At 42.3% G+C, this 72,089-nt stretch overlaps 2 protein-coding genes across 4 annotated transcripts in view; one reads left to right on the forward strand and one right to left on the reverse strand.

The window, feature by feature from the left end:
* Window positions 1-3,945: 3,945 nt before the first annotated feature.
* MCHR2 (melanin concentrating hormone receptor 2) lies at window positions 3,946-53,937 on the reverse strand. The gene is made up of 5 exons (XM_069973607.1): window positions 53,756-53,937; window positions 34,497-34,706; window positions 22,289-22,483; window positions 16,200-16,319; window positions 3,946-4,270 (listed from the first exon to the last, which is right to left on the reverse strand). The coding sequence occupies exons 1-5, from the start codon at window positions 53,935-53,937 to the stop codon at window positions 3,946-3,948; spliced, it is 1,032 nt and encodes a 343-aa protein (XP_069829708.1).
* Window positions 53,938-70,313: 16,376 nt separating this feature from the next.
* LOC138795536 (uncharacterized) overlaps window positions 70,314-72,089 on the forward strand; it is a 5,553-nt gene continuing 3,777 nt past the window's right edge. For 2 of the 3 annotated variants that reach the window (XM_069974765.1, XM_069974766.1), the window contains exon 1: window positions 70,314-70,929. The gene's annotated coding sequence lies outside the window, so the exon portion shown is untranslated. The other variant, XM_069974764.1, reaches the window with a different exon arrangement.

The raw sequence follows: 72,089 nt of genomic DNA on the forward strand, positions 1-72,089 counted from the left end.
GATATTTAATTTAACAGCGGACATAAGTTTTAGCATATTACATTTTGGAAACGTTATAATTTCTACCTTTGAACACCATTTTACAATTTACATACAAAATGTTGAGTATTTATGTTAATGCACTGCATTTCTTACCTTGTTCTTATCATTAGTTACAACCTGTATAATAATGCAGAGCTGTATTCACAGTTCTGCTGGCCAGGTATATACTGTAGATACGAAGGGTGCAGGGGTAACAGTCCAATATTCTTCTACCATATAAAAAGACATCAGTGTAACCTGTGACCCAGGAGCTTCAAGAAACACTACTTCTGCATGTTGCATATCCCAAATCTCTCTGCATTCCTAATCTATCTGCAAATGAAGTTCTGGGGGCATAGTGCAAGCCATATAGTATGATCGGCACAAGATTAAAGAGGTTCTCTGGACAAAATTGATACTTAACTATTGTATTGCCCCACAAAAGTTATAAAACATCTAAATGTACTGTCTCTATCGCTTTCGGCCACATAGTGCTATATTATCTGCACATCAATGACAAGTCCGGTGATTTCTAAAATGCGGCAGCTGGCAGGGGGAGGGGAAAACTGATTACAAGTAGGAACATACTTCTCCCCATGGCGCAGTGAGTGGCAGGACCTACATTGGGACCCCCACCGGAAGACATTTTCCCCTAGTTGTGATGAAGACATGACTCGGGGGGGGGGGGGGGTGACGCTTGATGGACTGGTTGCTCAGCCAATAAATGACTGGAGTGGTGTCCTGGCCAGTGCATCTGCCGGGTCGTGACATGTCAGCGCTGGAGTTCCCGGAGCCCAGTGGGGGTCCCGAGGCTGGTGGTCAGAGAAAGAGTAAATTCCTCTTGTAATTAATTTTCCCCCAACTCCTGTTGGCTGCCGCATTTTAAGTCTTGTTCTCCATGGGAAAATTTTTTAGTCACATCTCGCTTGCAAGGATTGGGTACCAACTTAGGCCCATGACATGTCTAGAGTTGTGACATCTGCTTGGTGGGCCTGGTCTAAGCATTGGGGTGTGTAAGGGACTAGGAGGTCGCCTTTTCCCTGCCTCACTTCACATGTCTTGCGAGACTTGGTAACTGAGCAGATTTAGAGCCAGGGGCAGTGGCGTAGCCGCGACCCGCCGCGACCGGGCCCGCCATGAAGGGGGGCCCGCGGGGCCCTCCCGATCAATCACTCTTGTGACCGCAAGCATTGTTTTGCTTGCGGTCACAAGGGTCCGGCTCCGTCTTCCCCCGGCTGCTGCGTGGCTGCCGGGGGTGTCGCGTCTCATCCCCGGCAGAGGCACATCCCAGATCTCCCTGCGAGCCTTGGGCCCTGACTTCCGGTTCCGGGGTGCAGGGAGCTCTGGGATGCGCGCGCTGCCGGGGATAAGACGCGACACCCCCGGCAGCCGCGCAGCAGCCGGGGACAGACCGAACGAGTGAGGATCAACGTGGGAGCGCGTTGTCAGGTGAGTTAAGTTTTTTTTTTGTTTTTTATCAGCCTGCAGGGTGGGGGGAAAGAGGGGGGCATCTATGAGGGTGGGGGGAAAGAGGGGGGCATCTATGAGGGTGGGGGGAAAAAGCACCATCTATGAGGGTGGGGGGAAGAGGGGGGCATCTATGAGGGTGGGGGGAAGAGGGGACCATCTATGAGGGAGGGGGGCATCTATGAGGGTGGGGGGAAAGAGGGGGGGCATCTATGAGGGTGGGGGGAAAGAGGGGGGCATCTATGAGGGTGGGGGAAAGAGGGGGGCATCTATGAGGGTGGGAGGAAAGAGAGGGGCATCTATGAGGGTGGGAGGAAAGAGAGGGGCATCTATAAGGGTGGGGGAAAGAGGGGGGCATCTATGAGGGTGGGGGAAGAGGACCATCTATGAGGGAGGGGGGGAAAGGGGACCATCTATAAGGGAGGGTGGGGGGAGAGGGGGCCATCTATAAGGGAGGGTGGGGGAGAGGGGGCCATCTATAAGGGAGGGTGGGGGAGAGGGGGTCATCTATAAGGGAAGGTGGGGGGAGAGGGGGCCATCCATAAGGGAGGGTGAGGAGAGAGGGGGCCATCTATAAGGGAGGGGGTAAAGGGGGCCATCTATAAGGAGGGGGGAGAGGAGGCCATCTATAAGGGAGGGGGTAGAGGGGGCCATCTATATGGAGGAGGGAGAGGAGGCCATCTATAAGGGAGGGTGGGGGGAGAGGGGGCCATCTAATAGGAGGGCAACATGGGGGGAGAGGGGCCATCTATTTGGGGGGCAACATAGGGGGAGAGGGAATACACAGAGGGGGGCATATATTATTAGGGGGTCACATAGAGTCAGGGCTACCCACTAAATGAAGGTGTCAAGGGGCCAATACAGAAGTGCAGTTTGTAGAGAGATGAGGATGGTGCCAGTGTGAGGAGCCTAATATGTCTGTCTGGCAGATTCTGTGGATTCGTGGCTCAGAGAAGTTCCCATAACGGCCCAGGACGGGTGGAGAAGATGAAAAGGAAAGAACTCCGATCAGAAAAGACGTCTCCTGTGAGTCATCTGATATAACTGCACTGTAATGTATATGGTGTATTAACCTGTGTAGAGCTGGGGCCACCTCTATATGACTGAATGAGGTGATTTAGTATACTGGATTTGGTCAGTTACAATATGGTGGTGATGGTAGTGGTTGTGGTGTGGCGGTAATGTTTCCTTCCTATATACTGGTATTACTGGTAATATTGGTCTCAGTATACAGGATTTGGTCGGTAACAGTATGGCGGTAATATGTACGGTGATAATACTTTCTCTTCCAATATGCTGGTGTTATTGGTAATATCTGTCTTGGTGTGTACGGTATATATATATATATATATATATATATATATATATATATACACACACCAATAGCATCACTTGGTTATGAAAGGAGGGGGGGGGGGGGGGCAAGTTGACCTCTCTCACCAGGGCCTGGGAGACATTAGCTACGCCCCTGGCCAGGGGCCATCAATATCTGCTTATTTACCAAGTCTTGCAAGACAAGTTAATTGGGGAAGAGAAAAGGCAGCCCCCTAGTCTCTTACACACCCCAACGCTAGCAGACCTCACGCTGGACATGTCACAGACCCAACCCTATAGAGCTAGATTTGACAAAAACATTTTCCTATAGAGTACAAGACTTTTGGTCACGGTAAGTGCAGATAATATAGCACTATACATCCGGAAGTGGTAAAGACAGTGGACGACATTTATCGAAAGGCTAAACTGTGTTTTTTAGGTGCAGATGGTCCCGATCGGCGTAAAAATATTTGCAAATGGTCTACATGCGAATATTTCATTCGCATTGGCACCGTCTGTGCCTCTTGCATCAGAGGGGCGGGGAGGGGGCGTTACGAGGTGTGCGACAGCATGCCCTCTGCATGCGCCACATTTATAATTTTTCGGGAGGAAAAACGTCAGTGTAAACCTACGCCAGCTCTGAGCTGGTGTAGGCTTCACTTTGTGCGCACGGACGGGCTCCTTGTGCACAGGATTTATGTAGAGGCAGTGTGCCTATACATAAATCTTTAGAGCCCCGACACTTTGTAAGCCCGGTGTAAAAAACGCTGGACTTAATAAATGTTCTCCAGTATAGTTAGATGTTATATAACTTTTGTGGGGCAATACAATAGTTAATTATCAATTTTGGCCGGAGTACTCTTTTAATAAACATTTATGAACATACACACCCATTTCAAATCATATATTTCTGTAATCTATAAATGTTCAATTTTGGGCATACCTTCAATAAATCTGTGTTGTCTTTTTGTGTTTTTATTTTTTTTATTTTTAATTTTTACTTTTTTGCTTTAAGTGCTAAAATTGTGTTTTACATAGGAATGTACGAAACTAAAGCCTCTAAGTGGCTGAATCCTGTCGTATTAATTGTAATAATAATAATAAATACATTCAGTACTATTATGTATACTTCAATAATCACACCTAAAAGCTTGATTTCAAAGTATTATCAAAATTGTTCAGCTCACGTTCTGAAATTTTCATTTTGGTCTTTGTGCATTCAGAAAGTCTTTTGCGGAAGTTCCCACTAAGTAGTACATAAAGGAAAGGATTGATACCACTGCTGGCGTAGCTCAGGCAGATAGAGCAATAGTAGCTGACATAAAAAATAATTGTGGGTTGAGAGATCTGAAGGTTTACAATCTGAATCACGTGGTAGGGGGCTGCACTGACAATGAAGACTCCCACCAACACGAGCACCATCTTGGTCAGTCGTAGGACTCTTTGTCTGGGTAAGCTGTTGTTATAGCTGAAAAGGGATAAAAAAAAAGTTGAGTTATCGCAAAATATCATAAAGAATAATTAAATTGTATTCTTTCTTTTAAACCAAAGAACATATCTATAGGGGGTACAGAGGTGACAGTCTTACCAGGCCTGGATACAAACTGCCCTCTACCATAAAAAAAACTATATTTTTAAAGGAACATTGGGAATGGAGAATGTATGCAGGATGTTGCAGAATTTGCAATGGGGCCTAGTAGCTTCTAGTTATCCCCTTACTTTTTATTATACCATTTTTTCTTTATCATGTTTATAATGTATATGATTTGTTTTTCTTCTATCTTAACCCCCTCTCGCTGCTCCACAAGAAATTCACGTCGCTGCAGCCTATGCCTGAGGCTGCAGCAATGGTAATTTACGATCGAGGATAACAAAGGCACAAAAGCTGCTCCTGTGTCATCCTCTGAGGGTCCTGGCTATCAGTGATAGCCGGGGACCCACTGCAACCCTCAGCACCGTAGCCACGCTCTGGTGATGAGAGTTAACCCTATAGATATAGTCAGCACGACCGCAGCATCTATAGGGCTCCAGACAGAGTTCTCCCTCTACAGAGGGAGAATTCTCTGTCCGGTGTCCATTGGAGCTCTCCGAAGTGATCACAGAGCCCCGATGGTAGCCATGGAAACCAGAAGCCTCAGGCTTCTGGTTTCCTGGCTACAGAGGCCGGCAGGAGAAGGGAGGGAAGGCATGGCGCACACTATGCGTGCGTGAGCTCTGCCCTCTACCCTCTCTTCCCTGCCTCTGTCACAAGATTGTAGCAGCGGTAGGGGACAGAGGAGAGGGGGCAGACATAGGGACATCGGCTCATGGGATCATTATAATCCCATAAGCTGATGTCCAAAAACGACCTGAGCGCATTGATGCATCAATGACCCCAGGTCTTGAAAGGGTTAATATCCATATGACATGTACTATATCTTTCAGAGGCATGGTGCACACTGGTTAATTTAATTTAAATTTGTGCACGTGCAGGGCTTTAGTCATTTAGTCATTCCACTGTACCTATCATGTTCTCTTAAAGTAGAACTCCATTGAAATTCCTTTTTTAAATTTACTGGTTTCAAAAAAATATACAAATTTGTTAATTACTTCTATTTCAAAATCTCACAATTTCCAGTTCTTATCAGGTGCTGTATTTCCAGCAGGTGGTGTATTCCTTCCAGCCTGACAACGCTCTATGCTGCCACCTCTGTCTGTGACAGGAACTGTTCAGAGCAGGAGAGGGTTTCAATGAGGATTTGCTAATGCTTTGGACAGTTCCTGACATGGACAGAGGTAACAGCAGAGAGCACTGTGTCAGACTGGTAACAATACATCACTACCTGCAGGACATATGTGGTGTCCTACCACGGGTGTTACTAATATATACACCCTTCGTAAAAGCCTGTACTTATTGTACTTTCGTGGTGAAGAAAGTAGTGATAGAGTTTCGCCACTAGATGTCACTATGTTAGATGTGTATATTCAGATGCTGCACAGCTGAAGAGTATGAAGGGTTATTGTTTATTTGTATGTCACATGGGTCTGCGAACCAACAGAAACCTGTTCTCCTATCACCTCTCACTTTACTTCTTCTATTGCACTCTCCACCCACTGACAGCGCACGTTAGTTACGCTGAGGAAGGAAGTCCCATAGGTATAGGAAGTGTGTGTGTCTTTCAGTTTTTTTCTGTCCATGAATTTCCCTGTACTTCCAGATCACAGCCTTGCATATTTTCATAAAGATGCAATTCCTTCCTCCCTCCCTCCCTCCCTTCCTTCCTTCCTTCCTCTTAGTTGAATAAAATAGGTATAACTATCAAACCTCATCACGTAAACCTTTTTTTTTATAGTGAGTTCTACGTTTTATTTTAATAATATACTGTATAGGGAATGTTCACAATTGTTTTCCCTTGTAATTTAAAACTGAATAAATAAGCACAAGCAGAAGCTAGCTGCAGAAATTTTTAGCAATACTGGGAACCCAATAGATGAAGAAGGTCACCTATAGGTTACAGGCACATTACAGGTTTGAACACTGAATAACAAAAATCACACATTTCAGTCTTTGGGTATAATGAGCATGAAAGCTTATGGTGAGCCACATCTGGTACACGAGCTGGACAGCTGCTATCTACTGGGCTGCTCGGAGCCTAATACTCGCATAATAGAAAGCAAAATACCAGGTTGAAAAATCCATTTAGTTTGTAGGAACATATTATGCATAGCCATGGAGATTTTATTACTTTTATCTCCAATTTCTGTTTACAGTTTTTAGTATTAAAAAATCAAATAAATATTCCTGTTGTTTGCTGTCATATGAGAGTAATGCTTTTTTTTTTTTTTTTTTTAAATAACTATAACCCAGTGACCTCTGATGATGACTCTTTCAGTAAAGCCAGTAATAAAATTAATTGGATCTTGATTAGAGATGAGCAAAGCAGCCGGAAATTAGTTTCGCAAATCGAATTTGAGTTTTTGCTAAACGCTTTTTCGGTCAAACTCGTTAAGATTCGCGAATCGAATCTTAACGAGTTTCATTTAAACAGCGAAAACTACAGTAGCTCCAGTACTGGGACTATTACAGAAGCGCAAATTTGTTAAAACATGTTGTTGTAAATGTGTCAAAAATCGGAAAATGACAATTTAAAAAAATTGTCAATCAGCCAGTCACTCATGCAATTTCCGCCATTCTTCTCCTCTCTGTCCCTATATCACTCTGTTATGGTCTATTTACACGGAGCGATAATTTGCCCAGTTTATCGTTTATCGAATTTGAAGCAATGATTTCATTTTTATAACGATCAGCGTTTAGACAAAGAGATAAATTGTTTGAAAAAAACGTTCGATGGTTTTAAGATCGCTCAAGCCCATTTCACACATTAGGATGAATCTGTGAAAGACTGTTTAGAGGAAGCCATCTGCGAATTTTTAACGAACGGCCAACGACGATTTGAGAACATGTTGAAAGACCATGATGAACGATTTCTCACTTGTCGCTTGATCGTTCGCTGTGTGTACATGAGTCGATTATTGCTCAAATGTGAGCGCATTACTGATACTGATACTTAATACTAAATTAGTGAACACTCACATATAGCAATACCTAGGAGTATCTGAGCCTATGATAAAATAACTGTCTATGGCCATGTTCACATTTGTGTCTAAGGTATCCAGTAGAGATGAGCGAATACGATTCGATCGAGAAGGTATTCGATCGAATATTGTGGTATTTGAAAGATTTGAATTCAATCAAGTAGTGTGGCGAGTACGCGGGAAACATTCGAAAGCCCTCCCATCGCATCGTTTTTTTTTTTAATCCAATCACCATTCAGGGAGGCTTTGAGGGACCCTGGGAGTACGCACGCAGCGCAAAACGGCGTCTACCGTCATTGGATGGCTGAACCACATGACCTCAAATCTTAAATACTTGGCTCCCGCCTCTCGACCGCAGATGCGCTTTCAACCTAGTCAGGGAGAGATCTTGCAGCAGGGAGAGATAGGTTTTAGTAGCGTTTTGGTTAGGCAGTCTTACTACAGAACCCAAAAGTCCTTTTCAGGGCTAATATCCAGCGAAAAAGTCATCTCTGAATCAAAAGCACTTCTCAGTGCTAAGACATAGATGAAAACAACAGCAGCAGCATCAGGTGTATTCAGGGCCGATTCTGGCTTTCCCGCCGCCTGAGGCAAACCTCAGGTGGCCGCCCCCTCACTGGCCGCCCCCCCCCCCCCGCGCACGTCCGTAACAACCCGAATACCGCCGCCAACACCGCCATCCGCCACCCCCTCTGCTGACCACACTCACCCCCGCCGTCCCGATCGCCGCCCCGAACGCCTGAACGCGACCTCTGCCGACCCCTGGCACTCACCACAGCCTGGAGGAAGATGAGAGCTGCTGGGTGACATCACTGGAGCCCAGCGGGACATAGGGGACATCCGTGAGTGTGGGCGGCTGGACGGCTGCTGCGGGACATGTGAGCGGCTGCGGGGCTGCTGTCATTTTAGTTAAGTGAAACTTAACTAAAATGACAGCAGGGGGAACATTTTGCCGCCCCCTGCAGGACCGCAGAATCTGCCGCCTGAGGCGGAATGCTCATTCCGCCTCATGGCAGAAGCGGGCCTGGGTGTATTCATTCCAGTACCCTGTGTGAACAAGTGACTTATAGTGACCATCAATAATTGTGTTTCCATATTCCATAGTTTTATATATTTTTTCTAATACATCCGCCTGTTCCCATGATATGTGGGTTTAAATTTTTCTTGACAATTTAGGGAATAGTCAGATGGGCATGGGGTGTTTGGGAGCAGAAGACAGTTAGTGAGACATTGTGCAGCTATTGGACATCATGTGCGGTGTGTGAGCTTTTCCCCCTCCTACCCATCTCTTCTGAGATGGTCGATGTAAACAAGTCCTTGGCCAGCTATATCTGCAACTTTGTAGCTTCTTTGTAATTCTGGGAGGGTTATTCTGAGGTTGCTGATAAACTCACTGTGACTAATCTTCCTGGCATTGGAAAGTTGCTACAAAGTTGTAGATAGGCACTTGTTTACATCATCTGTCTTGGAAAAGAGGGGGGAGGAAGGTTGGTCAGAGAGAAAAACTCACAGTTTTACCTGTCTACAGCAGAAAGCAGCAGCAAAGAACTGGGAGAAGAAGACTGAATAGATCCATCTCTTCCAACGTTTTACAGCTGGGTTAGGCTGTGTTCACACATTGCAGTTTCATTGTGTTAATGAATTATTTGCAGTAATTTATGATTTCATTGTGGTCCCACCCACACAGCACGCTGTATTCTCTACCTGTAACACCACACAGCACGCTGTATTCTCTACCTGTAACACCACACAGCACACTGTATTCTCTACCTGTAACACCACACAGCATGCTGTATTCTCTACCTGTAACACCACACAGCACGCTGTATTCTCTACCTGTAACACCACACAGCACACTGTATTCTCTATCTGTAACACCACACAGCACACTGTATTCTCTACCTGTAACACCACACAGCATGCTGTATTCTCTACCTGTAACACCACACAGCACGCTGTATTCTCTACCTGTAACACCACACAGCACACTGTATTCTCTATCTGTAACACCACACGGCACACTGTATTCTCTACCTGTAACACCACACAGCATGCTGTATTCTCTACCTGTAACACCACACAGCACGCTATATTCTCTACCTGTAACACCACACAGCACACTGTATTCTCTACCTTTAACAACACACAGCACGCTGTATTCTCTACCTGTAACACCACACAGCACACTGTATTCTCTATCTGTAACACCACACAGCACGCTGTATTCTCTACCTGTAACACCACACAGCATGCTGTATTCTCTATCTGTAACACCACACAGCACGCTGTATTCTCTACCTGTAACACCACACAGCACGCTGTATTCTCTACATTTAACACCACACAGCACCCTGTATTCTCTACCTGTAACACCGCAAGCACCCTGTATTCTCTACCTGTAACACCACACAGCACGCTGTATTCTCTATCTGTAACACCACACAGCATGCTGTATTCTCTACCTGTAACACCACACAGCACGCTGTATTCTCTACATTTAACACCACACAGCACCCTGTATTATCTACCTGTAACACCGCAAGCACCCTGTATTCTCTACCTGTAACACCACACAGCACGCTGTATTCTCTACCTGTAACATCACACAGCATGCTGTATTCTCTACATTTAACACCACACAGCACACTGTATTCTCTACATTTAACACCACACAGCACGCTGTATTCTCTACCTGTAACACCACACAGCACGCTGTATTCTCTACCTGTAATGGAAATATTGGAATAAAGTAAAGAACTTTTTTTCCACGCACATATTATGATCAAGCATCTTTTATCTTTGAAGTTGCGCCCCACAATAAAGCTCTGATCCTCTCTGTTGTTTAGCATCATTTACTTGTGTTACTGCATCACTTTTGTGAACACAGCCCTAATTTCACTGCACACTTCTTCACAATTAGAGAAATTAGTGCTGCACCTGCTTCTGGCTGGTCAAAAATGGTGAATCACTCTGGGGATTGAGGGATGCAGCCAAGCCTCCTGGGACATCACGCCCTGTCTGCATCATCAGCCTGTGCTTAGCAAATACACACAATGTGAGACAGAGGCATGGAAGATTTGTCTCCTAAGGGGGGAGAGCAGTGGGAGCAGGAGACTATGTGGATTTGCACAGATGCCATTTTTCTTAACTTCCTGGATTTCTATCAGCTACCAGTGTGGCAGATACAATAATACATTGTATAGACCAGTGATTTTCAACTTTTGAGCCGCGGCACACTTTTTATACTTAAAAAATCCCGGGGCACACCACCAACCAAAATGGCACAAAATGACACTAAAACAATACATATTATACATATAGTTAATAATATAGATTCTAAATGTATTTATACTCACTCAGTGTGAAACCTGGGCCTGTTTTCTTCTCCCCCCTGTGCTTCTCTCCTGTGCTTCTCTCCACCATACTTCTCCCCCCTACTTCTCTCCTGTGCTTCTCTCCACCATACTTCTCCCCCCTGCTTCTCTCCTGTGCTTTTCTCCACCATACTTCTCCCCCCTGCTTCTCTCCTGTGCTTCTCTCCCCCATGCTTCTCTCCTGTGCTTCTCTCCACCATACTTCTCCCCCCTGCTTCTCTCCTGTGCTTCTCTCCCCCATGCTTCTCTCCTGTGCTTCTCTCCCCATGCTTCTCTCCTGTGCTTCTCTCCACCATACTTCTCCCCCCTGCTTCTCTCCTGTGCTTCTCTCCCCATGCTTCTCTCCTGTGCTTCTCTCCCCCATGCTTCCCTCCTGTGCTGCTCTCCACCATACTTCTCTCCCCCCTGCTTCTCTCCACCAAACTTCTCTCCCCCCTGCTTCTCTCCTGTGCTTCTCTCCACCATACCTCTCCCCCCTGCTTCTCTCCTGTGCTTCTCTCCACCATACTTCTCCCCCTGCTTCTCTCCTGTGCTTCTCTGCACCATACTTCTCTCCCCCATGCTTCTCTCCTGTGCTTCTCTCCATCATACTTCTCCCCCCTACTTCTCTCCTGTGCTTCTCTCCACCATACTTGTCCCCCCTGCTTCTCTCCTGTGCTTCTCTCCACCATACTTCTCCCCCCTGCTTCTCTCCCCCATGCTTCTCTCCACCATACTTCTCCCCCCTGCTTCTCTCCTGTGCTTCTCTCCCCCATGCTTCTCTCCTGTGCTTCTCTCCCCCATGCTTCTCTCCTGTGCTTCTCTCCCCCATGCTTCTCCCCCCTGCTTCTCTCCTGTGCTTCTCTCCTTCATGCTTCTCTCCTGTGCTTCTCTCCCCCATGCTTCCCTCCTGTGCTTCTCTCCACCATACTTCTCTCCCCGCTGCTTCTCTCGACCAAACTTCTTTCCCCCTGCTTCTCTCCGCTGTTTCTCTCACCCATCCCCAGGTTTCTCTCTCCCCCTTCCTCCTCACCTCCTCAGAGATGGTTGCCGCTGCTGTCCGCCTCACCTACTGGCCCGGACGTGCTCCTCCAATCAGCGGAGTTTTCATGGTGCGCTGCGGCGGGCCGTAGCACACACGTTGATTGAATGCGTGCATCACCTCCACCATACCTCTCCCCCCTGCTTCTCTCCTGTGCTTCTCTCCACCATACTTCTCCCCCTGCTTCTCTCCTGTGCTTCTCTCCACCATACTTCTCTCCCCCATGCTTCTCTCCTGTGCTTCTCTCCATCATACTTCTCCCCCCTACTTCTCTCCTGTGCTTCTCTCCACCATACTTCTCCCCCCTGCTTCTCTCCTGTGCTTCTCTCCACCATACTTCTCCCCCCTGCTTCTCTCCTGTGCTTCTCTCCACCATACTTCTCCCCCCTGCTTCTCTCCCCCATGCTTCTCTCCACCATACTTCTCCCCCCTGCTTCTCTCCTGTGCTTCTCTCCCCCATGCTTCTCTCCTGTGCTTCTCTCCCCCATGCTTCTCTCCTGTGCTTCTCTCCCCCATGCTTCTCCCTCCTGCTTCTCTCCTGTGCTTCTCTCCTTCATGCTTCTCTCCTGTGCTTCTCTCCCCCATGCTTCCCTCCTGTGCTTCTCTCCACCATACTTCTCTCCCCGAAGCTTCTCTCCACCAAACTTCTTTCCCCCCTGCTTCTCTCCGCTGTTTCTCTCACCCATCCCCAGGTTTCTCTCTCCCCCTTCTTCCTCACCTCCTCAGAGATGGTTGCCGCTGCTGTCCACCTCACCTACTGGCCCGGACGTGCTCCTCCAATCAGCGGAGTTTTCATGGTGCGCTGCGGCGGGCCGTAGCGCACACGTTGATTGAATGCGTGCATCACGGCCCGCCGCAGCGCACCACGCAACCGCCCACATTATAATCCGTCACTGATCGCTGCGCATTCCCGGGGAACAAAACACAGGTGCACCATAGTTTGGGGAACTTTCCCCGCGGCACACCCGACCATGTGTCGCGGCACACTGGTTGTAAATCACTGGTATAGACACATATATTTAACTTTTAATGTACTTTTAATAGAAAAGTTTTTCTGATCCGGAGTTCCCCTTTAAATTTAAACAGTGTCTGAACCTAGCCTTAAAGTGAATTTTTAACAGCAGCAAATACTTCACTCTGAGAACACACTGACATTTAATTCATTAAAAAAAACTATGATACATCAGCCACAAGGTCACATCAACAATATATTTTTTTTTAATCCAAGGACCAGTTAGGACCAATGAAGTTTTATGGCTCTAAAGTGGAATTTCAAATGGCTTTGACATGATCCTCTGCTGTTTTCTAAAAGATTATTGCTAAACACATTAGTTGCAAACCAATTTAATATGGCATGTGGCAATATTCTTATATCAAGCTTTTCCATTTCCCTCTTACCTGACCCCTTTTGCAGGGATGAATAAGGAATTCCAATACTGGGACCACATAAATGAACAATTTTTATTTTTTATCGCTGTTTAAATTGGCCATAAAAATTCATTTTCTGTTCCCTCAGCACTGAGCTGTTACATATAACTTTATGAATTAAGTTTCTCAAATTCATAAAGTGAAATTTAATTTGATAATTGATAAATTGATAATCTAGAAATTCTAATTATCTGCATAATTTCCTGTGACATTCCCCAATAGAGAAGACACATAATCCTAGAATTTCTTTGTTTAAAAAAAAAATGTTGAAGGGGCTGGCAGTGTCATTTTAGTCTTAGGGTGGGTTTACACCGAGAGATTTATCTGACAGATTTTGGAAGCCAAAGCCAGGAACAGACTATAAACAGAGAACAGGTCATAAAGGAAAGACCTGAGATTTCTCTTGTTTTCAAATCCATTCATGGCTTTGGCTTAAAAAATCTGTCAGATAAATCTGCTTGCGTTAACGCACCATTAGGTCTTATTCACATGTTCTTTAGTGCGCCTGTAATTGCAGACCTGAAAGTACAGACTGGACATATCGGTAATCCACAGACCCTTTCAATAGACACTAGTGATCTGTGACGCAATTGTGGATCCATACTAGAACCTGACAGTTTTCTTTTCACAGTTATGTTATTGTGATCAGAGCCATTTAAATGAATGAGTCCATAGTGCTGTCTGTAATTGCGGGTCTGCAATTACAGGCGCAACTTGGGACTGAGACACATAATGTTGCCACTCATTCACTGACCATAAGTACTGAAGAAAATACATTCTCTTGTTTGAGAGAAATGAAGCAAAAAGAAGTGGTCACCCACTAATGCTACACGGATTGTTGGAACTACTACAGTATCTTACAAATTTCCCTCTGCAGAAGCCACAGGAACATAGCCTCAAAGAGATATGGAGGAGATTTATCACACCTTGTGCAGAGGAACAGTAGTCCAGTTGTCCATGGGAATCAATTAGATTCCAGCTTTTATTTTCAAGGCAAGGTTCACACTCTGTAAAAATGATTGTGTAAATAACGTCCGTTATTTTTCAAAAACAGCCATCATTTTTACATAGTGTACCTAGCCTCAGTTTTTTTTCCCCCACTGTTCCTCTGCACAAGGTTTGCGAAATCTTTCCCTATAGTCTCTGTCTCCTGTTAGGGCGCAAGATCCAGATGTTGTCTCATCTACTACTCACCTATTCCCCCATGCAGACCGGCTTCAAGCGCTCATTGGAAGTAGCCTGGACTACGCTGCTGGGAGAAGGCAGCGTACTCCAGGTGCGGATCACGGTGCAAGTCGCAGCATGGATCATGTGATTGGTTGCATTCACTTCAATGGTCCCTAAAATTGTGCGGATACGTGACCACGGACAATTTTACAGGACGTGTGAATACAGCCTTAGGCTCTATCAGCAGGGTAGGAGACCATAACCTTCTGGCAGCTTCCTTTTAAAAAATATGTAAGAAATTTAATGTCTTCATTATTAGTTCCAAGATTATAACTTGGATATTTCCTGTTCAATTCATCACGTCCTGAACTGTAATCATGCTGGTACATTTGCAAATATTTTAAATTAAACAAACAAAAAATGTACCAATAATGTTAGTTATGTAAATTGTAACTAGGCGACAACCTGCCAGTATGGTAAACATTTGTTTTTGGTACCTTTTGATCCATTACTGTCCATTACTGTTGAACTGCTGCACATTCTGAATCTTATTTATGAAACTAAAATGTCGTTTTCCCCCTGTGTTTTATTACGGTGTGAATGTATTACTTCTCAGAACATTTATTATTCATACGAGCATCTATCTGCTAAAATGTACAAAATTAGAAATTATAAGCAGCTATGCTTAAATGTGTTTTTATAAGCAGCTATGCACAGTGCTTAAATGTGTTTTTATTTTTACATTACTTAAAGGGACTGTCTGGGATAAAATGATATTTACCTATGCTGTCCGGGCTGCAGGTACATGTTTGTAATATATACTTACCTGTCCCGCTCCACCACAGCTGCTGGATCCCAGACCGCCCACTCTTCGCAGCTGCAGCTTCTTGGCAAGTGTCTCCCTTATCTTTGCTAATGTTACCTAACTTTACCTGACTTCCTGGTTGACCTCCTGTTTTTTTTTGTTTTTTTTTTGGGGGGGGGGGATCTCAGCCAGATTAACCATTGGGTTCTTGGTTGGCTCTATTACCAAATCCATTCTTTCCAGATTATTTTGTTAGGTGCGGCGACCAAATCTGATTGTTCCAAACCTTTTCAATTTAGTAGCTGTGGAGGCCACATTGCTCTTGGGAACTATCAGACATTTTGTGTACCCTTCCCCAGATCTATGCCTCCATACAATCCTGTGTATGGGATATCGGTTTTTGCTCTGATATAAATAGTCAAACATAATCAAGAGAAATGGAAGGCCAAGATTGATACATTTCAAGCAAAGGGTTTAAATACTAAATTCTGCTTTCACATTCTCATATATATGGAGCATTGAGCGCAGAAAACTTTTTTTTTTTTTTTTATTTTAGCACAAGGCCTCGTCATAACAAAATGTGAAAAAATAAGTTTATCTCAAGTAGTTGTACTTACCTACCATCGTTCCATGCAGCTCCTGGTACAGCTCCTCCCAGTTATCTGCTGCTCCTCCCTTGTCTATGCTTCTGAGACAACACAACCTTCTTGCTCTGTCAATCACAGACTTTAACTTTTTTTTTTTTAGATTGAGGAATACCCTTTTAAATAGCTCAAACATTTACAGTGTATCACGTTTACACATTCGGTCTACTGCACTAGCCCTACTAAATAAACTTTTTTCTGCTTGTGGAGATGAAGCAATAGCAGGCATAAGTGTTGATGTATTGCTTAGTTAGCAATTTAAGTTCCCGAAGGTTTATTCCATATTATAATTTTTTAATGAATTGAATATGGCTTTTGCTAAGTAGGTAAAAAAAAAAAAAAAAGAAAGAAAATATTAAATTAAATAGCAGGTTTTATCTTACCGTCCTGCTGTCTTGTTTTGATGATACATCTCCCATGTGTAACACAAAATTAATATGTAACAGGCTACTATTAGTGGTAAAGGAAAGAAGAACGTTGTGATTGTCAAGTAGAGCGTGTACCTGAAAAACAAAATTGAGAAATAAAAATAGTAGAATGACATTTCTTTTTGTTATGCATTAAAGTAAATCTTTCTAGACAGCCATCATTTTAAAGCCAAAAGACGGCTGTGAATAATGTTCATTTTGTGAACCTAGCCATACACATTAGCCAAATGTTAGCTGCTATACAAACCGTCAGTATAAGGAATGTTCTACAAAATCATTATGTCCTACCAAACAGTCCACAGGATAGGGGACAAGTAAGAGATCACGGGGGTCGGACCTCCAAACCCCCCGGTGATCTCTGTATCAGCCCCTAGGCTTCTGTGTTATGAATAAAGCCATGGGTGCACCGGAGAAAGCCAAGTACAGCCCTCTTCTGGCTTACTTGGCTTTTTCCGACACCTTTCTAGGAAGTAATAGAGCCGCAGGTCTTGTGCCCGTACACATGGCTCTCTTCATAACACAGGAGCCGGGGGCAAATACAGAGTTTGGCAGGGAGTTGGAGGTCAGACCCCCTGTAACCTCTTACTTGTCCCCTTCCCTGTGGATAGGGGACAAGTTATTTTTTTGTGGAATACCCCTTTAACCCCTTAACGACGCATGACGGGTATACCCATCATGCGGCCGTTAAGGACGATCAGAGAGGGCTCCCGACGTGAGCCCTCTCTGCAGCCCACGGTCCCCGGTTGCTATGTGCAGCCAGGGACTGCATGCATTAGCCGCCGCGGCTGGCTAATTAACTATTCAAATGCAGCTGTCAAAGCTGACAGCTGCATTTGGATAGCAGCCGTGCCCCCTGTCCTTGGTGTCTAGTGGGAGATCTCCCCCCCCGCAATGCGATCGCGGAGGGGAGATCCCTTGTACTGAGCTGGCCGGGGCGTCGCTCCAACGCTGATCCTGGCTCGGCACTCCATGTATGTGGTCTGCAGCAGACCAGTATAATGGAGCAATGATCTGATGGATCATTGCTCTATTATATACACAGCATTAATCTCAATGGGAGATTAGTGCTGTGTATATAGAAGTCCCCCAGGGGGCTTCTAATTGCTGTGAGTCAGAATAAAATAAAGTGTTTTTATTAATGAAAAATCCCCTCCCCTAATAAAAGTTTAAATCATCCCCCTTTTCCCATTTTATAAATAAAAATAAATAAGCAGTTTATGTGCTCATAAAAAGTATACACAGCAACCCTTAGGATCTATTTACACACAGTGCAAATAGAAATAAAAGTTTTATAACGTAAAAGCATTATGAGAACATGATAAGAAACTTGTTTTTAAAACCCATAATGTGGGTTCCCTTAACCCCTTAAGGTCAAAGCCAATTCTCGTTTTTGCGCTTTTGCTTTTTCCATTTTATGTTTAAAAGTCCATAGCGCTTGAATTTTTTAACCTAGAGACTTATATGAGCGCTTATTTTTTGCAAAACCAATTGTACTTTGCAATGACAGGCATTATTTTTCCATAAAATATGCTGCGAAACCGGAAAAAAAATAATTTGCGCTGTCAAATTGAAAAAAAAAACGAATTTGTTTTGATTTCGGGGAGTTTTGCATTTACGCCGTTCGTCCTATAGTAAAACTGACTGATTAAGCATGTTCCTCAATTTGTTACGATTACAACGATATATAACACGTATAACTTTTATATTATGTGATGGCTTGTAAAAAATTCAAACCATTGTTAAGAAATATATGTTCCTTAAAATCGCTCCATTCCCAGGCTTATAGCGCTTTTATCCTTTGGTCTATGGGGCTGTGTGAGGTGTCAGTTTTTGCGCCATGATGCGTTCTTTCTATTGGTACCTTGATCACTTTTTATTACATTTTTTCTGGATTTGATGCAACAAAAATGCGCAATTTTGCACTTTGGAATTTTTTTGTCGCTGACGCAGTTTACCGTGCAAGATCAGGAATGTGATAATTTAATAGTTCGGGCGATTACGTGCGCGCCAATTTTAAATATGTTTATTTATTTGTTTATTTATCAATTTATATTTGTAAAATGGGAAAAGGGGGGTGATTTGGACTTTTATTAGGGGAGGGGATTTTTTATTAACAAAAACACTTTTTGACTTTTTTTTTTACATTAACTAGAAGTCCCCCTGGGGGACTTGTATATAGACAGCACTGATCTCTCATAGAGATCAATGCTATGTATATACACAGCAAAGATCAAAGGCCACAGCAATCTATTGCCGAGCCGGGATCAGCGTCATTGCGACGCTGAGGCCCGGGCCGGCCAGAAGAACGGATCTCCCCCCCGTGATCGCATCGTGGGGGGGGGGATCCATCCCACTAGACACCAGGGACGTGCAGTACAAAGCACTTCAATGCAGCTGTCAAATCTGACAGCTGCATTGAAGTGCTTTGTACTGCACGTCCCTGCAGTAGACGTGCAGCTGCAGTGAAGTGCTTAATTAGCCGGCGCGGCAACGGGACCTGTGCCGACTAATAGAGGCACTGCCCGGCGGGACCCTGCTCTAAACACCCCCCGCGGCATCATGACGTACCAGGTACGTCATGGGTCGCTAAGGGGTTAAACATCTTATCGGCCAGCAATATACCTATACTGTACCTAGATAAGAACCAGTCACACAAGTAATGCTCCCTTACACTATTGCTAGTATACAGTGGTGCCTTGGATTACGAGCCAATTTTTTTTCAGGCACGTGCTTGTTGTTCCAAATCCCCTCTTAATCCAAAGCAAATTTTCTCATAAGAAATCACTGATATGCAGACAATTGGTTCCTCACCCCAAAAATAATTCTGAATAACATGTAAAACAGATTAAACAAACACTGAGAAACAGCTGAATATGTGATATTATAAGTTACTGTACAGTATAGGAATCAGCATGTGTAGTATAATGTATGGTAAGTGCATAAACCTGAAAATAAAGCAGCAGTTTGTAGATACAGGATGGAACTGCAGATACCCACAATGCAGTAGCGTAGTACAACAGGCTAGAATAGAGAAGCAGGGCTGCTGTCAAAGGTCTATGTGGTCACATGACAGCATGACAGCAATTGGGAAGGTGTGTGTGTGTGTTCAGTATGGACCAATCGGGAAATGAGAATCACAGAGCTGTGCAGGAGGACAGTGACAGAAACTTCTTTATACAAGAGTGTGAATGAAAGAGTGTAAGTGCAGGCATATTATAGCAGCAGTGTGTATAGCTGAGTGTGAGTGCGGACACATTATAGCAGGAATAGAGAGGATGAAAAACACAAGGGCTGACAGAGACTACAGGGAGCATGAAGTAACGAGCAGGGCAAATGTGGGCAAATGAATGAAGTGCTCTCTGTCTGGGGAGAGAGGGGTTACAGCTATGGAGAGATTACCTCCACAGTCCTGTCCTCTGATGTATGCCCCAGCCTGAAGTTGATCTGCTATGATTTGGAAGGTGAGGGAGACTTCCTGGGTCAGAGTACAGGGCTGTAGACCCCGCTATGCAGACCATGCCCCTCCCTGACTCACCCTCCCACCCAGTAAGGGAGCTCTTAAACCAAAGCAATGCTCTTAAACCAAGTTACAATTTTGAAAAACTGTGAGCTCTTCTTGCAAAATGCTCTCAATCCAAGTTACTCTTAAACCGAGATACCACTGTAATTGCAAACTTACATACATACATGCATGCATTGCATAGCTTTGATTTATAAAGACTATTTTTTATTAAAATATGGTATTGCCCCCCAAAAGTTATACAAATTACCGTCTACCATCATCCTCTCCAGCAGTCACAGCCCGCACAGCTCTGGGAGTCGGGTCGTGACATCACCATTTTATCCAGGAAGTGACATCACCATGTTATCCAGGAAGTGACATCACCATGTTATCCAGGAAGTGAAGCCTTGATGCAGTAGTAAGTGCAGGGAAAAGCACTTTATAAGCATTTCCCGTAATAAGTGTATATTGGTGATTTCTGATACCATTGCCAGTGCATTTATATTAAATATTTATTAAAATTGAGTCATTTAACCTTTCAAAGCTTTTTCGATTGGTGCACAAGGGCAAATTGTGTTTCATCAAATCAGTATTGTACTTCAGTTTTCCTCTGTATATAAATGCTGCTGCGGTTGGAAGAAATAGAATAAAAAAATCCATACTCACAGTGCCCCCGTCTTCTGCAGCTCCCGTCTGTCTATGTCTAGTCCCCTGATCTTCTGTCTTCTTCCTGCTCCCAAGATGAGGACTGGAAGCAGAAAGAAGAAAGAGGATTGGGTGACTGGACATAGCTGAAGGGAATGGGCGACAGAATACTTTTTTAACTGTAAGGCTTGAGCTACACAGGTACTTCACCTGCAACACATATTGCACAGCCAAAGATCGCTGTGTCACTTTTCTGCAATACAGTCAAATTATATGTTTAGAAACTGTGACATGACAGGTGCCAGAAAATCAAACCTGCTGGAGTTCTGGTGACTTGGGTTATAGTTGGGGCAACTTGCATGTCAACCACATTCATTTTCATTAGCTGTGAATCAGGAAGGTGCCACTGTAATCTTGGGATATACTGTATGATGTGTATTACACACAAAGTAGTCATATAATGCTAGCTTAAAGTATAACTCCCATTTTTAAAACCTGATTGGTAGGGGTCCGGCTGCTAAACCGAAAGGGCTGCCGTGTGCGCGAGCACGTGCTCTCCCTCTCTATCTCTGCTGCAGAAGGTAAATTCCGTAGACTGCTTATATGAGCAGTAGGCCACTAGTGTGTATCACTTGTTAGAAAACTCCAAACTGATGAGGGGCAACACCCCGAAACAGCTGTATGTGGATGGATACCTTGCCTTGGGTTTTCCCTTGTCGTTACATTGACTTATAGGGCCACTTAATATTGTGATTTTGGTGGTTTAATTACAGAAGCCACCCCTTGGATGGATCCTTCCTGGAGGGATATCTGGATAGTCCTGTGTTTCGAGACTCTTAAATGAGGCTCCACGGGCTCTTCTTTTGCATCTTCATGTTTCCCAGGGAGCAATGCAGCTAGGATTTCACTGCATTGAGCGCTTTCAATAGCAGCCAGCAGTGTTATCGTTTGGCTGGTCTCCCTGAGATCAGCGATCTGTTTCTCTTATGGCTCTACTAGGCATTGCTCCCACCTAGCCAGAATCCTGCTCCACACTGATGAGGGGCAACACTGTAAATAGCTGTATGTGGATGGTTACCTGGCCTTGGTTTTTCCCTTGTCATTACATTGACTTATAGGGCCACTTAATATGGTGGTTTCGGTGGTTTCCTTACAGGAGCCACCCCTTAACTGGGTCCTTCCCGGAGGGATATCTGGCTTGTTCTGTGTTTTGAGACTCTTAAATGAGGCTTTATGGGCTCTTCTTATGCATATTCATGTTTCCCAGGGGGAAAGGCAGCTAGGATATCACTGCATTGAGCGCTTTCACTAGCAGGCGGCTGTGTTATCGAGTGGCTGGTCTCCCTGAGATCAGCGATCTGTTTCACTTATCAGAAAACGGCAGTTGAGGCTCCATCACTAAGGCCATTTGGTCTTCATTAACAGCAAAAAAAGAGACCAAGTGCAGGAAGTGATGTCATTTGTCCCTCTGCTCTGCACAGATTGGCTCAGCGAAGAGAAATGCTGATTGGTCAGCAGCTGTATATGCCCTTGTACACTCCTGCAGAGAAAACTGACTGATCTTCTAGCCTAAGGCAAATGTCATTTAGAAAAAAAAAAGGCCCTCACATCGGCTCAGAGTGAAATGTAGAAGCATGAGCAGCGCTATGGGCAGTGCAAAATAAAAATCTAATTATAAAGCAAGCATTAATCATTAAATCATGAAAGGAACACTTTATCTTTTAACCTCACTTGTTTGGAAAAAATAATGTTCAGAAATAATACTTTTCTACAGACAAAAGACTAGAATAAGAGAGAAATCATGAAAGCAATAGCACATGTAAATCATTCAAAAGTCTCTTAACAAAGCATAGTCTAATTGACAATTGGGTTACCGATTAAACGTTCTCATACTTACCAGAGAACATCGTTTGGTGTTGTCAGATCAAATGCACAACTTTCCAACCCATCTTTAAACTGGATGACCTTGGAATAAACCCAGACAGGAAACACAACTACAAAGGACGCTGCCCACAGAAGTATGTTAACACGGATTGTCTTTGATATTGTCCTCAAGCTTGTAAGACGGAAAGGCTGGACAAGAGCCATATATCTGTAATGTAAAGGAGGCCATCACTATAAAAATATGACAACAATATAACATTGCAATCATTACATATGACAATTGCTGTGAGGCATCTAACCTGCTGATATGTGCTGAATAGAGATGAGCGAACCGGGTTTGGGTTCGAGTCGATCCGAACCCGATCGTTCGGCATTTGATTAGCGGGGGCTGCTGAACTTGGATAAAGCTCTAAGGTTGTCTGGAAAACATGGATACAGCCAATGACTATATCCATGTTTTCCCACATAGCCTTAGGGCTTTATCCAACTTCAGCAGCCACCGCTAATCAAATGACGAATGTTCGGGTTTGGATGGACTCGAGCATGCTCCAGGTTCGCTCATCTCTAGTGCTGAAGATTAAGGTAATTTTCTTACATTAATCCTCTGCGCTGTTTTTGTGATATTTGTAGTTCATTTCATATTCTAATTTGGTGATCTGGTGTGGTAATGAGCGAACATGTTCGTAAATGTATGTATGTTCGTACAAACATAAATCTAATTGTTTGTCTTCGCCGATCGCTAACAATTTGTTTGCTGATCGGAATGGTTATGACAATCATTTTTGCACATATTCAAACATGCGAACGTTTATTTTGCGATGAACGCAACTGGGTAAGTTTCCTCCCATCAGTTTGAAAGAGCCAATGAACATGTGGGGAAGGGAGGGCACATCAGGTAATGTAGTAGCCATGTTCACTACTGGCATTACTATGACTGGCTGTACGATTAGCGTCATTACGTACATTATGTATGTGCTATAAAAACGCAAAGCTGAGGCAAATTTTCTCAGTCTTTCCTGATTCTTGTGCCATTTAGTAGGAAGAGTGAAATGAGCAGGGACATCATCTGAATTTAACTAGGCAGCAATATTCACAGTGGTAGTTAGTCAGTGTAGGGAGGGCGAGCTGACTGAGTAGGGCTTAGAACGTTGATAGAATCCAACGTTTAAGCACTATAAGGATTAATTTCTTAACCCTGTAGTGACCAGGCGTCCATAATAGTCTATCCTGTCCATTATCTTCACACATCATCAAAAATAGAGAAAATAGAGAAAAGGTGGCCGATTCTTATATTTAAAAAAACGTCCGTTATTGCCGCGATTTAACTGACTACAGTGGCAATGCATTGAAGTCAATGGGAAGACAGGACGTCAAATGCACACAATGTATTGAATAATGGACGTTTTTACCACGGACATCAAAATAATTAACATGATCATTATTTTCGGACGTCTTTTGCAAACAGCGGATTTTTTTTATTAGTTGTTCTAACACAGTTTTTCTTTTTTCACCGTTCTTTCTCTGTTTTTTTCTATTAAATTCAATGGACTTTTCAATTAAGACACACCCAAAGGGCAATTAGTAACTTAAACTAGAATAATGTACAAACACCAGTCATTTCACTAAGGGAAGGCCAGACAGCTAAATCACGTCCGTTATTTTATACTCAAAATGACGTCTGTCATTTTAAACGGAGCTGAAAAAACGTTGTGTGAACATAGCCTACTTGACTTCTCAGAGGCAAAAAGGGGAGGCTCGCTGGGACGTCTTGACTTGCTGAGCTGACTGTATGCTGCAGCCTAGCATTCCTAGCGCGTATTGCATAATACATGTATGCAAGTTATTATGTATACGCACGGGTGAATAAAAGGTACGCTAATGTTACGCACATTGTAATTGCTCAGCTATTACATATTTTATGCTTTGCACCTGATAATCTGTATGCACCGAAACATACGCTTATACTATACATTCGTTATTTGTTAGTGATTGTTCAGTGGACACGAACTGAACCGATAACGATAATCTTTTTTTAAAGTTCACTCATCACTTCTCTGCAGTGGGACTACCTTCATCCTCGGCACCCTGTGTGCGATATAGGGACATATCAGTAGGTTAGACGATTCAAACCTGCTACTTTTGTAGATGTATTTATGGCAGCTTTCAGTTTATTTGCGCTTGGACTCTATTAACAAATTAGCAAAAAATAAAAGTAAAAACGGCGCCATAAGTCAATAGTCTAATAGAAGTTATTGAATTATAGGAAAAGTGACTTTCATGTGGAATATTCATGTGGAATATTGTTATCAATGAACAGTTCTTAAACCACCAACGGATCGTAGGCTCATTGAAAAAAAACAAAAAAACACAAATCTGTAGCTTAGATGAGAATCATACAAAAAAATTGTCCTTTTTAATTGTTTATTAAAGATGCAATGAAAGGAATGAATGCAACAAATAAATACAAATGTAAAAGCAAAATATTTGTGAAATCTGAAAAGGAATTGCGACTCCATTTAATTAGATCTTCTGTGTGATAACAAAGAGTGTTTGCTAATTGATTCTTTAGCAGTGATTTCTTAATGCAGCCTGGTAACACACTAAGAATAATAATCTCAATAACTGGCTGATTTCTTAATGCAGCCTGGTAACACACTAAGAATAATAATCTCAATAACATTGGCTGCTAAGACTTTTTTCTATCTGCGCTGATCTTTACAATAAAATTGTGTACATGAGTACTTTGTTTCCTTTACAAATCTCACATACTCCCTAAGGCCACGTTCGCACATTGTATTTTTACAATAAACAACGGCCATTATTGCAGGTTGCAACAACGGGCGCGGTTTATTGACAGTGTGCGATTACATTGTAGTGTATAAAACACCGGCCGCAGTGTATACACTATGGCCGGTGTTCCATGCTTCCACACAGAAAAACTGACAGTGAACAGTGGCCGCACAAAATAGCCTGTGCACACAATGTAAAGTAAGGCTCCTGGCCGCACTTTACATTGTATGCTATGGCTAATTGGATTCTCCCCACATTCCAATTAAAATGAATTGATGTTCACCTGGCTGATACGGAAGAATTGGCCTGATCTGAGACATTGTGGACTAAATTTAGTCAATCCACCAAATGCAATAGGCCTGGCACAGATATACTGTGGTATACATAGGCATATCATTCTGCCTGTATGGTAAAACCAAATGTAGGGTCTTTATCAGATGTAAATGTAGTATTATTAATGAACAGACAACACAGCGAGCCCATGTCCCAGGACCCCAGTAATGCCTCTGCCAGGCAGCCAATTAACATACTGTATGTTGTATCTGGGATGTGTTTTCTAATGTTTGTTAACCGTATTTGCATATCTTTTCTGTGTAATTTGTGCTCCAAGCTTTCTAAGGGCTTAAAGAATAATTTTTGAATTTTGAATATGTATTAAATCATTTTCTATTCAGTTACAACATCTATACCATGCAGTATACATAAAAGATTTAAATAGCTTACATAAACCCTACTGTGATAGACAGCGTATAATGGATGCTAAGAGGACATCAAGTCACATATTGCACATAATGTTTGAATTTTCAGTGAGAACTTAAAACTTCTATTGTGACTGTAATTGTCCCTCTGAACTAAGACTAAAAAGTGTTGGCTTTGAATCCTTTTCCTTCATTTCTGCTTCTATACATCATCAAGCTGAGCAAATTCCTTTGTTTAAAACTGAATTTGAAAACAAGAATTTAAAAAGAGAAAAATATAAATACAGTCATTTTCTTAAAAAGTTTTTGCTAGTTCTTGTCAGTGCTAAACCTTGTGAGAAATGGCTCCAAAGCACATATTGAAAATCAGTTGCATAACTTGCAGATTGAATGAACTGAAGACCAGAATAAATTTAAAGTGCCTCTGTACCCACAGTCTGGTTCCTCCAAACCGCTTGTACCTTTGGATAGCTGATTTTAACCCAAGATCTGTCCTGGGGTCCGTTCGGCAGGTGATGCAGTTTTTGTCCTAAAAAGAACTCTTAAACTTGCAGCCCTTTGTCAAATTGAAGTGGCCTACAGTGTCTGTGCCCTAGGCCTGCAACGCCTCTCCGTCCCTCCTCCCCACCCTCTTCCCCATTAGGAATGCCCCTTGGTAGGATTTCTCCTATTCCCCACTTGTCTAAACACTGCATATGTGCTGGATCAGTAAGGCACATGTGCAGTGTTTAGACAAGTGATGATTAGGAGAAATCCTGCCCAGGGGCATTCCTAATGATGAAGAAGGGGGAAGAGGCGTTGCAGGCCTAAGGCACAAACACTCTAGGCCACACCAACTTGACACAGCGCTGTAGGTTTAAAAGTTGTTTTCTGGACAATAACTGCATCGCCTGTCAAACGAACCCAAGGACAGATCATGGATTCAAAGCAGCTATCCGATGAGTCACTATAAGTAGGGGAAAGTTGATACTCTCTTGCCTTATTCCCACGTTCCATGCATGGTCTGTAAATATGGACGATGTGTGACAGAACAGAGTTTGGAGTTGCCGGCATCATGTATAATTATGATGTTGGGAGCTCTGAAACTATTTAAATGTTCATGCAACAGTACTAATACTAACACAAACAATTAAACTGTTTTTATCTAAAGAACGTGGGAATGAGGCCTAAGGCTGTGTTCACACAGGAGTTTCTGGCGAGCTTTGATGCATTTTTGCCACAATTTTCCCGCTGTTTTGCTATGAATTTCACACAGAAAAAAAAAGCAACACGAACGGAAACATGGTTATCATGCTTATATTTTCCAGCATGTTTTGGTTCCACTGTTGCTGTTTGTTGTATAAGTAAATATACACAAAAGGAGCTGACTGGTTAGGAAGAACAGATTGTAGTTTGCAATGTATGCATCCATTCTATAATAAGGAAAAAACATTAGAAATGGGCTTCAATACTTAATTGACATGTGCACATTACATTAGACTGTAGAATATAGCGCTAGGCATGGGAAAATATCAATAGTTGTAAACCCCAGCTTGATTGCCATGGGAATATAACTGTTTGCAGTAAACCTGGTTAGATAGCCATGAGAAAACACAAATTAAGGGCTTTATAGGGTGCCAGAGACTCAGCACTGCTCCTAAGGCTTCCCCACATTATGCCTGAGTCTCCCATTGACTTTAATGGGGTTCATTACTCGAGTCAAGCATTTGAGTATTGAAAAATTCTTGACTCAAGCAACAAACACTCAAGCATTTTAGTGCTTGTTTAACACTAGTAAAGACATACAGTGCATCATAGCTTGCTACTGTATGGGGCTGTGTAACCACAGACTGCTTAGAGTCAAAAGTGCCTAAATTGGGAACTTGCACAAATTGACTATAATTGGCTCCTACAGGCTTTCTTCTCTTGCTTCTCTCCTGTGACCCCTTAGTGGCTGCAGTTCCTGTTCTACCCTATAGGGACATGGTCAGTTCACTGCCTGAAAATAAAAGGTCCAGTTGACATGTCTCAAATATGTAATGCCATGCAGATATACTTGAAGGTCACAAAGGCTCTAACGATTAACCTGTACCGAGTCAATGGTATGGTTTTGCCATAGCGAAGGTGTGTTGTTCCTGTCCAGCTATCCTGAATTCCAGTTTACTAGAGGTTGAATCTGTCTCACCCTTGTGTTCTATGCTGACCCTTCTGTTTATGGCCTGGACCGGCGTGCTGTGCCATCTGTCCCAACCTTTCTGTCAGTACCTGACAATGATTCTGGACTGTCTACCACCACTCTTCTGCCTGATATGTAAAAATCTGATGTTTTATTAACAACTTCAACATACATATATTTCTCTTTTGTTTCATAGAAACAAGTATTTCCAAAAGGTTCAGGATTTTCATCAGAAATTTGTCACTTGCTGTGTTTGTTGTGTCTTCTACTTTTATGTTCTGCACTACTTCTCTTTCATCTTTGCCTTCTAAATAAAAAAAAGTGACAGAAATAATCCTAGGCAGCACCAGGCGGTCACTGATTCCGCAGCTTTTGTAGGCAAATACAAAATCCTGTTATCTTTTCAATGAATTGTAGAGGCTTCTTGTAGCAACATCTGTTGTGTGAATCCTTGTCACGGTTTCTACTTCTGAAGTTTTCGTCACCTTTTGATTTGTCTTCCTCATATTTATAAATGTTATGATGCACACAGTCATTTAATTTACTCGTGAAATATATTATCTTTGAAAACAAATTATCTTCCCTATTATCTAAGGTCACCAGGGAGAGAAAAAAAAAGACAATAGGAAACAGACAATAAAAAAAATAAAAAATAGACAATAGGAAACCCTGTTTCAAATTTCATAAAGTGGTTCTATATTCTTCTATATAAAGTACAATCCAATACAACTAATGGAATTAGTATTTACTCTGTATTTTAGAGTCCTCAAGTTATCTGATTAGACTCTCAACCAGAAGTATAGTTGGGTTACAGTGTCACAGAAAACTTTTGGCTGCCAGGGTTCAGCAGAGGAGTCCCCCATGCCATGATATTGCACAAACTGATGAGAACTAGAATGAACCTGGTTACATTACATCATAGGGTTATAATGAGTCAAGAAAGGGGCTGACGGTGGGGGTTATTATTAAAGGGGCTATCTAGGCAGGGGTCTTTTTAGGTACATGCCTAGGGTACTCTTATCTCCTTGTTTTCCTTGGCAGTCCCTTGGTGGCCTTCAACATTATAGCCTTGGCAGGGCTGATTCTACGTACATGAGTGGGGAGAAGGTGCTTAAATATAATAGAGTACTCTTACCTCCTTAGCTCCTATTGCAGCCAACGGACGGCCCTTCAACATCACAGCCTTGGCAGGGACAATTCTAGGTTTTCTGCTGCCTGAGGGGAAACCTAAAATGTCTCCCCCAATGCCCATACTGCCTTTTCAACCCCCCTTCCCGTGCCCACACCACCCTATCACCCCCCCCCCCAAGCTTATTGAAAATCATAAATAAGTAAGGGGTGTGTACAGAAAACTGCAGCTTCTAATAATGAGGGCATACACAATCTGTAAATGAAGGATAAGGTGGGCACCACAAGAAATTACTAGAGATAATAATAATGGTGGGTGCAGCTGGCAACCCTAACATAAAGTACATGAATGAACAAAAGAAGGACAGGGAAAGAAAGGGTACAAAGTACAGAGCACACCAATCATATTCAATAAACATTAACACCGGCTATACAGCAGATAAAAACATCTAAAATCCCAAAAAGGAGCAACAGCACCTACAATACAGGTGAAACTGCACAGCTATAATCAACAGGCCCAATAAGCCCACAAAATAAGGGGGGACTAGAGTGAGAAGACGGAACAATCGTGCAATATAATGTAACAGCAATCAATGCATGTACAACAATAAGTCATACCCACAAGAATAACTCGTCACTGTGTAGCAGATAGAAAAATACCCCACGCATATCGCCGTTACATTGCGGCTTCATCAGGAGTCCTGTATGAACGTGTTAAGAGTGCAAACAAATAAAAGTTTAGAAGCAGCACCCAGGAGCAGGGGACTCTAGCACTTCACGGGTTGCTGACACCAGCGCGGGGAGCCCACTGTAACTCAATGGCCTTTGGGGGAATTGCCTAGTTCCCTGGTGGGCCAGTCTGAGCCTAGTGGCAATAAATGCTTAAAAATTACATTGGTTCTGGTGGCCAGTTCTCTTAATGTATCATGTTTTCTGCTTTATTGCATCCTGAGTGCCTTCACATTGATGGTATATCATATTAAAATTTTTGAATATGTATTAGAGACAATGCCTTAAAATTCCTTACTCCATACATTAGATCCATAACAATAATAATGCAAAAAAAATATCAATATAGATAAGGGCCATTGATATAAGGCCAAGGAAGTGCTTGGGAAAAAAGATCCTACAAAAGAGAAGACTTTATAGATCTTGGACAAAAGCTGTATGTTATATAAAGGTAAAACAAATGGTAAACATATATCTTTATGCTGCAAAAAATACTTACTGTGAAATGTTTGATGATAATTGCTGCCTGAATTTATTCCAACTGTTAGGGCACAGAGTATGCCGTTTTTTTTTTATATAAAGATTTATTATAGTGCGTCTTGTAAATTGGATGCACGTCAATCAGCTAGGTCATGCAAGTAAAGCCTTCGCTGGATGACATCTATCCTTTAAAGAACTAATAATAGTGTTTGGGCTACAATCATTCGCTGACAGAACCAAAATGTAAAGCAAAAAAAGTTTTACCTACAATGGTGGCAATTACAGTAAGTGCTTACCTAAGAGAATTATCATTATGAACTGCAAGTTTAAACAGGATAATTGTAGTAAATGTGATGCTGAGAGGGATCAAATAATTTACACACAGTAATTTTACACTTCATAGCGTGTGTAGGAGTTGGCTTTTCCAATGATTGTATATACACAGCTGGGGTATCACATTGGGAACGTTATTTTAGCATGTGAAGTTATATTGTGCTGTCTGCCAATCAATCACTTGGCTGTTATTGCTGCAGGTCCTCATGTAATTACTCCTTTTAATGTAATTAGAAATAACTTGTAACCTACATTCACTTTTTTATGCAATCTCACATTTTCTACTATAAAACAAAGGAAATAATAGATAGTTTATAGGCTTAGTGCAATGAGTTCTTAAAACCCAGTTAGATTATAGTAACCAGATACTATAATTGTGCTCCAAGAGAATTTGCTCTGTTCTAAGTTTTATCCATCAGAACAAAACAAAACAAATCTGTTCTAAGTTTGAAGCAAATAACCACAAAATGCATAAACTGAACTTTAACCTCTTAAGGACGGAGACAATTTTCGTTTTTGCGTTTTCGTTTTTTCCTCCTTGTGTTTAAAAGGCCATAGCACTTGCATTTTTCCACCTAGAGACCCACATGAGCCCTTATTTTTTGCGTCACTAATTGTACTTTGCAATGACAGAATTTTTGCATAAAGTACACTGAAAAAGCTGAAAAAAATTCAATGTGTGGTGAAATTGAACAAAAAAAACAATTTTTTTTTATTTGGGGGGTATTTATTTTTACGCCATTTGCCCTGGGGTAAAACTGACTTGTTATGCATATTCCTGAAGTTGTTATGATTAAAATGATATATAACATGTATAACTTTTCTTTTATCTGATGACTTGTAAAAAATTAAAACCATTGTTAACAAATATATGTTCCTTAAAATCGCTCCATTCCCATACTTATAACGCTTTTTTCCTTTGGTCTATGGGGCTGTGTCAGATGTCATTTTTTGCGCCATGATGTTTACTTTCTATCGGTACCTAGATTGCGCATATACGACTTTTTGATTGCTTTTTATTACATTTTTTCTGGATTTAATGTGACCAAAAATGCACAATTTTGCACTTTAGGATTTTTTTTTGCGCTTACAACGTCCCGGAGGAGCGATCCACCCCACTAGACACCAGGGAAGTGCTGCATACAGTAATCGGATGCAGCTGTCAACTTTGACAGCTGCATCCGATTACTGAATTAGTGGTCACGGCGATCAGACCGTGCCCGCTAATAGCCGCGGTCCCAGGCTACATGTGGCATCCGGGATCGCGGCTGTTCAGAGCGGGGTCACCGCGCGGCCCTGCTCTGAACACCTCTTGCGGACTCATGACGTACCAGTACGTCATGCGTCCTTAGGAGGTTAAAGGACAACTAAGGTGCCCCCCAAATTAACACACACTACAAAGTTATATAACTCACTGTCAGTGACCGGCATCTGAGATTCCTCTAATGCTGGTCAGTTAACCTCCTAGACTGCTGTCAATGGCATTTAGGTACCTATCCAACAGTCATGCTATCAGTACTCCAATCAGTACCATCATCTTCTGAAGGCTTCCATGACTGCCATGTAAAATCTATTATTACAGCCTGACACAGACAGGCTGTACCAGTAGATTGCCAATGTAATAGTATGGTTTAAGCAATCAAAATATTGCTTGTGCAAGTCACCAAGGGAAGCTAAAAAAAATGTGCAAATGTATAAATAAATAGATAGAAATAAATAGATAGAATATCAAATCTCCTTTTTTTACAATTCTCAAAAAATAAAAGAATTATAATTGTTATTGCCATGTGTAGAAATTTTCCTAGTTCCTAGTTTATTCCTAGTTAATCATGTTCTTGATCTCACAGGATGTCACAGCAATAGTGTTCCTCATTGCTTTAACCCCAGTAGTCGCCTAGGGAACAGGAAATATATTATCTATCCATGCTTTCTAAATGTATCAATCTGCCTGACACCAAAACTGTCTTTTTTCTCATAGCAACTAGAGATGAGGGAGTCTCGAGCACACTTGGGTCTGGTCAAACCTGAGAGTGTTGCTTTAAAATTACTGGTGGCTGCAGAAGTTAGATGTAGCTCTAGATAGTCCTGGAAAATATCGATACAGCCTATGGCCAGCTTCACACGCTGTAAGACACCGTGTGTTCTGTGATCAGTGAAGCTCATCCCGGCTGGTACTGCAGTACTGGCTGGTACCAGCCAGTACTGCAGTACCAGCCAGATGAACTTCATTTCTGTTGAATTGGCACACGGGCGCATACGGATACGCCCGCATCCCAATTCACCATAGTACACAGTGGAAAGTGCAGATGGAGCTGCACTTTCCATTGTGTGAACTGACAGTTCTGTGCTGCCACTATTCAATGAATAGCGGCCGCACAAAACTGACATGTTAGTTTTTCCTGCAGCCGCTAGGAATCCCGGCCAGAGTGTATACTATGGGGGAGATTTATCAAACACGGTGTAAAGTGACACTGGCTCAGTTGCCCCTAGAAACCAATCAGATTCCACCTTTCATTTCTCACAGACTCTTTGGAAAATGAAAGGTTGAATCTGATTGGTTACTAGGGGTAACTGAGCCAGTTTTCCTTTTGATAAATCTCCCCCTATGTGTATACATTCTGACTGGGATTCCCCTGACTTCAATGAAACTTTCATTTTCTATTAATCACGGCCGGTGTTGCAATTTGCAACAACGGCCATGATTATTAGAAAATATACGTTGCGCGAACATAACCTATGGCTCTACCCATGTTTTCCAGCAATAACTCTTACATACAGCAATGACTCTTACATTTTCTATCTACAGATTTTTTTGTGGAGCCAGTTGTACTTTGTAATAACAAACTTATTTAAATGTACGGTGAAATAACATGGATATAAGTGTTCCTTTTTATGTAATTTACAATGCACTGACAAGTGATCTCTACTCTGCCGGTCAGTACAATTACAATGATATCCAATTTACATATCTTTTTATGTTTTACTAATTCTGGCAGTGGGTATTTTTACAGTGTTTACTATAAGCTGCCACACAAAAGAAAAAGTGTAAAATGAACCACAAAAAAGAAAAATTCAACAAAAAAAGGAATTTTTTTCTGTAAATAATGTTGTATATACATATTGTCATTTTCTTATATTTTACTTTAAATATTTTAGTTTGTGTTTGGTGCTATTTATAATTCACCCAATCAGGGACAGCGATGGGAGGATATATCAGTGCACTGGAGGCACTGAGTTTGCTTTTAGTGCGCCAGACAAGAAAGTTAGCATATACAGAAAAATGGCCATATCTGCATAATAGGAGGGCCACGGATCTCTGAAAGATAAGCACTAGAGATGAACGAGTAGAGGTATTATGTCAGGATAACGCTAATACTGCTAAATACCACTAAATACCGCTTCCTGTAACAGTTTATATGTCATTTAAATAACAAATTTTTGTTCTAATATTTATATATTTCGTTTACAATAGCAAAATTAGAATGAACTTTTGCTGTTTTAATTAAATATACAGTTAATTAATTTCCTGCTATAATGGAATAGACGGGAAGGGGACCCCAACTATTGCAGTATAGCCCCCAACAGGCTATAAGTTCGCTTAGATTTAAATTTTTGATCGGATACTCGATAGAAAAAAAAATCTTTCGAGTAGTGCCATACTCTACTCCATTGAGTATTGGCTCACTCAGTGCCGCAGATCAGAAATGATAAAAACTTCTATCAGTATATGTGCTTCAATCTCTCAGCTGCAATTCACCTTCCATACTGCTGACACTGTTGGCTGTTAGGTCAAGGATTATTCTTTATTCAATTTACAATTTTCCTTTTATTTTGTATAAAGATACATTATGTTTTCCTATCTTTATTTTGCTAAATTTTGGTGACATAAGAAACAGTTGTTAGTTTACCTGTCTAAGCTCATTGCTGTCATAATGGCCGTGCAGGCAAACTGATTGCAGGTATCAAGAGATGTAATTATAGTACAAAGAGGACTTCCAAACACCCATTCTCCTCCTCGAGCCCACTGATGGATTAGAAATGGCATTCCAATGATGTGAACAAGATCTGCCACAGCCAGATTACAGATATAGATGTCAGGTATTGTTTTTCTTCTAGATCTGAGATAAAAAGAAAAGAAACAAACATAAGAAACAATAACTTTTTAGGAATATGTTACATTTACAAATGAGGGATGAGGCTAGGTGCACACTTAGTATGAGATCGGCCGGTCTCAGAAAAGATCATCCCTGCAGTACCCTGTGGTACTGCAGTACCGTCCGGATGGTCTTTAGCGCCGCAGAGTTCTGATGCAGGCGCATCCATGCATGCCCGCATCAGAACTCCCCACTGCACACTATGGAGAATGCGGCCGGAGTCGCATGCTCCATAGTGTGCACTGACAGTTTTCTGCAGCCGCTATTCAATTAAAAAAAAAAAAAAAAAAAACACCTTCCCATTTTCCAAATTAAAAAATGTAAACAAGAAAAATAATAATAAAAATGTTTGGTATTGCTGAGTGTGGAATTGCCTGAACTATTAAATCGTAAAAAAAACCACACAGGAACTGTCACCGGTTAATAAAATCTAAAAATATTCTTCAAAGATGATTTTTTCGCTGTGTGGTATCACATGCCCTCAGTGGGCTTCTGGAACAGTATATATCACGTGCCCTTAGTGGGCTACTGAAACAGTATGTATCACGTGCCTTTCACTGGGCTACTGGAACAGTATGTATCACGTGCCCTTAGTGGGCTACTGAAACAGTATGTATCACGTGCCTTCACTGGGCTACTGGAACAGTATGTATCACGTGCCCTTAGTGGGCTACTGTAACAGTATGTATGACATGCCTTTTAATGGGCTACTGGAACAGTATGTATCACACGCCCTTAATGGGCTACTGGAATAGTATGTATTTTATACAAAAAAGAACCATATTGAGGCTAGTTTACATTTTAAAACCAAATACTTTATTATAAAATAACAACACACAAAAAAGATTTGCAATAATAGAATAGACCAGCAGATGGCAGTGTACAAGCAAACAGGTAAAATTGTAGAGATTCTTATTCTTATAACATCTAGGGTAGTGCTATATATTTTACAAACTCCCTATACATAGGCTAGTATAAATATTATCACCGTCGTCCACGCTGGGACTAATAGTACCGGCTAACTAACCCCAAAGCAAATTGAAATCATATGATCCTAGACACTCACCCATGTCTGTTGCTGTGCATCTGCCACCGAATACCCCTCAACGACGTTTCGCGTTGGTTTGCTTCCTCAGGAGGGTGTAGCTTAACCCCCGTCTGACCCCATTATTTATATGGTGCCGCTGATGACGTCGGCGCCAAGCGCCGGGTCGTGCGGGTATCGCCTCACTTCCGCTTCCGGCACTCAGCGCTGGAACGCACATCCGCCGCGTGGAACGCATATGGACATGCGCACTGCGTTCCACGCGGCGGATGTGCGTTCCAGCGCTGAGGAAGCAAACCAACGCGAAACGTCATTGAGGGGTATTCGGTGGCAGATACACAGCAACAGACATGGGTGAGTGTCTAGGATCATATGATTTCAATTTGCTTTGGGGTTAGTTAGCCGGTACTATTAGTCCCAGCGTGGACGACGGTGATAATATTTATACTAGCCTATGTATAGGGAGTTTGTAGAATATATAGCACTACCCTAGATGTTATAAGAATAAGAATCTCTACAATTTTACCTGTTTGCTTGTACACTGCCATCTGCTGGTCTATTCTATTATTGCAAATCTTTTTTGTGTGTTGTTATTTTATAATAAAGTATTTGGTTTTAAAATGTAAACTAGCCTCAATATGGTTCTTTTTTGTATAAAATACATACTATTCCAGTAGCCCATTAAGGGCGTGTGATACATACTGTTCCAGTAGCCCATTAAAAGGCATGTCATACATACTGTTACAGTAGCCCACTAAGGGCACGTGATACATACTGTTCCAGTAGCCCAGTGAAGGCACGTGATACATACTGTTTCAGTAGCCCACTAAGGGCACGTGATACATACTGTTCCAGTAGCCCAGTGAAAGGCACGTGATACATACTGTTTCAGTAGCCCACTAAGGGCACGTGATATATACTGTTCCAGAAGCCCACTGAGGGCATGTGATACCACACAGCGAAAAAATCATCTTTGAATCCAAAACACTTCTCAGATCTTAGCAGCAGCAGCAGCACATTGGAATCATGTATGTAATGCTGTGCAAGAAATACGAACGAAATGTGTTAACATTGCCTTAAGCATTCGTAGAGCGCTTGCAAATATTTTTCTTTCACAACTGCGGAGAGTGGCATTATACTGCGGTTTTGGGGTGTTGGGTGCACCAAGGCATGCTCCCCCTAATGTCCCAGTGTCATTCCGGAGGTGTTGGCATTGTCTAGGGAGGTTTCACGGGGACTTGGTGACCTCCAAGTGGTCGAAATTAGATTTCCAAGTGCCGAGAATTTTTTTCCCATAGACTATAATGGGATTTAATATTCGTTTGAATAGTCGAATCTCTGTGTCTATTCAATTCGAATTCTCTATATGCCTTAGAGGTTTTTTTATTTTAACTGCACTTCTGAAAGTATAATATAGGTTTATTGGTACTGTTTTCACTACCCGGATATGTTGTTCTTGAAATATTTCTTATGTAATGATGTATTCAGGGCCGGTTTTAGACTAAATGTGGCCCTGGGCAAAGTTAAAGGTGGGGCCCCATATGCTGAAATATTGTAGCAATAATTTAAGGTCCCCATACATTTTACACTTTTGTTGGTGGTACCTGCTGCTCGTGGTGGGTTCGGCCATCAGTGTAAGGTGTATGGGGCTCTGTGGACAGTCTGACAGATGACATCAGTGGACATAGGGGTCGGGCATGATGGAAAATCAACATCCAACCTCTTTGTTCTCAGAGAGATAAGCCGCCATCAGATCTGTCTGGCTAGAGCTTATCCCTCTTATAGAGAACACAGGAACACTCATCTGTGCAGAACATTCCTGTGTATGGGGAGGATGGGGCCAGATGGGAGAGATAATTGTCTTCTGAAGGACTGTTCAGCCAGCAGTTATTGGAAGTGTACGGCCACTTTAAGGGCCGTGTTACACGGCCTGATATTCCGGAGAAGTGAGCGCCAATCTAGTAGAATGGAGCTTGCTTACAGAGCCTACTACATGGCTCAATTATCGTTCAGCAAAGGCTGTATATATATATATATATATATATCTATATATATATCATTAGTGATGTCTGTGCAGCCCTTGCTGTATATAGTGAACAATAAAGATATATACTACCTGATCACGTTTCCCGGTGTCCTCCGGCCGTGTCTGTGGGATCTCCCAGTCACCGCAGCTGCAGCTCTCACTTCTGGTCCCCTCTCTGAAGTGATCGGCCGCTCAGACATCACTGGCCGTAACAAACAGACAAAGCCTGAGGACACCGGGGGACGTGATAAGGTAAGTAACAGCTTTATTATGTTATACGCACAATCAGCAGCCAATGATTTTTACACTTGCCAAAAGACATTGATCATTTGATGACTGTAGTCTTTATTACACAGAGCGATATCGTCCGGATTTGGACAATTTTCGCTCCGTGTATTAGGCCCTTACTCACATTGAGTTAGTTCAGAAGGTTACATGCCAGGACTGCCGTTACAGGGCAGGACTGCCGCTACATGCCAGGACTGCCGCTACATGCCGGGACTGCCGCTACATGCCGGGACTGCCGCTACATGCCGGGACTGCAGCTACTGTACATGCCGGGACTGCCGCTACATGCCGGGACTGCCGCTATTGTACATGCCGGGACTGCCGCTACTGTACATGCCGGGACTGCCGCTACTGTACATGCCGGGACTGCTGCTACTGTACATGCCAGGACTGCCGCTACATGCCGGGACTGCCGCTACTGTACATGCCGGGACTACCGATACATGCCAGGACTGCCGCTACATGCCGGGACTGCCGCTACTGTACATGCCAGGACTGCCGCTACTGTACATGCCGGGACTGCAGCTATTGTACATGTCGAAACTGCCGCTACTGTACATGCCGGGACTGCCGATACATGCCAGGACTGCAGCTACTATACATGCAAGGACTGCAGCTAGTGTTGTAAACACAAAAACTATTCATATGCTTTGTTTTAAAAAAATGTTTAAAAAACTATATCAAGGCCAAATATTACCTCCATACTGTTATTGAAGAAAACACACTATGTGTTTTCTTCCACCGCATAATGATACTATATACACTATATACAGACCAATATTAGCACCACACCATAACCGCCACATAATGACACTATACACTCTATATACAGACCAATATTACCGCCATAGAGTGACCACCACATAATGACTCTATATACACTATATACTGACCAATATTATGTGGTGGTCAGTCTATGGCAGTAATATTGGTCTGTACAGTGTGTATATAGAGTCATTATGTGGTGGTCACTCTATGGCAATAATATTGGTCTGTATATAGTGTCATTATGTGGTGGTCACTCTATGGCAGTAATATTAGTCTGTATATAGAGTCATTATGTGGTGGTCAGTCTATGGCAGTAATATTGGTCTGTATATAGTGTCATTATGTGGTGGTCAGTCTATGGCAGTAATATTGGTCTGTATATAGAGTCATTATGTGGTGGTCACTCTATAGCGGTAATATTGGTCTGTATAGTGTGTATATAGAGTCATTATGTGGTGGTAACTCTATGGCATTAATGACTCTATATACAGACTAATATTACCCCCATAGAGTGACCGCCACATAATGACTATATACACACTATATACAGACCAATATTACAACCATAGAGTGACCACCACCTAAGGATTGAATATCACCTTATTTTTTTCTCAATAAAATACACGGTATTGCCTTAGTGACATCATCATACACTATATATAGGAGCTGCAGCCAATCAGCGGCCTCAGTGGTCACCTGCAGCAATTACATAGGACTGATGAGGCCAGAGAATGGCTGCAGCTCCTATATACAGTCTATTCACTTCTACACCTCTGCTGGACAGTGGAGTCAGCAGTGCTGATATATATATATACACATATACACACACACACACACACTTACACATCCATGAAAACACATTATACAGATCCAACCCATCCAGCCCACACACTACACACATGACATGTAACACACACTACATTCATCCCTCATACACATTACACACTACATACACAGTATACTTACTACCTCTAGAAGCATGCTGGGAGTAGTGGTGCATCCACACATGTCCATGCAGCAGCAGCAGGCTGGGATCCTCACACTGCAGCCTTCTCCTCCATGTCCCGACTGCTGTAATATTATACCATGTGACACAGGGGAGGTCACATGGTGTAGTGAAGCTGGAGGGAGGGGGAGGGGGGAGCAGCACACCGCAGCAGAGCGTCCTGTAGCCTCCGTGTGACCCCTGATATCTGTAGCCAGGGATCATTCACAGACGCTGCAGGACGCTCCCACTGTGCTCCTGCCTCTGACACATTATGTAATTGCCGTAGGGGGCCCCCGGGGGATGGGGGCCCTAGGCAAGTGCCCTGTTTGCCCCCACCTAACGCCGGCCATGGATGTATTTCGTCTCTGTTAGGAGAATTTCTCTGCCATTTTTACCCTTTTCCCTTCCCCCTACCCCATTCTTTTATTATTTACTTTAAAATCCTTAATACAAAAAATTTCTGCGTACAAAAAAAAGAATTAAAGGACAACTCTGGTGAAAAGCTTTTTTCCATTTATTGAAACACATTACAAAGTTATATAACTTTGTAATGTGCTTCATTCGCCTATCTGCCCCCCTTCCCTATCTTCCCCCCTTGATCGCCCCTCCCAGAAGTGGAGGAAAGTCATACATACCTAATCACTGTCGACCCCAGGCTCTTCTGTCTGCGCCATCTTGTGACAATGTCGTCATCGAAAGAGAGAGGCTGGTCTAAGTCCTCCCTCTTCTGCCTGCCATGTCAAATGACTTGGCTTGCTCATCTCCGATTGGCTGAGCAAGCTGTTAGCCATCTGACATTCTGCAGCAACAGAGAAGGCTGCTTGCAGTCAGTGAATGATTTGTTCTGCTTTTCTTTACTGTCTGGTCGCTGACTTCTTCCAGCACATAAACTACAGGGACCCCCCCCCCCCCTCTCCCTCAGCCATAAAGTCAGTCAGTGAGTCATTTTATTTGTTTATCTTTCCCCTCCGTGACTGTCTCCCAGCAAGCTGTCAGCTACACTGACCTCCCTTGCCCCTCTGTAACCTAGGGGAGCGGAGTCAGTACGTGAAGGAGTCTTCTTATCTTTTCTCTTTCCTCCACTACTATCTCCCAGCATCTTATCAGCTACAGGGGACCCCCCTCCCTCCCCCGGCCCTACAGCCCTGACTCCGTCAGGGACAGCGATCCTGCAGCTTTCACATTGCAATGTACACTACTTACATTGCAAAGTGAAAGTATGTGTGTAGCTGCTGTGCACAGGCTGAGAACCTATGTGTTTAGGGGCATGATTGAATAGAGAGAGAGAGGGCAGTGTTTAGTGTACCAGGTGAAATGAATGGAGGGATGGTTACTTGCAAGAGGGGCGGGACTGTGACGTCACATGAGCCAAAGTGCATCATGGGAAGCCTAAACCAGGAAGTAAAGAAGAAATGAAGATGGGGTCCATGAACGGGGGGAAATTCAAACAGAGACAGACTTAGGAGGAATGGTAACTATGAAAAGTGTGCTGTTTTTTTTTTTTTTTTTTACTAAGCGCCGTAGTTGTCCTTAAAGCTCTCAATCTCTCTCTCTCTCTCCATATATATATATATATATATATATATATATATATATATATATATAACATTTGGGGAGCCAGGAAAGGAATAATATTTGTAAACTTTGCTTAAAAAAATAGAATAACAACTGATGATCACAGTAATTTTATTGTTCCTCTTCTCCTTATATTTTGATTGTTCAAAAACAGGTGAATCATGACAATAAGGGGCAAGTATAATTAGGCCCTTGGTGGAGAATATTCAGGCTTAGTCCCTAGAGCATTGTGAGTAATAAATATAGCTTAGAAGGCTTAGGCACACAGAACGGAGCACTGAAAGAAGGCAGGAGGTAGAGCTGGCTTCACAATGGATGCCCACTTTCCACTTGGCTCACAAGAAATCTTGAAAAACAAAAGAAGCAAAAAAAAAGCAAAACAGAAACAAGCTAAGAACAATGATGCTATAGTTAGCTGATGAATGACAATGTAAAGGCAGCTACGTAGCTGAAAGTACACAGATATCCAATAATGAATATTGCAAACTGAGTGTAATGAACAAAATAAGAATAAAAATGTAACTTCAGTAACAACAAAGTGGAGTGTGGGTGGAACCATTGTTCGGCTATGTTCCCACAATGTAAAAATAAGGGCAAATAACATAAAAAACATAGAAGTTTGTTGGCAGAAAAAGACCACTTGATCCATCTATTCTGCCCTCTTAGTATTTCCATTTTTATTATCTTAGGATAGATATATGTTTATCTCAGGCAGGTTTACATTCAGTTACTGTAGATTTACCAACCACGTCTGCTGGAAGTGTATTCCAAATATCTACTACTCTTTCAGTAAAGTAATATTTTCTCATGTTCCTTCAGATTTTTCCCCCAACCTCTCACTGTGCCCTCTTGTTCTTGAATACCTTTCTCTACTTTCTTCCAGACTATACAGATTCAAATTCTTGAGTCTTCCCAGATATCTTTATGCCTGACACCCTTCACCATTTTTGTAGCCCGTGTCTGGACCAGTTCTATAACAGCCGTTGTTTTTCAACAACGGCCATCATTTGCCCTTACTTTTACATAGTGTGAATATAGCCTCAGAGTGTTCATTTTTGATGCACTATATTGTAATAATATAGAACAGGGGTCCTCAACAGCCATCCAGACCCCAGACCTCCCAACCACCCCGGATCCTGCAGGACGGCCCCCCATGGGCGTACTGTTCTTAGACTTCAGTACGCCTGTGGGGCTGGGGGCATCGTCGGGGGATTCCCTAGCAGAATCCCCGGGACATCCCCAGAGAGCGCATATCAGAGCCGGGCTGCCGGGCCAACAGGGTGAGAGAAGAAGACAGTCGCAGCGGGGGAGCGAGGTGCTAGGTGAGTTGTGGTTAGTTGTTTTTTTTTTGTCCGTGTGACATATTAAAAGAACCTCTATAAGGGGAGAGCGCCTGGAGAGGGGGGGTGTCTATATTCTACAAGGGCAGAGCACACAGGGGGGCTATATATTATAAGGGGAGAGCACACAGGGGGGCTGTATACTACAGGGGGAGAGTGCACAGGGGGGCTATATACTACAGGGGGAGAGCGAACAGGAGGCTATATGGGAGGGGAGAGCACAAAGGGGATATATACTACTGGGGTGCTATATGGGAGAGGAGAGCACACGGGGGCTATATACTACTGGGGTGCTATATGGGAGGGGAGAGCACACAGAGGCTATATACTACAGGGGGCTATATGGGAGGGGGAGAGCACACTGGGGGCTATATACTACAGGGGGGAGCACATAGGAGGGCTATATACTACAGGGGGGCTATATGGGAGGGGGAGAGTACACAGGGGGGCTATATACTACAGGGGGAGAGCACACAGGGGTTATATACTACAGGAGGGCTATATGGGAGGAGAGCACACAGGGGGGCTATATACTACTGGGGGGAGAGTGCACAGGGAGCTATATACTACAGGGGGACAGTGCACAGGGGGGGGGCTATATACTACAGGGGCGCTATATACTACTGGGGGAGAGCACACAGCGGGGCTATAAACTGCAGGGGGGCTATATGGGAGGGGAATAGCACAGGGGGGCTATATACAACAGGGGGAGAGCACACAGGGGGCTATATACTACAGGGGGAGAGCACACAGGGGGCTATATACAACAGGGGGAGAGAGCACAGGGGGGCTATATACTACAGGGAGAGAGCTCGCAGGGAGGCTATATACTACAGGGGGGCTATATGGCAGGGGGAGCGCAAAGGGGGGATATATACTACTGGGGGAGAAAAGAGGGGGCTATATACTACTAGGGCAGTCACCCCCTTTGTGCCTAATTTCAAAGGGCTGGTGAGAGAGAAAAAATGCTAGTTTTCCCACTAATAAGCAGCAATTCTGTATGTAAATAGTTGAACAATGTTTGTGAAAAGTAACAAAACACGTTTACTACTGATGTTCAGCTCGGACCTTCACCTAAAAATAGACCCTGGTAAGTGGACCTTCACTAAAAGTTGTTGAGTACCCCTGATATAGAAGATAAAGAATGAGACCCACACAGAGATCAGATGACTTTAGCAGCAGCAGTAAAGCATGTTACAACATTTCCTATGGTAGGCATTTCCTAAAATGAGAAAATGAAGGTGACGACTGATGTCTAGAAAATTCAGATTTTCATCCTTCAATAAATGGCAGAAAAAAAAGATAATTAAATAACACATAAGAGTAATTTGTGACTAACTGGATTTGTCATAGCAAAAAAAGTTAATTAAATGCATAATGTAAAACAGAATAGACGCACAAGCTCTGTTTGAATACTGATCATGTGTGTTTGGCATAGGCCCTGCTATATATGCTGAACACATGGCTTACTATAGGCCAATATCCAAGCATACTTTTATCTGTCATAGAAAAGCATTGTAGACTATTTTACTCAGAGATACACAAAATGAGGAGAGGTGCCTAATATCAGTGCTGTGAGGCCCACAGGGACCTGCTGTCAGTAGGTGCAGTCTGTCCATTTACTAATACAGTGGTACTTTGGTTAAAAAGTAACTTGGTTTAAGAGCGTTTTGGTTTAGGAGCTCACAGTTTTTCAAAATTGTGACTTGGTTTAAGAGCATTGCTTTGGTTTAAGAGCTCCCTGTACTGGGTGGGGGTGGGGCATGGTCTGCATATCTTGGTCTACAGCTCTGTACTCTGACCCAGGAAGTCTCTCTCACCTTCCAAATCATAGCAGGTCGACTTCAGGCTGGGGCTCACATCAGGGGACAGGACTGTGGAGTTGTCACCCCTCTTTCCCTGGACAGAGAGTGCTGCTATAATGTGCTTCCCCTATACCCTGCTCATTTCTTCATGCTCCCTGCAGTCTGTCAGCCCTTGTGTTTGCCATCATCTCCATTACTGTACAGTAACTTATGATATCACATATTCTGCTGTTTCTGAATGTTTGTTTTATTTGTTTTACATGTTATTCAGAATAATAATTCATTATTTTTGGGGTGTGGAACCAATTGTCTGCATTTCTATGATTTCTTTTTAGAAAATTTGCTTTGGTTTAAGAGTTAATTTACATTATAAGTGTGGTCCCCCTTGATTGGTTCCAGCTGAGAGTTCCACTGTGTTCCTGCTGCCTGTAGTTTCAACCGTCCTGCTGTGTTCCTGCCTACGTGTCACCAGCTGCACATCACCCACCGCAGCTAGCAAGTCAAGCTAAGGGTAGTGACCTGGGGTTCGTCTGGTGCAGCAAGTCTATCCCGCCATGCGGTGGGCACCGGTAAAGACCAGTGGCCCCTTAGACTCAGCCCCTTTGTGCCACTCACGCCATAACTAGCAGTGGTACAGCAGATCCATGACTCCAGTCATTACAACTATAAAGGGCTAAAATAAGGTTTAAAATAAGGTATATTTATATTTTTGTTCTCAAACTATTGAGTAAATATAAATAAAAAATATCAACTGCATAAATGTTCAACATAAGCCATAAAACACAGAATAGCCAGACATAATATGTTAAAATGGATGGAATATGCCTTTGGAGCTACATTTTCATGTAAATCTACACCTACATGTAAGTTGCAGAATAAAATAAAAAGAAATTCTCTAACAAATCTGCCACTTGTTAATACACTCTTATAGTCAAGTAATAAAGTAGAGCAACAGGGGGAATTCGGATTCCCTTGATCCGAATTCCAAGAACTGACAGCAGCAGGATATAGGTTCCATTTGCAGCTACTATTTTCTGTGAATAGGGAGAACAGTGTAGATAATGCATGTAATAAGGCAATCATTACACCTCCTTTTGCTGCGGCACCTAAATACAGGTGCCATAAACAACGCCGGTATCCTCTTAATTTCCTGCACTGCTCTGCCCTATAACCTGAATCTTTCATTAAAAGAGGGAGTGTTTGAAAACCAGTCAACAGATCTGTCTGGACTACAAATTACATCTACATAGATTGTTCCAGATATTTTATTGCAAACGTACATCTGTTTATTGTCAGCAGAAAAGAAAATTTTAAAGGGAATTTATCATCAAAAATGACATTTCAAGAATACCTTTATGGATTTTTTTTTTTAAATAACAATAATAATAATAATAATAATAATAATAATAATTTTTATTACACTATAAAACAAAAAAAAAATATTGTTTATTATCTTACTAGAGAGTATTTAAGTGTATACATGTATAATCAGGCTGATCTTTCCTGTGCTACCTCTCTGGCCTGATTATGTATACATGAATATGCATAGGGAAGGCGTCACTGAATGAGGCGGTGGGCGGGCCAGGGGGGGTGCTCCTTGGTGTCGATTAGAGGGTACGCAGCTGCAGGGGGATATCAGCAGGTTTGTTTGCATGAACACGCTGATAGTTCCCCTAAGGTTAGTCCCTTTTAAACATAAAGGCTAGATTCACACAATGTAATTTTTATTTGAAGAATGGCAACGAACATTCTTTTCATATCGCAATAATTTGCACTGAAGTCAAACAACGGCCGTTTTTCCACACAATGTATTGAAGAACAGCCGCTGAAATTATGATCGTGTCAATTACTTCTGGCCTTTGTCCATAGACTTTAATGCAATTTTTCAACGGCTATTTTTTTGAGTTCCATATAACGTCCGTTGTTTATACGTTGTGTGAACATGGCCATAGTCTGTAAGAAAAAGAGCTTTGCAAAGAAGGAAAGGGAAAATAGAAGTGACATTGAGTGCAGGACCCAAGAATAAGGACAGCGGGGTATTGACGAAGCATAGATAAACCTGAAAAAAACCACAAGAACAATATGAGGACTTAGTTAAAGTGAATGTATCATCAGGTACATCGCTTTACGTTTTTAATACTAAGGACCTCAGATTATATTGATTACCCAGGAGTGAGGATTACAAGATAAGGCCGGGTTCACACTACGTAAAAAAAACACGGCCGTATTTCATAAAACTGGACGGTTTTATGAAATACAGACGTATTTTTTACGTTGTGTGAACCCAGCCTAAATATATAACAGTGTGGAAAAAGCTCCCAATTTCAATGGCCAATAGATTGGCAATCATAAAGATGGTTGTGCTACCCCAGCTTCTGTTCTTTGTTGGCGCCTCTCTTATCTGGATCAGCAATACTTGGATCACAAGGATTGAAATAATGCTGGACAATCTCATATGGGGGAGAAAACATGTTAGACTTAAATACTACTAAGTCTTTAGTGCACAAAAAAAGGGGGGGGGGGGCTTCACTATGCCAAATTCAAGGTTATACTTTGTTGCAAGTCACTCTGTATGTATCAATAAAGGGGAACAGCTTCATCTCTTTAAAAAGCTTATAAAGCTGGGCAAAATTAACTGGTTTGAATTTTTGGACAGAGGGAATTTAAATGGAGGGATTTTCAAGGATTGGTTATTCTGTTCTTATTAATAAGGTTTGGTGGTTCATTAAAGGTCAATGTGGTATAAAGGATTTCACACCACTGTGGAATAATGTGGAAATTCCCAAATTCATTAAACTCTTTTTTTTCCCTTCTTGTCTGAGTGAGGGTGGGTGTAGGTGGATGGGGTTAATTGTAGGCCCTTTTCACTGGAGAAATAAGGGTGTCAGTCTCCCTTTTGTTAGCTGAATAATGATTCATGGTTTTAAAAAGCTAAACCCAAGAACAAGGGGAAGATTAGACATAATGTGGCAAAATATCATTTTACTAAAAGTATAGTAGACGCTTCCAGTAGATGTGGTTGGTAAATCCACATTAAGTAACTATAAACATGCCTGGGATACACATATATACTAAGATAAAAAATAAAGGAAATAAAAGTAAGAGCAAACTCAGCAGTGCTTTGGTCTCCCCCCTATCCTATGTAAGGGATCCTCAGACCTAGCCCTAGGTTCCCTAAAACTGTCCCTGGCCAGGGCATGATTGGACCAGCCATCTGACATCCAGATCACACAGATCACAGACTGGCTGGGAGGGGGGGGGGAGTGGCAAAAACAACTGTCAATCAATACTCAGTCTAAACCATTTGCACCCCAGAACTAGGGCTAGCAGAAGTAACCAGACAGGTGTCACCAGTCACCGGTCACCACACAGCTACTAAAATTAAAGTTTAGACTGGTACAAAGAAAACATACAATTAAAACACTGACTCATAGCCAAAAGTGCAGTCTCTTGTTGCTGTAATTTACAGGCAGGGGACTGCGCTAAGGCTTGAACATACATGAAATATCCCCTGTAGACTAATTTACCAGTACAAGCCTGGAACTGAAGGTCCTGGAGCTGTAAGGCTAATCTTGCCCTGGCCATAGCTATGACTGGTAAAACTAAAATACAGTATTCTATATAATAAAGAATTAAAATGGTTTGTTTTTCGCCTACGGAATTGAGAGGAAAGGGTAACACACAGTTTCTATCTCCTCTGCTCCTGTCAGTGTAGTCTCTCATTTTATGACCTTACTTTTCTGACCTCTAACCTGTTTGACACCTCTGCAGCATAAACCTCTTTATACTGCTAAGCATTTGGAGATGGTTTTTAGCAGGTCAGGGATACGTAGTCAACCTTAAAGAGATAAGGGGGTCTCCAACCATCCTAGTTTATGGGCCCAGTAACAGCTGCACCCCTTGCGATCCCTACAGCTATGCCATTGGATAGACTACATTGACCAGTAATTGCCTGGACCCTCCTAGCACTCCTTACAGTTAAAGGCAGCACTCTGAGAGAGAGAGGAGCCAATGGCTCCCTGCTCTGCCAATCACTCGTGTGATCATGGTGTGGTGGAATAATTGTCCTTTGTATGCTGGTATTATTGTTAATACTGGTCTTGTTATATAACAGCAGCATAATGGATGACATTTAACAAATTTTTGCCACTAAACCCAGCTGCAGGTTTGACCCCAGCATGGCAGCTATCTTTGCAGCTTTTACTCACTGCGTTGTATTTGCTATTTCTTTTATATAAAGTATATGTCTCAATCATTGTTCTCACACCAAACACTTCTTTCATATTGTTTTTTTTAAAAAACATCTATTCTGAAAACTAATCATATATTTGACAAAAAAGTAACACATTATTTGTTATGAAAAAAAGATGCATATATCACTTCGATAACCTAAAAATATGACCAGTACATTTGAAAAACTGCAAACATTGTTCAGGTCATTTAGATAACAAATAGCATGGGTGTTCTGGGTTTGTGTAAAGGCATTGCAGTATAAATAATAGGATTTCTCTCGATCAGACTTTGAAATGACTGCACAGTTGGTCTGGATATAAACAAAAAAAAGTAGAATATGAATAATGAAGTTTCTTGTCTTCTTTGCGTATATTATTTCATGCGCTGTTTTTTTAAAAAAAAAACATGGATTCTAAATATATTTTATTTTTAATCAGCTTCAGATCTCACTTGTAAATCTGCATGCCATTATATATACCTGTTCAATGTGAAATATAGCATGGGGAATGTTGCTGTCACAGCCCCAACCGCAGTCTATTTCTAGTACACAGTAAAATGTGTCATCCTACAGGTAATTTATTATGGGTTTGCATTTGAAATAGAAATGGTCTTAATTTTAGGATGCAGGTGGCAGAGAATTAACTTTTTAAGCCAGTGGAAAACTAGAACATTAAAATTTTACTGTCAGATTTAGAGATTGAGAATTGTAAAATTGCCATAAAATGAATCATGTTGTAATTAACAGAAATGCAATGCACATTATATTCCTTTTTCCCTTTGAACATTTGAACTTCTAAAGTAAATATGTTGTTATGGCATTGCTAAGAAGGGCACCTGATTTGACATGTCTCTGGGAGAAGGGTGTGTAAAAGATGACACTAGAGAGTTTAAGGGGTATTCTCAGGTTTCAAACGTTCCCCTTTTTAGGCTCTTAGCCTGCTTTCACTTCCAGGCACCTCCACCGTCATCGGCTGTTCTGGCAAGCAGCACTGTGCTCCTCTTCTCTGCGCCCTGATGTTCTGTGTTTAGCTCTGCTATGCCAAATCCCGTTCTTACAGCTCCAGGGACTGGAGGCTGTCAGTATAAAGATAGCTTGTTACAGATAAGGCGGCTGAGCAGGGGAGACATGCTTCGAGTTCCTGTTTAGAACAGAGCAGTAAGGGAGTGAATAATGCTTCATCCACCCCATCCCCATCCATAGCTAAAAAGCCCTCTCGCCCAGAGTACCCCTTTAACCCTTTCAGATAGTGCCTTGAGGACCAGAGCCCATTTTTTAAATCTGACGAGTCTCACTTTATGTGGTTATACCTCTGTGATATTATAACTTATCCTAGCAATTCTGAGATTGTTTTCTCGTAAAATATTGTACTTTAGGTTAGTGGTAAAATATGGACAATATCCATACAATTTTCATGCGAAAAATGACCACATTTCATATAAAAAATGACAGAATTAGTGATTTACTGATTTTTTCTACAGTCACCGTGCGGGTTCAGTTATGTAATAATTTTATTGCCAGCGTCATTACGCACGCGGCAATACTGAAATGTGTACTTTTTATTTATTTATTTATTGAACATTCATTATTGCATTGGGGGCTATGGGGATTGTATGCGTTATGTACTGTATTTATTTGTGTGTATGTTTTATTTACTATTATACTTTATTTTACTGTACCACTATGGGGACATCACTATTTGATTGCCTGATTACAGGCACATTACATTGCAGTGCAGATCTGCATTGTAATGTGCCTGTAAAATAGGCAAAGCTCTATTCTATACTATAGGTGCTGCGATTGGCCTGATCGCAGCACCTATAGGCTTAACTGCCGCACTCAACGACCGGCGCAGGTCGCGGCAGGCTATCACTGACTGCCTGGACCCGCAGCGTGATGGCAGGGGCCCAGCTCCCGCGCCCGTTTCATCCCAGGATGTAACTGTACATCCTTGAGCAAGAACACCCCGCAAAAAAGGACGTACAGTTATGTCCTTGGTCCTGAAGGGGTTAATGACACACAAGCATTCTCCAAAGTACAGTAAACAGGTACCATTTAGTTAATGTGCTACTCAGAGTGAAATGCTAATCACTAGTTATGCAATCCCTTACACAATCCTCAGAGTTACTCGGAAACAGAACTTGGCTTTTATTGTTTAGCTTTAAAAAAACTAAAACGAGTTACAGTAGCTAATCTATGCTAATTATGCTAAATTATATGAATGCAAATTAAGTGACAAGATTTTAAATGCCTCAGAACAATTTATTATGTAAATTTATCAAGTAATTTTCAAGTCCATAAGCATACCGGCTATTTTCTACACAATGAACAGGGGGTGGAATGGTGTTTCCTGCAGCTCAATTCCGGTACTTGCAAAAAGTGAAAAGAGGGGCAGAACAGTTGATAAGGGGCATGGAAACCTCAGTTATGAGCAATAAAATAATATATTGCTCATCTTTAGAAGAGACGTGTCTTGTATAGAGATTGAGGGTTCATACAAAAAAATTCTATGAACAGCTTGTGAAGAATGCACCTGACCATGGGCCCGTGCCGGTCATTACGACCCCTGCACTGTGAGGGAGGCAGGACCCTGGTGTGATGGAGGCTCGGCCATCTCCAGCTACGGCTAAGCATCCAGCACCCAGGGAAATGTTAGGCTGGCCGGGCTCAGTCATGTGGCAGCCTGGCAACAATCAGGAGCATCTGAGCTTCGGGCCAGTCACTGCCGGCCCAGCTCTCCGATGCAACGTCCGTTAGGAGAGTCAGACAGGCAGTTAATGTCCCACAGCTGCCCATGTTAGTTCTAGCTTCTCTGCGTTCCACCAGTGTATTGTATCTATTACTGTTCTGTGTATGTTCACCTCTGCTTGTGTTTGTGACCTCTGCTAGTTTCCTGACTTTGTACTTCACTCCCGACAGTGTTTCTGACCCCGGGTTGTTTAACAGTATTCCTTTTGGTTCTGATTCTGTCCTGCGTAGCTCTCTCTGTTTTGACCCGTTGTTTACTGGTTTCTATAATGTATTCTGATTTGTTGCCTGACATTACTGTACTGTTACTGACCCTAACTGTCTGATTATTCTGACAGGCCCCCAGCTGGACTGTCGCCCAGTTGGGGTCTACCCTTTAGGGCAGCACATCAAGTAGGCAGGGACAGTGGGCTGGGTTATAGTTAGGGCTCGCTGTTCTCCCTTGATGTGACACAGCTTTTCACTATTAGTTCATCTCAACAGACAAAAGAGCAATCCCTACTCGCTAGAGGAAATCCTGTTCAACCCCATGTACACAAAAAAGGATTTTTTTTTTTTACTTCAGATAGTAAATAGCCACCTCAAGAGATGATTTTAGCAGATACTGCTAATTATTGATGTACAGAAGATAGTTGATTAAATTAAAAAAAACATAATGCTTATGTAACTGTATAAAATAATTAACAAATATTATGATTATTAATATTGAAGGGATTATCCAGCCACTTTCTTCCAGAGACAAACCAACTCTTGTCTCCTGTTTGGGTGCAGGTTTTACAACTTTCATTGAAGTAAATAGAGCTTAGCTACAAACAACACCTGAACTGGAGACAAGAGTGGTTCTATCTCTGGAAGAAAGTGGCAATGCTTTTCTAATGCTCGATAACCCCTTTAAAGCGGAGCTATCAGTAGGTTTTGGCCATTGAACCTGTTGATATCCCCCAGCAGCTTTTTACCTTCTGACCCCAGTGCTATTAATCCTATTTCTTTGTCTACCTGTATTGTGTAGTATGTGGCTAAATGCAGATATGCTAATTCCCAGCTTTGGGGCATTATGGGCGTCGCCTATCTGCCTGGAGCACCACCTCAAAGCTGGGAATTAGCCACAAGTTCCACAATATGAGAAGACAAAGAAATAGGATTAACAGCACTGTGGTCAGAAGGTAAAAACCTGCAGGGGGATATTAACAGGTTAAATGGCCAGAACCTGCTTTTAGTGCCACTTTAAAGTGACTCTGTACCCACAATCTAAACCCCTCAAACCGCTTGTACCTTTAGATAGCTGCTTTTAATCCAAGATCTATCCTGGCGTTCCGCAGTTGATGCAGTTATTGTCCTAAGAAACAACTTTAAAACTTGCAGTCCTGTGTCAATTTGGCGTGGCCTGGAGTGTCTCTGCCCTAGGATTGCGACACCACTGTGTCCCTCTTCCCCGCCCTCTTCATCATTAGGAATGCCCTTAGAACATTTTCTCCTGTTCATCACCCTTGTGAGCACGGCACATGGGCTGGATCATTAAGGCATCGGTTCATTTTTTCAGACAAGTGAGGAATAGGAGAAAATGTTCTAGGGGACTCACTAATGATGAAGAGGGCAGGGAGAAGGGACGGAGGGGTGTCACAATTCTATTGCACACACACTCTAGGCCATACAAATTTGACACATGGCAGGATTAAAAGTTATTTTTAGGACAATAACTGCATCACCTGCCGAACGGACCTCAGAACAGATCTTGGATTAAAAGCAGCTATGCGAAGGTACAAGTTTTTGGTGGACAGATTGTGGGTACAGAGTCACTTTAAGGTTATTACTGGATACAAGTAGATACGATCGCAGCAAATCCAGCAAAAATTTGATTAATTGATGAAGCGAATTTTTGCTAAATTTGTTAACATTGAAGAGTGACAGTCCACTCAGGCAATCATCACTGACTAACTGAGAACGAATAGCAACACGGCCAGTGATTGGCTAAGCGTTTGGCTGAAGAAGAGAACGCTGGGGGCGCACAAACGTTTGCTTCTTCAAGGATCAAATGGTTTCCTTTATATAGGTGGTTCAAGGCCTCAGCACTAGATCTTTTATTGAAAAAATGCTTGTACACTCAATAAAATCTGTTAAACATTTTTTACTAGTTTTAGCATTAGTTTTTAGCAATTTTTCTGTATCAAAAATTACTTCTTTGAAATAATTTCTGCTTACCTTATTATAGTAACCAGCACTAAAATATTTCCAACTAATCCAGTAGAACAGATTATTCCAATAAAGGAAGGGAGAATAACAGTCTCTGCCGTATTAATGAGGTGATATTCATTTCTCATAGTCCACGATGTATTGGCTACGTTGCCAGTACTATTCCACGATGTCATCTGGATACCATTCATGGTTACACACTTCTTTGATCTGAAACAATTAAAAATATAATCAGTTCACGCGCTGATGTTCTTTATACAAATAGCTCTACTTATTGCCGGTGCCCACTTGTATTGCATAAAAGAAATTCTCCTGCAAATCAATGAAGTAGAGGACTTTTCCATGCCTGCTAAATAACTGCTTAAATACCTAATCCAACGTTCAAATAAATAAACAGGAAAACATAAGCAATTAATGACATCTACTCTCTGTCATGCTGATGGCTAGAACCGCAGTCTCTGTCCTTTCCCCATTATTCCACTTAAAGCAAATCATTTCTCAAACAATGCCCAGAATTAATGGTCATGATCATTAATTCCGGACTTTTTTTTACAACAACGGCCATTGCTTGCACTTATCAGTACCTTCTGGGAATATAGCCTAAGGGTATATTCACACGGGCGGGCTCGCAGCGAGATTCTCGCTGCGAGCCCGGCAGGTCCTGTCAGTTCCCATAAACTACAAACTTGCTGCGGTCTAAACGACCGCAGCGAGTATGTAATTATACCGCGCTTAACCCCTTCTACTCCCGGCTGTAAGCAGCATACATTACCTGTCCTTGCTGCACGGGTCCGGCGTCCTGCTCTCCCGTCCGGCCAATTAGTGTGTTGCCCAGCCGCAGCCACTGATTGGCCGGGCGGGAGAGCAGGACGCCGGACCCGTGCAGCAAGGACAGGTAATGTATGCTGCTTACAGCGGGGGAGCCGGCGGGAGTAGAAGGGGTTAAGCGCGGTATAATTACATACTCGCTGCGGTCGTTTAGACCGCAGCAAGTATGTAGTGTATGGGAACTGCCAGGACCTGCCGGGCTCGCCGCGAGAATCTCGCTGCGAGCCCGCCCGTGTGAATATACCCTTAGAATTATTTTCTAGCACTCATTGCCACAGCCGTTGTTTTTGGCTACAGCTGTCAAAATACTGTATTTTTATGTCATTCATTTCCGTCCGTTGTCCATAGACTTCAGTGCAATTTTTCTGTTAAAAAAATGGCTGCTGTTTGACATGTCCCCGTAGCCAATATTACCATATTGGCTGCAGGAACATCATTTTCTTTTATTTGGATTGCAGGCACATTTGGGTGTCCATGCAATGTACGGCCGTCAGAATGGCCATACAGTGTGTGGACAGAGTGGGAACAATGTCTGTTGTTCCTGCATTAGTGGCTGCAAATTAGTGACAAGTCAATTATTTTTGCGGCTGTAGGGGAACAACAGCCTATGTTCAATACAATGTGTGAACAATAGTCGTTGTGCCCCATAGCATTCAATGCAAGGCGGGCTAAGCATCCCTGCTCAAAGGCTAAATGATTAGCAGTCATACTAAATGATTAGCGGTCGTACTTGATCACTCTGGATGAAAATTATTTGGTGTAATAGGACATGTTAAAGGACGGAGATTAGCCAACATACACAATGTCAGCTTATTGTAGTCTTTCAACATGTTAAAAAATCATGTCAGTGATGGTCTGCTCCGCGTTGCTCTGTGTAATAGGAGTGGTGGCAGAAGACAACCACTGACTTCAATGGGCACCTTAATGTGGCCACTCCCGCTGCTCCCCGCTAGCTTTCTATGCGTGTGGCCTTATCCCCCTAGGGGGTAGACAGTAAGCACTAATCTACAGTATACAGATGCTGAATACTGTAGAGGAGGAGAACACTTCCCCACCCAGGGGCGGAAGAGCACCCAAAAAGTGCTAAAAGGCAGTTTTACCCCACTGCATTTCTAACGTAAAGACAAATGTAGGAATACAGTCCAACAGTCCAGTCCAAAAAGTCGTATATCGGCAGTCAAGGTACCGATAGAAAGAACACATCATGACGCAAAAAATGACACCTCACACTGCCCCATAGACCAAAGGATAAAAGCGCTATAAGCCTGGGAATAGAGCGATTTTAAGGAACATATATTTGTTAACAATGGTTTGAATTTTTTACAAGCCATCAGATAAAAGAAAAGTTATACATGTTACATATGGTTGTAATTGTAACAACTTGAGGAACATATATAACAAGTCAGGGTGAACGGCGTAAAAACAAATACCCCCCAAATAAACAAAATGCGTGTTTTTTTTTTTGTTTTTTTTTCAATTTTAACACACATTTATTTTATTTCTGGTTTTGCAGTGTACTTTATGAAAAAATTCAGCCAGTCATTGCAAAGTACAATTAGTGGCCCAAAAAATAAGAGCTCATTTGGGTTTCTAGGTGAAAAATTGCAAGTGTTATGGCCTTTTAAGCACAAGGAGAAAAAACGAAAACGCAAAAATCAAAATTGGCTCGGTCCTTAAGGGGTTAAGAGTAACTTGGTTTAAGGGTGCCTTCACACCTAGCGGATCTCACTTCTGCGGATTCAAAGCAAGAACCGCTGCGGATCCGGTACCATTCACCTATATGATAGCACACATTCGCAGCGGGATTAACATCCCGCTGTGAATATGTGCTTTAACCCCTCAATGTCCGCAGCCCCGCCGCCGCATCCCCATCCCCCATCTCCGGCCGCATCCCCCATCCCCCGCCGCATCCAGCAGCCCACATTCCCTTTCCCCGGCCGCATCCTGCAGCCCGCCGACAAGAGCATAAAGTACCTGCTCAGCGGCGCGGCTGCAGTGAGGCTCCCGGCTCCGGTCCCGCTCATTAGCGGGACCGGAGTCGGGAGCCTCACTGCAGCCGCGCCACCGAGCAGGTACTTTATGCTCTCGGCGGCGGGCTGCAGGATGCGGCCGGGGATGCGGGCTGCTGGATGCCGCTGGGGATGGGGGGATGCGGCCGGAGATGGGGGATGCAGCCGAGGATGGGCTAATGCGGCGTCGGGGCTGCGGACAGCGAGGGGTTAAAGCACATATTCACAGCGGGATGTTAATCCCGCTGCGAATATGTGCTATCATAGGGGTGAATGGTACCGGATCCGCAGCGGTTCTCGCTTCGAATCCGCAGAAATAAGATCCGCTGTGGATCCGGTAGGTGTGAAGGCACCCTAAGAGCGTTTTGGTTTAAGAGCTCACAGTTTTTCAAAATTGTGACTTGGTTTAAGAGCATTGCTTTGGTTTAAGAGCTCCCTGTACTGGGTGGGAGCGAGAGTGGGAGAGGGGCATGGCCTGCATAGCGGGGTCTACAGCACTGTACTCTGACCCAGGAAGTCTCCCTCACCTTCCAAATCATAGCAGATCCACTTCAGGCTGGGGCTTTCATCAGGGGACAGGACTGTGGCGGTAATCTTTCCATAGCTGTAACCCCTATCTCCCCGGACAGAGAGTGCTGCTATACTGTGCCCACATCTGCCCTGCTCATTTCTTCATGCTCCTGCAGTCTCTGTCAGCCCTTGTGTTTTCAATCCTCTCCATTACTGTACAGTAACTTATAATATCACATATTCTGCTGTTTCTGATTGTTTGTTTCATCTGTTTTACATCTTATTCAGAATAATAAATTATTTTTGGGGTGTGGAACCAATTGTCTGCATTTCTATGATTTCTTATGGAAAAATTTGCTTTGGTTTAAAAGTGGATTTGGATTACAAGCGCAGTCACAGAACGAATTATGCTCGTAATCCAAGGCACCACTGTATATATATATATATATATATATATATATATATATATATATATGACGTTTTGATCTCTTTTATGACGTATTTTCTAAAGCAGATTGATAAAATACAGCGATACAGTGAGTATAGTACCACACCTGATTGGAACCCGTTATATGCCGCTGTCATGACTTGACAGCAGCATATAATGGGCTAATACTACCCGTAGCGGTAAATTACCGTTTCGGGTAGTTGCAGCAGGAGATCAGCTGTAATGCTGACAGCTGATCTCCTGCAGTACTGGCGCTCCTGTGTCAGTATCATTTATTCTGTCCCACCGTAAAATGCTGACAAGGACAGACTAGAGCCCTGAAGTAACCGCCGTAAAAAATCGATTCGGTGGTCACTAAGGGGTTAACCTAGGATGGACACATATGTGGATGTCTTTGCAGAAATCTAAGCTTTTAAAGTAGTTTGAACAAGTGACATTAATGGTGATTGTATTTTTGAGGTGTCACTGTAATTTCTATTCTGGCAAATTTCACACAGAGTAAACCATGCACTTTTATTAATTTAGTTTAAGACACAAAGAATTTTACTTTCCACAGAATGGATTAATTATAGCTTGGATGGCACGGTATAAGATTTGTGTGCATTTTGTTTACATGGTATATGTGTCATTTGGCTTTTTTTTAATTGTCACTTATAACACATAACAACAATTTACATTCCAAAAAGAAACAAAAACAATATACGTCCTCTGGTGCCTGATGTTTAGATTAAGGAAAAGCTGCAATCATTTTGTTTACTTCAAATTTCAGCAATTTTGCTGTTTAGTTTTCTTAGTGAAGATGCCAGAACTCTTCTTTCCAAAATGAGTCATTGTATTAATTATAATAATTATAACAAGTACTTTTGTTCTATATATTTGGCAAAAAATCTAACTACCATGAAGAAATTGCAATCCGACCTTTTCTTTTCAATAATGCCCCATTTATTATGAATTGTGTCAGCCATCTATTGTAAAAAATACTGCTGTGTGATTTCTGCCCACAGTAGCACATTTCTGGCACTGGAAAACCAAGCTCTTACAGGATAATTCTCCAACATTGTCCTTCATATAGGCATGAATTGTGTTTACCACCGATATTTTTGTAGAACATATTAAAAATAAGTACTCTAAAAAACAAAGAAAACTTTATTGTTAAAGAGGATGTACCACCAGGTACATCCTCTTTAATTTGACACAGGGATAGAACGGCGCCATCACGTACAAGCCGGTGCCGCGGTCCATTTTTCGATCTGTGGCCTGGTTCCCGGCCCATGTGCTCAAGCACTAGAGGCGGGCCAGCGGGCCCGGCATAGCACTGGACCTGTGGATAGAACGGTGCGGTGCACGGGAACCGGGCCGCAGATCAAAAAACGGACCGCCATTCCCGGATTTCCAGTGATGACGCCATTCTATCCCTGTGTCAGATTAAAGTGGATGTACCTAGTGCTAAATCTCTCCCTATATCTATACATATCTACACTACCATTCAAAAGTTTGGGGTCACATTGAAATGTCCTTATTTTTGAAGGAAAAGCACTGTACTTTTCAATGAAGATAACTTTAAACTAGTCCTAACTTTAAACAAATACACTCTATACATTGCTGATGTGGTAAATGACTATTCTAGCTGCAAATGTCTGGTTTTTGGTGCAATATCTACATAGGTGTATAGAGGCCCATTTCCAGCAACTATCACTCCAGTGTTCTAATGGTACAATGTGTTTGCTCATTGGCTCAGAAGGCTATTTGATGATTAGAAAACCCTTGTGCAATCATGTTCACACATCTGAAAACAGTCTAGCTCGTTACAGAAGCTACAAAAATGACCTTCCTTTGGGCAGGTCTGGAGCATCACATTTGGGGGGTCAATTAAACGCTCAAAATAGCCAGAAAAAGAATACTTTCATCTAAAACTCGACAGTCTATTCTTGTTCTTAGAAATGAAGGCTATTCCATGCGAGAAATTGCTAAGAAATTGAAGATTTCCTACAACGGTGTGTACTACTCCCTTCAGAGGACAGCACAAACAGGCTCTAACCAGAGTAGAAAAAGAAGTGGGAGGCAGCGTTGCACAACTAAGAAAGAAGATAAGCACATTAGAGTCTCTAGTTTGAGAAACAGACGCCTCACAGGTCCCCAACTGGCATCTTCATTAAATAGTATCCGCAAAATACCAGTGTCAACATGTACAGTGAAGAAGCGGCTGCGGGATTTTGGGCTTCAGGGCAGAGTGGCAAAGAAAAAGCCATATCTGAGACTGGCCAATAAAAGAAAAAGATTAAGATTGGACACAGAGATTGGACAGAGGAAGAATGGAAAAAAGTGTTGTGGACGGATAAATCCAAGTTTGAGGTGTTTGGATCACAAAGAAGAACGTTTGTGAGACGCAGAACAAATGAAAAGATGCTGGAAGAATGCCTGACGCCATCTGTTAAGCATGGTGGAGGTAATGTGATGGTCTGGGGTTGCTTTGGTGCTGGTAAGGTGGGAGATTTGTACAGGGTAAAAGGGATTCTGAATAGGGAAGGCTATCACTCAAGTTTGCAACGCCATGCCATACCCAGTGGACAGCGCTTGATTGGAGCCAATTTCATCCTACAACAGGACAATGACCCTAAACACCACTCCAAATTGTGCAAGAACTATTTACAGCAGAAGCAGGCAGCTGGTATTCTATCACAGGTTATGGAGTGGCCAGCGCAGTCACCAGATCTGAACCCCATTGAGCTGTTGTAGGAGCAGCTTGACCGTATGCTACACCAGAAGTGCCCATCCAACCAATCCAACTTGTGGGAGCTGCTTCTAGAAGCGTGGGGTGCAATTTACCAGCTTCACCTCAACAGATTAATAGCTAGAATGCCAAAGGTGTGCAATGCTGTAATTGCTGCAAAAGGTGGATTCTTTGACGACAGCAAAGATTGATGTAAAAACAATGTTATTTCAGATACAAATCATTATTTCTAACCTTGTCAATGTCTTGACTCTATTTTCTATTCATTTCACAATGTATGGTGGTGAATAAGTGTGACTTTTCATGGAAAACACTAAATTGTTTGGGTGACCCCAAAATTTTGAACCGTAGTGTATATCAGCCAGATGTCTGACTGCTTTTAGAGCAGAGGGACCCAGGCTCACCCACCTATTACCACTTGGGAAATCTCATAAATTAATAGAATACTAATACTAAACTAAAAATAAAAGTCAGTTAAAGCTGCCAATTCCATTGGAACCAGTCCACTGTCTAATATACATGGGGGCCTCCTGTTTCTCCCTAATGGATAAGAGCAAGAGAAGGATTGGGCAAGAGGAATTTAACCTGCCTGATCTTTTTGCTTTAGGGTATGATATCTAGGGCATATAGGGTATATAATCAGACCACAGATAAATAATATGACAGAGGTTTAACCCCCTCCCCCCCAGTTCCCCATTCAGAACACATGAATACTCAGTAGACCCTAAGAATTAATTCATAGAAATAATAATAATAATAATAGTATAATAACAATGCTATTATTTGTATAGCGCCAACTGATTCCGCAGCATTTTAAATAATTTTCTTGCCAATTCTGGTCCCTGTCCCCATTAGGGATCACAATTAGAGATGAGCGAACCTGGTTTGGGTTCGAGTCGATCCGAGCCTGAACGTTCGGTATTTGATTAGCTGGGGCTGCTGAACTTGGATAAAGCTCTAAGGTTGTCTGGAAAACATGGATACAGCCAATGACTATATCCATGATTTCCACATAGCCTTAGGGCTTTATCCAAGTTCAGCAGCCCCCGCTAATCAAATGCCGATAGTTCGGGTTCGGATCGACTCGAGCATGCTCGAGGTTCGCTCATCTCTAATCCCAATCTAAATTCACCTATCTGTATGTTTTGGGTGTGGGAGGAAACCAGAGTACTCGGTTTGTATAAACAATTACCAGCACAGAAATATTACAAATTTTTTTTTTTCCCTGAATTTATCTTGTCCTTTTTATCACTATGCATGATACAGAATTCTGAGATTATTTTCTGTTGTGAGTTGATGTCTCTACAAGGTTTCACATGAATTGCCGAAGTGTCTTCATTTGATCAGCTTGGCTTTGTAGAGTCACATAAATCAGAATACTACCTCCGGTTGTTTGTTGCCTTTATATACAAACTAAAATAGATTTTATAGGGAGAAAGTGAATTGGCTGAAAATAAGATCTTAGAAGAAAGAGAATGCTCAGAGCACCAAAATCTTGTGATGAAGTATAAAAATAACTCCATGAAGTGGAAAACACATTAGCCATTAGGCATCGTTTTTATATTCTGAAGTGTTTACTTTACTGAGAAAACAAGCAATATCAGATTGATCTTGACACCAAATACTTATTTTTATAACAAAGTATTTTATGAAATCTTGTTCAGCTGCAAATCTTAATCACACATGCATGTGTTCACACAAGCATTTTTATTGCGTTACTGCATTACCTAATTGCAGGAATTAATTTCATTGCAGTAATTAAAGGAGAAGTCCGGCTATTTATAAAACCCGGCAGGGGGGGGAATTGATTGCATGTATGGACTTATCTCTCCCTGTGCCCACGGTGATTGGCGGGACCGGCATCGGGACCCCCATCAGGCTCCGGGATCTCCGGCTTTGACATGTCATGGACTGTCTGATGGACTGGCTGCTCAGACAATCAGTCACTGTGGCAGGACACTGCTCCAGTTACTGATTAGCTGAGCAGGCTGTCCATCAGCCAGGACAGGCTGGGACAATCGTAAAGTCATGACAACTCAGCGGCTGGTCCCGCTGCTCACTGCGGGCACGGGGAGAGGTAAGTTCCTCTTTGTAATCAATTTCCCCCCTGCCGAATTTTATAAATCTTTGGACTTCTCCTTTAACCCTTTCAGGACCGATCCAGATAGTGCCTTGAGGACCAGAGCCCATATTTGAAATCTGACCAGTCTTATTTTATGTGGTTATACCTCTGTGATGCTATAACTTATTCTAGCGATTCTAAAATTGTTTTCTCGTGACGTATTGTACTTTAGGTTAGTGGTATAATTTGGCTGATATCAGTACAATTTTCATAAGAAAAATGCCCACATTTCATGAAAAAAATGACAAACTAGCGTTTTTCAGATATTTTACTTTCTGCGGACACCATGCGGGTTTAGATTATGTGATAATTTTTGTTGCCAGCGTCATTACGCACACCGCAATACTGAATATGTGAATTTTTTTTATTATTCTACATTTATTGCATTGGGGGCTATGAGTATTTTATGTGTTGTGTACTTTATTTATTTATTTTTTATTTGTGTGCGTGGGGACATCACTATTTCAACCATTGAGGCTGTGTAGTCGCTTCCGCACAGCCCTGTGAGAAACTATACACTATAGGTGCTGCGATCAGCCTGATTGCAGCACCTATAGGGTTAACTGCCGGGATCTGAGCTCGGCACAAGTCGCGGCAGATGCGGCGGGTGTCCGGCTACCACTGACAGCCAGGACCTGCCGCGGAATGGCACGGGTGCAGCTCCTGCGCCCGTTTCATCCCAGGACGTAACTGTACGTCCTTGAGCCGTAACTTACCCCAAAAAAGGACTTACAGTTACGTCTTTAGTCCTGAACGAGTTAATCATTTAATTGCTGTCCAGCCGTCATGCATTGCATATGGAACAAATACCACTGCACCTACTAGCTCAGCTTTATAACATAATAAATGTTGTGCTGTCTAATGGCACCCTCCATTTTATACGTAGCATCCAACATACGCATTTTAATCCAACTCAATTATCTATTAAAATCAAACACAAAAAGATTAACTGCAACCTCACGTACCGGAAAATGGCGCACAAAAAGCATTTACATGCAGCATATTTTATTCTCTTTACAGTAATCAATTTAAAATACCTTGTGCAGGTTTTTAAGTAATTCCAGCTGCAGGATGTGACAGGGTAATTACTGATTCATCTATATGGATGAATCCTGAAAGTATGACCTGTTCATGGGACCTGCAAACTGGTATGCATAAGTTGTCTGAAAATAACATCAGACTGACTACAAACAAACCAGGATGCTTTGCCCAGGCGTGCCATGCATGTGGGGAGTGGGACAGATGTCTTTCCTAATCTAATGCATCAACATATTCCAAAATGTGGCTCATGACATGACTGGTGTAAAACAAAAATGTGCAGTATCCAGAGAGCGGAAAAGGTCCTTCCTCCTCTGCTCTTCAGCGCTCCACTTCCTCCCTCTTCCTGTTGGTGCTGATAACTTCTGCAAATGAGATGGGAGGCAAATTACAGGCAATTATTAATAGGTACCATATATTACTGCTGTCACAGTGACATCAAGCAGCTATTGGACATTGCCTGCAACGTCCACAAAATGCTCCCTCTCATCTTCAGAAGTGTCAGCATTGACAGGCAGAAATGGAGTGCCAGAGAGTAGAAAATGTAGGACCTTTGACCTTTAGTGCTCTCTGGATATCCCCTTTAACAGCATACACTGAATTGTATTATCAGTGCAAGGGTTAACATTTCTGCTGTGGTCTTACCACAACCAGTGGTCACATATTTGAAAGTAAAATGCTTTGGTCACATGATATCATTCAACCAATGAAAGGAGGATTCATCAGTAAATTCATCAGCAACTTCAGATTATCTTTCCCAGAAATACAAATGTTGCAGAATAAGTAATACATATTAGGGTGATGGGATGCAAAATCAGTGAAAAAAAAAAAACAGTCCTGTGTTTTGTTTGTAATGACAGGAAAGAAAGCTAAGGGGGCGAGTACACAAACAGACCAATCAGGGAAATGCATGATGGGAAATGTAGTTTCCTGGCCGGCACCATCTTGGTTATATATCGGCTTCTAGAAAAACTTGTAACTCATAAAAAAATGGCAGCAGTTAAAAAGACAGGAGATGGCTCAAAATACTCATGGGGACTTGGTAAGAGCAGCCAACATTTCATTTTTAGTATTTTTAGCTCTTAGGTGGATAACCCCTTTAAATAAGGTGCAATTCGAGAGAAAACCTATTGACACAGCAGCAGAATGTTATGCACTACAAGTAAAAACTAATGGGACAGCTTGTAGGGTCAGGGAGGTTCCCTTTATTAATTGAAAAAAAAAGTAAGGCTGGACACATCCGTCGCTGTCAGCTCAATGGCTGGCAGTTTTTCTTTTTGCATATAGCCAGTCTTAGAGTTAATTATCCACCAAAATGTAGATGCAACATGCCAGATATCATTGCTTCATTACAAACTAATTAGAGAATGAAAAAAACTTTTACAAAATCCCTTGAGAAACTTTAGAGAACAGCAGTCTTGGAGTGTGTGAGGGGAAAGTAATATATATGTCAGGTAGATGACAGGCCCATGTTAGGTGTGTGAATTAGTTACCGAACCATGTCATACCTGTAAAATTGAGGACAACGCTCCTGAAAATGTTCCAGATTTAGTGAGGTTTACAATCAGGATTTCTGTGATTTTGTACCAGTCTTTTAAAAAGTTTATATCTACTGATGACTAAATGGATGCCTTAGCTGCCAACCAATGGCAGTTTTGTGTGCTGAAAAGCTGACTCATGGCCAAACAGGCATGCGTAACAAAATCAGAAAAAAGGAAAAATACCTAAAAAAAAAGGCCAAACAGTCATAAGAAAAAGGCAAACAGAATGCCAGGCAAGGCAGACTAGGTGGGAACCAGGATGTCCTTGCCAGGTGGAAATCATGATTTAGAGGCAAGGGTCAAAATCAAAAGCAGAAGGAAAATGAGAAAGAGCTCAAGGAGACCAGTCATGATTATATACACTGAGACTGAGGAGACATAGAACATACAACAAGCATACTAGCCAATGGTGGATTCCAGTCTCTTAGTCATTTAACATATACTTGCACTTTCTCAATGATTAATAAGCTGGATGGAAGTATTCCTATATATTATGATTGGCTTGAAACACATCATATAAGAAGAGCTTCTTTGGGCAAATCTGTCACCCCCTGACTGCTTTACCAAGCTAGTGGAATCAAAGGAGCTTTATCTATAAAAGCATTCAGAACATAACTTTGTTGCCCATGTCTGTACTTGTCTTGTCAAAGGAACACCTTTATTTGGCTGTTAATAGTCAAGGAGGTGGGGACTATTCTCGCCACTTTGCATAACCAGTGATGCTGAATATTTTCCTTGATACCTACAGTATTCAGCTGTGCCGCCAGCCTGGTAGACAGTCAGGAATTAACAATGTGCCTACTGCTTATATGTCTAAAAACCAGGGGCAAATGGCAAACTGAAAGTTAAACTGTCACCCCTGCAATGCCTATCAAGCTGATGGGACCTCTAGATAGATATGAATAACAGCATTCAGAACATACATTTGTTACCTGGGTGTGTGTTTTTTATGTTCACAAAAAAACACCTTTATTTAGGCTGTGAATAGTGTCAAGGAGGCGGGCCTAGAACTCCTCTGCCTCTCTGTTCTGTATGCATGGTGCACTCACTGATTATACAAAGAAGCAGGCAAACAGCACAATGAAGAATAGGCCCCGCCTTCTTGACCTTATCCAGAGCCTGAATAAAGGTGTTTATTTGTGTTGAAAAAAACACACACAAGCACCATAGATGTGTTCTGAATGCTGTTACTGATATCGATCCAGCAGTGCTCAGTAGGTGGTTAAGGGGTGACAGATCCACTTTAAAGCGCAACTATAAAATATTTTTACAATTTAGTTTTAGTTAATTTAGGCCATTATAAGAATTTTTGCAATTTAGATTAATTACCTAAATTGAACCGTTTTTTAAATATAATGTCCCCTTATCTGTGTGTTTGTCTCTCTGCTACTTGTGCAAAACTGTCCAGTCCTGCTGAAAATCCGTACATTGCCTCAGCAGCAGTTAGGTACGGGCTGTCAGCAAGTCACATGACAGGTGCTCTGCCTGCTGGAGCTCAGTCACTGTTCCCAGGCTGTGTGGTAAGCAGGAGACCCAAGAACTCCTTCCTGTCATGTGCTGTGGCAGCTCAAACAAGGGAGCACACAGAGGTATAGCAGGAGGAGAGCTCCGGTCCCCCTCCCGCCCCTCCCTTGCTTTCTCTCACCCCGCACTGGACGGCAGCCCCCTCCACAGCTGAGGATTCTCTCCTCTCTGGTATCTTTGGTTGTTAAGCCCCCTCCCCCGATTCCTGCACTTTCCTCTGGTATCTGTACACTGGAGCACTCCGGTCCCCTCCCTCCTCCTCCTCCTCCTCCTCCTCTGGTCAGTTTGATACCCTTTCAGTGCTGGTGCTCTCCTCAGTCATGCAGTAAGCAGGAGAGCAATGCTGTCTTCCCTCTATGTGCTCCAGTCATAATGATTCAGGCATCAGAGCACATAGAGGGTCCCCCAGCCCCCACTCCCCTTTACTGTATCCCACACCTTACTTTTATGCAGCCCTGTATCTAATCTCACTGTGTGGGATACCACCTGCTATAGCTCTGTATCTAATCCCACTGTTCAGTGTGTGTGATACCATCTGCTATAGCGCTGTATCTAATCTCACTGTTCAGTGTGTGTGATACCATCTGCTATAGCGCTGTATCTAATCCCACTATTCAGTGGGTGTGATACCATCTGCTATAGCGCTGTATCTAATCCCACTGTTCAGTGTGTGTGATACCATCTGCTATAACGCTGTATCTAATCCCACTGTGCAGTGTGTGTGATACCATCTGCTATAGCGCTGTATCTAATCCCACTGTTCAGTGTGTGTGATACCATCTGTTATGGCGCTGATCAGCAGCCAGTGGATGGAGGGAGCCAGCAAGATCAGAGAGATAGGGAGGCCACGCCCACTTTCAGCCAGGAGGAGACCACGCCCACTTTCTCTCAGCCAGGAGAAAAATTCATTTATTATTCTGAGCCAAACAACTGGGGATATCTCGCAAGTCATATCAACGCAGTTTAGGGCTCTTTTTAAAGGGTAACACGTGGGCTTTTTATTTGAGCAATTTCATTTTTTGGCTACTGAAATTAGAGTTACGCTTTAAGTACTAGTCATTCTTGCATACCTATTTTTAAAACAATATATAGAGTTACATCTACTACTACTGCTGATGCCACAGAAGTTGTGAGATGTAACTTTTTGTCATTCATCAAAAAGTTAATTTAAAGCCAAAAAACACAAGCTGCCATGTAGCCCAGCCTGACTGATTAAATGCTGAATGTATCATAATGTGAAAAATTAATCATAGAATTTACACTTGTAAACATTTGGGCATCTTTCCAGTTGATTCATTGATAATGTTTATTGCAAAGTAATTACTTTTTGAATGTACTCTGATGATGATGATGATGGTAATTATGATGTGACATAGCTTTGAGATGCATTGCGTAAATTACAGTCAGTATCTTGTACTGTGCTGTAAAAACTTTTGTTGCCCTCCTGTGCTATGTCTGCCTATCAAATAACTCCAGATATTTAGATTACTTTCATCAGATATGGAAAATCTTAAGGTTTATATGAAAGCTTCAACAAAGGCCCCACAAAAGCACCCCAAAATAAGCAATATCACAATTTTATAGTAAAGGTAGTAAAAAACATAGCATTGCGGACTACAAGGTTCGGGTACGACCTAAGCTGGTCTAAAGTTAGCCTTTCACGATTAGACAAGTTACTTCCAGTTAGAGGTTATCCAATATTTAAACTGAAGCAACTAATCTAAATTAAGGCAGAAATTGTATAAATTACATATGGTATTCCACTTTGGCTACGATAAGGTAAAGTATTTGTCAAGGTTACACTGCATAAAACATTTACTTTTAGTCTAAACCTTGAAAATAGTATTGGAACAGAATGTGAGGTGGATTTAAATGAGTTGTACCGTTCTTCCAAGGGAATCCATACAGCTTTTAAAAGCTACGAAAACATCACGCATGTAACTATTAGGCTATGTTCACACTACGTAAAACTACGTCCGTAGTCCTCGCCGCAAAACTACGGACGTCGTTTTGAGGTTTATACCATGGCTGCAATATACTGTATACGAACTACGGTCGTACAATGCACACTATGTATCAGACAACGGCCGTTGTTTATACGGCCCTATGAAAAATGAACATGTCAATTATTTCCGACCGGTAATGCTCCAACAACGGCCGTGGATTTCAATGCGGCCGCGCACAGAATACTTATTTCAGCCGAATTGAACTTGATTTTGAAATGAAAAATTTTCTGTGTGCTTTATTGGGCTGGGCGCAGAATTCCAAATTAATGACCTGTTTCAGCCCGCTTAGAAAAAGTCTAGGAAGCAAAATTAAACAACGGCCGTAGTTTCACGACTAGCCCGTATGTCCATATTTCTACGGCCGTAGTTTCAGGCGCACACGTCCGGCCGGATGAAAGCAACAGCCATTAATTTACGTAGTGTGAAAATAGCCTTATAGTGCATACTCCTTATGTAAAATCCTTTGCTCAGACCTATATACCACTTGGAGGCACAGAGGGATATATATACCACATGGGTGCACAGAGGGACATATATACCACATGGGGGAACAGAGGAATATATTTACCACATGGAGGCACAAAGGGACATGCTGTATATACTATATAGTGGCACAGAGGAGACCTATATACTACAAGGGGACATAAATACTATATTGAGACGCAGAGGGGACAAATATACTATGAGGGGGACTCAGGGTGGACATATATACTATATGGGGCACAGAGGGGACATCTATACTATACAGGGACACAAAGGGGACATTTATATATTTATATAAGGCAGAGGGGGCCTAACTACTATACTGGGGCACAGAGGGGCCTACCATTATATGGCAGCATATAGAGAAGCTAACTTCTATATGGGATCACTGAGGGGGGCTAACTACTATGTAGGGACTTAGAAGGGTTCCTATAGGGGAACAAAGTGGGAACTATTGCTGTGTGGGACATAAAAGAGGGGGAGCTTGTGGTAACCAGAGAGGAAGATGCCATGTACTAATGATAGAATGGCCAGAAATAGTCCCGCTCCTCATAAACATACACAGGACAGGGCATCCTAAAAATCACCTGAAGTGGCTGTTACTCTTAAATGGGTAATGTGTCCCTGTTGTTATAACTTTCAAAATCGAAATCAGCAGGGGATGTGATATAAAGCAAGTTTGCTATTTAGTTTATTTATTTATTTTTGTTATAATACTTTAAAACAATGCTATACTTACTTGTATCCAGGTCCAGTCTCCTGAAGGCAGCTTTTTAGTTTTGTGCTGGTTGAAAGAAGAGATTAAACCCAGGAAGTCAATCTGAGCTCACAAAGAAGGCAGTGATTAGATTGATGGACACATTGAGCCGTGACTCTCTATAATGGCCAGGACTTCATGTGTTTGGTGTCTTTTTATCAACAAGCACAAGACAAAAAAGCTGCTGGACCTATATTTCAAGTATAGTATTTTTTTTTTTAAAGAATTATAACAAAAAAAAAAATTACATTTTTTTCTGGCGTACAAGACGACTGGGTGTATAAGACGACCCTCAACTTTTCCAGTTAAAATATAGAGTTTGGGATATACTCGCTGTATAAGACTACCCCTCTTCCAAAGCATTCAAAATAAAAATTAATAAAAAAAGATCAACCAGATCTGAGCGGCAGAGAAGGAGGTACAGTACTACCGGTAGAAAACAAGGGTGGCCAAACGGGTAAAACAGTAGTGTTTTTTTGGGCACAGTGCCACTCTACCGTATCTCTTTTTTTAAATACCCTGGACACCTGCAGCTTGCTCTGTCCTTCATGTGGTCGCCGCATACTGTGATACTAAAGCTAAAATCCCTGCCATTAGCACATAAAATGGCGGTTGAAACACCTAAAATGGCGGCTGGAGCACACAAAATGTCCGCCACATCATCTAAGATGGCGGACCATCATCTAAGATGGCGGACTATCATCTGAGATGGCTGCCGCACTATAAAATGGCGCCAAACCAAGGTGTCATGGCTGCCGCAGTACAAAATGGCGGTCTATTGAGACAGTTCACTTCACCTCATATATCCTTTGTTTCACCCATACTTATTGTGTAATATCTTGGATACTGTAATATCTGCACTTTGTCACATTTGACATATTCTGGGATGAGAAACGTGGCTTGGATATCTGCCCGGACATTCCTGGCCAGAATGTTTGGGTTGATTTCGAGTTATCTAAGTAATGCCTTACAGATGTGTGAACACATCTGTAACTGCCTACTTTTAATGACGTAAAAAGGGGTATATAAACGGACAAACGCCATCAAGTCCCTGTTAACCTTTGAGTCGGCAGTATAAGGGACGCCTGTGCTGCCTGATGTTTTGATGTTTACCTGTTGCGGGCTTGATGACGTAATTCCTGATGATCCCCCTTTCGGAACCTCATCAATGATGTGTAACAGTGTGGTAAGTGCTTTATTATATTTTTAATAAACTATATTTAACTATTGCTGATTTGTCTGACTCTCTTTTCATGTTCTATAACGGAATCCAAAGAACCTAAGCTCTAAGCAAAACATTTTTGGCGTAGTCGGCAGGATTCCAATTATAGAATAAGAAAAGAAAAGATCTTGTGAACATGTTTAAGCGTAAGACACAAATCAGTTCTGAAAAAACTATTGATGTAATACCGGGGTGGGAGCTGGCTCCTTACACCGTTTTAGCTAGGGAATGGGCTAAAGTTACAGGATTAGGAGAAAGTTGGGATGAACAACTAGGAACCTGTAGCCCAGTAGATGTAACAAAATGTTTAGAAAATGTGCCGCTGAGCTATGAAAATGATTATGTAGCCGTATGTAAACAGCAAGATGAGAAAAATAGGTTGTTACTAACTTGTGTCAGTGAGCTAGAACAGCAATTGTTTACCCTTCAGTCCCAGGAAACTATGCACAGATGTAAGAATGAAATGCTCGCTGATCTAGTAACTGTGAGGGTAACACAATACAAATATAAGAGGAAAAAATATGCAGGGGAACAAGGCAAGGATGGAATGGTGTCCCGAACTGATAGGTTCAGGGCGTTGCTGAGCGCTGGAGTGCCTGCCAAGGATATTGACAGGGTTCCAACTGCTGAGTTATGGAAGATATATCGAGAGAAATTGGGAAAGAAAGTTTCTAAATCACACAAAGAACAGTATGACAATGCTGCAGCAGAATCTACAGATTTGTTTAAAGTGGTGAAAGCATTGTTATCAGAATACAAAGAAAAGGAGAGCATTCTGTGGAGAATCTCTCCGGGACCATTATGATTGACAGGTTAGCCAAGCCCACCGTGTAGATGCCCGACCCCATGTTAATTTATAGATTGAGTGAAGAAATAAAAAGCACAAAATGTAACAGCATTAGTGGATACGAGGGCAGAGGCTAAACTTATTTTTGGGAACCCAGATATGCATAATGGGCAAAAAGTAACCCTTAGGGGGCTTGGTGGTCGGAAAGACATTGGCATTTGAACTAATATTTGAATATTCCTGTTAGACAGTACAGTGTTATTGTAATCACAACACCTGAATATATTATAGGTGTTGGGGGGGAATAATGTATTAGTTTGTCTGTTTGTGTCTGTGT

The sequence above is a fragment of the Dendropsophus ebraccatus genome, chromosome 6 (genome assembly GCF_027789765.1).
Source record: "Dendropsophus ebraccatus isolate aDenEbr1 chromosome 6, aDenEbr1.pat, whole genome shotgun sequence".
NCBI classification, from domain to species: Eukaryota; Metazoa; Chordata; class Amphibia; order Anura; family Hylidae; genus Dendropsophus; species Dendropsophus ebraccatus.

Coding starts and splice junctions, on each gene's coding strand:
- MCHR2 (XM_069973607.1), bottom strand. CDS start 53,937: ATGAATGGTATCCAGATGACATCGTGGAATAGTACTGGCAACGTAGCC. Junction 16,320..22,288: donor ACACCAAACGATGTTCTCTG/GTAAGTATGAGA, acceptor TTTGTTTTTCAG/GTACACGCTCTACTTGACAA. Junction 4,271..16,199: donor CAAAACAAGACAGCAGGACG/GTAAGATAAAAC, acceptor ATCCCTTTTCAG/CTATAACAACAGCTTACCCA.